The sequence below is a fragment of the Schistocerca serialis genome, chromosome 7 (genome assembly GCF_023864345.2).
Source record: "Schistocerca serialis cubense isolate TAMUIC-IGC-003099 chromosome 7, iqSchSeri2.2, whole genome shotgun sequence".
Lineage (NCBI taxonomy): Eukaryota > Metazoa > Arthropoda > Insecta > Orthoptera > Acrididae > Schistocerca > Schistocerca serialis.
This window is the reverse complement of record NC_064644.1, coordinates 484,234,745-484,306,833: the sequence shown is the minus strand read 5'-3', so window position 1 is coordinate 484,306,833 and position 72,089 is coordinate 484,234,745.

Here is a 72,089-nt window from a genome sequence, read left to right as displayed (position 1 = left end):
TCTCTCTCTCTCTCTCTCTCTCTCTCTGGCCTGAATACTACGATGCTACCAGTTATCTGGGTCCGCAGTAGGCGTTGTCGAATGATATATTTGCGCTACCGAACGAAATAGCGCAGTCGTAAGACGATGGATTGGCATTTGAATGCACCTGCATTCAATTTACCGTCCCGTCCTGAAGAGTTATGTTTTCCATGTTTTCTTTAAATTGATTAAGGCAAATGCTGAGATCATAGAACTGCATAGTATGGGCACCCACAGCCGTTGAAATTCATGGCAAACTGATCTTGCATCTGTCAAATAATGATATATTCACGACCGGTTTCGCTGCATTAAAACGACATTCTGAGGTTGTTCTACACAAATATGAAAACATCCTTGTGATCTATATACTTAAGAAATTAACTACGGACAGCCAATAAAAGTAAATCTAAGTAATAGGGACTCCACTTATCTGAAATTCATTCTCAGCTCTGACTAGTTATTTACTGGTAAATACCTTAAATAAGGCTCATAACCTTATAAGCCCTTTATCTCCATTCAATTTGCACATGGATGCACATGTAGGCCGAGCAGCTTAATTAACTTCTCGCTTCTAGATTTTTAGTTTTGCAACTTTATCCTTCTGGGTGTTTTTATCTTTGTTGTAACGCGGCTGGGTGATGAGTTGCGTTTCTCAGATAGTCGCTCCACTGATGGTGTATTTTACGTTCATTATATTAAATTTTGAAACTATTTATTACGTTAACTGTGGTTCTTTTTGCCACAGTGTCTTATCTTCTGCACTGTTCTCATGTTCAACCGGTTATTATTTGTCGACTACTTGCCCTTTCCACGGGGTAGGATTCCGTGACTACGAACGATGGAAGCGTCGCCGTGTGCTAATCATTGTGGCACTATTTTGAGTACTTTTACTTAGGTTTACTTTTATTGGCTGTCCTTCATTAAATTTTTAAATAAACAGATTACTAGGATGCTTTCCTTACCATGTAGAACGATATAAAGATGCTGGTTTAACGCAGAGAAACCTGTCGTGAACAATTCATCAACTAATAGCTGTTTGCGGTTTTACTCAAGTTCAGTTTAACAAATTCTTTGATGTTCCCATCCAGAAGAACGCGACTCCTGTCCTTCTTCATTCTTTCCTGTTCGACCTTGTGTGTAACCTAATGTACCTTATTTGGGACCTTCTCTGTGCACTATGACACGACCCACAGGATTCCTAGTTCTTCAGAGAAGTGTTTACTGGTAGTTCATGTTATTCTTCTGGAAATATTTTGACTGATGATAACATTCTTTTTGCAAAATACTTTGATGTAACTTGCGTTTATACATTGCCGTAATCACTTTCCGTAAATGACACAGTGCAGCAAGGAATCACTGGTCATCTACACCACTTCGCACTTCCTGCACATCCGTCGCTGCAACAAATGGTTTGTAGGTTCGCTGTGACGGTATTTTTCACAGGCAGTATGGCCACGCTATTGTGGTAATAGTGAGGTAGACTGATTCATCCTGAAAGGACAGTGTCAAGTCTCTATCTTCCTCACTCATAATGAACATGGCCAGTCCATTCGCTTGATGAATGTACCTGGTTAATCCCACGACTGTTTCAAGGTAAATGCCTTTAGCTCCCAGGCTGAAAAATGTTAAATTAGCTTGAATCCATCCCAAAAATTGACTATTCAAAACTCTCGTTGTCCCAACAAAACGTTTATTTACATCATTAGCTGTGATTTTTGTTCATAAGACTGTAACTTTTGTTAATTCGCTTAATACTATAAAATCATTACCTTCAACTACACGTTAAATACTTTTAGATTACGAAGTCTAGACGTTTCATTTGAGTTCTTCAGTACTGTTAGAATATACCCAACTTAAAGGTCAACGGCTCAAGTTCTTTTAATGGCGCGGTTAGCAACTGTTCAATGACACAGTTATTCGTATCCATGTTTCGTCTCACTCTTGTTCCTAAAGACTCGGAATAAGGATCATGATAATGGGGTTCTACAGAGTTTTACTTTCACGTCAAATCTGTTCCGCAATAGCCGGCCGCTGTGGCCGTGCGGTTCTAGGCGCTGCAGTCCGGAACCGCGGGACTGCTACGGTCGCAGGTTCGGATCCTGCCTCGGGCATGGATGTGTGTGATGTCCTTAGGTTAGTTAGGTTTAAGTAGTTCTAAGTTCTAGGGGGCTGATGACCAAAGATGTTAAGTCCCATAGTGCTCAAAGCCATTTTCTTTGTTCCGCAATGATGCCGCTTTTATTAGAATTCCCAGATTCATCTAGTTAAAACCAAACAATTCTTATGATTCTTATAACACTTCTGTAGTTATTACCCACATGTCAATCAGAAATTAAGATTTAGCAAGTCAACATGAACTGGCTTCACATTAATAACTTCGCTAATAACAAATTAAATGCTGAGTTATTGAATCAGATTTTCTTATAACCTTACAACGGCATTTTTTATTTTGTACACCTTTCTCCTTATCATTTGTAAAGTTGTTTTTTTTAAATTTTTTTCCGGTACTGTCTTCATTCATAGTGTTGTCAATAAACGTTAGTTTCTTACCTTCAGATATTCGCACCTGCAGAAAATACTGAGCTTCCCCTGATTTTGTCTCTTAACTGCTTTCCTTGTGTCCTCCCCGCAGTCATGCTGGCGCTAAAATCGCACTTACAATATGGTTTTCGTCTCCTCGTGCACTACGACATATCTTCCTCTGTGACTAAGCTTTTAAGGCTGGCATCGCTATCGCAGTTAAGGCTGGCATCATTATAGCAGTGTGTCAGTTCTTACTACTTTTCTGTGAAGTGGTACCAAGTCGCAACGGTCAAACAGGCAATTGTGAACAAACCTACAGCTTACCTGTTCGATTCATTGTCTTCAAGACAGAAATCAACCTGTGATGGAGGGAGGTGTCGAACGTCTTTCTTTCATTTAACTTACAGTACTTTTGAAATGAGGGAAATATCTCACCGACCTGGCCGAGACTACAGTCTCCTTGTATGTTTTCTATGAAATATATTGCCTGTGTATGAGAAAACTGCATACATTGATTTGAAAAGATTTCTCCTCAGGTAGCGAGTATTTTAGGTATCGTATACAAGCGCTGCGCAAAATGTCGTAATATAAAACTTTAAACTTCATTAAATGCACATTTTGAGACAAAGAAAACGAATCCAATTAACTGTCAGGAGAAATTAATCGTGTGCTCAGTGAAAACTATATAACTAAAACCTAGTGCAGCATCTTCTACATCAATATAAAGAACAGAAAAATATTATACATGAGTTTTCGTCTCCATAATAAAGTATTGTAGGTAGCGCCTCCCAAACTCACAGAAATCTCATTCTCTGAAAAATTTAACTGCGCGCTACTACGCCTCAAATAAGAATACCCCAGCGTTGGACAACTGACTGCCTAGCAAGCCACCAACAGATAAAACTGAACAGAGAGTCAGGATCTTATCCACTACCCATGTAGTGCGCTCATTCAGTTTTGTCCCAGTACAGTAAACGTTAATTACTTATAATATTAGAAAACATATGAGAACCTTACATTATTCCCTACTTCCCTGCACCCCAGAGAAAGCTTCAATGTCTAAGCTGTGGTAAGGTAAGGAGAAAGAAATTTTGTAAAAAAAAAGTTGAAAAGAAGTTAGTACAACAAGTTACAATTATAAATAACAATTGTTACGATTTAGGTTACAAAATGTACAAAAGGATGTTTTGACTGGTGTTTCACATATGAAAATTGTCCTTTGTACAGGAAAGAACCACAAACACTATTTGCCGAGTTTTGTAGATTGTAGGTAAATATTGTATCACTCATAACCATCAGAGATTTGCTTTAATGTCTCATATCATACTGAAGCCAGTAAGTGATTACAATTGAAGGTAAAATGTTGCATTACGTAGCAACAACGAAGATATTGTTAACGTCTCTTGTCATTAATATTATGGATAAAAAAGGAATGCAGCTAGCAGAATATTGACACATTCCTTGAAGTGCAGTTATCGATGAGGTCGCTGGCCCTTTAGTACTGAACCTACAGGTGAGCAAGACAATATGAAGTGTGTTTCAGGCGTAGAGGCAGCCGTAAGGCAACTGAATGTCCATCACTGACTACATTCTGAAGATTGGCGGAAAACGTAGAACCAAACATGTACAAACTCAGGGAAGTAGTTTTCCACTGTCAACTTGCGTCTGGAGTTGGAGTATCGTAAATATGAGCAGACTCAGAGAAGTAGTTTTCCACTGACATCTCGTATGTCCAGTTGAAGTCTCGTATATAACTTTGCTCTCAATATCATTACTCGTACTTCCTTTAATTGTGTTCCAAACTTTGTTAAATCCCTGACAACTTCGTTGATTTTGTGACTTTTACAGTACAATATGAAAATGCGAGCTACACATGCATGTTGTCTTCTAAGAAATGATCTTATTCCAAGAATATATCTGAAATAGTACAAGAGCATTGCATGTAAATGTAAGATGACGCTTATGTACAAAATATAAATATTTGTAGATTAGAGGAATCAATTGATCAGAAAACATCTACATACAGAAAGAGTTATACAGTACTCTGTGCCAGATACAAATAAAGTTAACAAGAGATGCAACTGACAAAACATCAGTATCTTCTAATGGTGACAAATGGCCATGAAAGTGCACAAGAAAATCTATTGCGTACACAGTAACAGATTTTGTTACAGAAAATGGCTAGTTACTCAGAACTAACATCTAACATGTGAGCATAGGAACAGTGATGTTAAAAGTACTTACATGAAAAACATACACACAACGTAAGAGAAAGAAAATATAAAGACCAGGAATAAAGAATAAACAAATAAATGTATCATTGTTCATGGTTCATGTAAATGAGAAGGGAAGGGAATTAAGTGCACTTCATACTCAAATTCTTAGTCAGTCTGTGTGATATGTTACCGTAATGTCATGCACTTCTCTAGTATTGTATTACTCTGTCTTGTATGCAAAGGATATTTTCATTGAAACGCAGACTTTTCTCATAATATCCCTTATCTCAGTTTACTTCGTCCAAAACGTCATATTCTTATAACAATAATTTTCATGTCACTTTTGCTGCCACCAACCTGCATTTCATTATCGCGTCATGACAACCATGTAATATAATTATTATGCAATGTTTCTACATTCATTCATATTTGCATGTTATGCAATTTTATGTGACCACCCTACCCACATATTTTACTATTTCCATTTCTCTGTGCTGATTACTTTCTTATTTCTAGATGCATCTGCTATAGTCTCGATTTACTGTCAACCTATACACATTTTTCATAATTCTGTTATGTCATAACCTTTACCCCATTTATAGCCTCTAACAGTAAATACCTACGCTAAATGAACTATAGGCGGCGCAATATACATATATTCACAAAAACAGTTCATCAGAACAGCAGTGCAGCCAAATTCATTATCATACACCTGTAATCTTGACGAATATTTCATCAGAAAGCTAGTGCAGCAAAATATTATGACAAATCAGTAAACATAATGAAGAACATATTGTTAGACTAAGAGGCGAATCATACACAAAAGTTTCATCGCAAAAAGGATGCAGCAACTAAAATTCAAGAAACTAGTGTCATTAGTAACTGTCAATAAGAAGTCAGTGTCAAAAAGTATATTGGTGTAATAATAATTGTGTAATGGATGAGCTCACAAGAGGCTGAAGCTATGTTAGGCAATGCTGACATTATGCAACAAAATTACATATAATACACAATCCTAACATAAGTCATGGCAAGAAAACTTAAGTGCTAAATTACAAAAAGAGAAAAACCATTATGTTTTAGTGCAATCAGTTGTCTTTCGATTCAGGTTCCTCATTTCTCCCTAGTGTCGTCATAAAACTAGTCATTGAACGGTGCGTTCTATGAGCAATTACGTCTCATAAATCTGGAATATACGCATAGTAGCCAAATTCGTTTTAAGACATATGTATATCAGAACGAGATTTCCACTCTGCAGTGGAGTCTGCGCTGATATGAAACTTCCTGGCACACAGTTTTAATCTGCCAGGAAGTTTCACATATGTATATCATCATACCTGTCGTAATCTGACCTGAAGACGAAAAGGTACGTAGGTAATAAAGAGAAAAAGGTAAATACTTCAACAGGATAATGCTATCGTATGTCATATGAAGAAAAAAGAAATTATCACGAAACGACATAAAGGATATTCAGAAATATGTGCCATGCCAGTCATACCTGACGATCAAAAAATTCATATAAAAATTATTGTCTTACCTTTTACTAGTTTGGTATTACTTACCGTTTTTTGTGTTACTGACCATTTTACTGTTCGTCACCTGCCTACTACTACATGCAAGCTAATGAAATATAATCATGTAAAAAAAAAATCATCTGTAACAAAAACAGAGTCCCTAACATAGGCCCTAACCATTACCTACACATTCCTCATAATACATAGTAATTCCTAACCATTGCATGTTTCTATCACGTTATCCTCGTAACTATCATCAATAATCATTAATACCTTCAACGTATTTATCTCTACTGCATCATCATCATAATAACTTCAAGTTTCATAATAGCCTCATACCTAGCAAAGAAACGATAACAAATACTTCCTGCTCTGTTTCATTAATCAAACACCGCACGAGAAATACTCCACAGTTACCCTTCACAAATAACACTAATTAGCAAACAAACCTTCTTTACTGCCCAACTGATAATGAGAAGGAAAGTTTTAGTTTTAGTTGTGTCATGTTCCGTACATCATTTTCTCGACTATTTTGTCGATATAATGTGGAACAGGTCAGATTACAAGATATATATACACACACATGAATATTGCTAATATTAACATTACTGAAATTTTTCGTTCTACTCATGCAACTACATTTTGAGGTACAATTTTTTTTTTACCATTTCTGAATCAGAAACTCGTCCATGGAAAAGGAGTCGTCAAAAAGAAATGAATTTAAGCTAGATCTTAAGAATCTTTAGAAAAATGCATGTTACCTCAGACACTGATAATTTCCTTCAGACAATATAATCTTACCTTTGAAAACCTGCAGTATTATTCCTTGCACTGGTAGCAAGTCTTTTTTTTTTCTTATAATTCATCAATGCCACTACTATTCGCAAAATTGACTTTCCATTTGGGATATTCAACTGTAACCTCAGTAATCTGTATATCTCATCCGAACTAGGGTTGAATTTTTCATTTTGTAACTCATGACTGCTACTACTGTAAGTAAAAACTATGATTTGCAAAACTGTACGCTTCTTTCATCAATATCGGTTTCACTTCCAAAAATTTCGTATTAGAAAAGTTTACTGAATCTACAATTCCTATTTTTTTTTTTTTTTTTTTTTTTTTTTGTAGTAGGCAGTTTAACATAGCGCCTGTGAATATCAGTAAGCTGTCTTTAGCCGAGTCAAGTAATCGAAGTATACAGTTTTGTCGGAATCGGAATGTACTTTGTCGCCACTATAACACATCCTTAATCACAGCTCACTAATCACCAAGATTACTTTCAACATTGTTACATTAGGATGTTGTTGTTGTTGTTGTTGTGGTCTCCAGTCCTGAGACTGGTTTGATGCAGCTCTCCATGCTACTCTATCCTGTGCAAGCTTTTTCATCTCCCAGTACCTACTGCAACCTACATCCTTCTGAATCTGCTTAGTGTATTCATCTCTTGGTCTCCCTCTACGATTTTTACCCTCCACCCTGCCCTCCAATACTAAATTGGTGATCCCTTGATGCCACAGAATATCACAGAATATGTCCTACCAACCGATCCCTTCTTCTGGTCAAGTTGTGCCACAAACTTCTCTTCTCCCCAATCCTATTCAATACTTCCTCATTAGTTATGTGATCTACTCATCTAATCTTCAGCACTCTTCTGTAGCACCACATTTCGAAAGCTTCTATTCTCTTCTTGTCCAAACTATTTATCATCCATGTTTCACTTCCATACATGGCTACACTCCATACAAATACTTTCAGAAATGACTTCCTGACACTTAAATCTATACTGGATGTTAACAAATTTCTCTTCTTCAGAAACGCTTTCTTTGCCATTGCCAGTCTACATTTTATATCATTTCTACTTCGACCATCATCAGTTATTTTGCTCCCCAAATAGCAAAACTCCTTTACTACTTTAAGTGTCTCATTTCCTAATCTAATTCCCTCAGCATCACCCGACTTAATTAGACTACATTCCATTATCCTTGTTTTGCTTTTGTTGATGTTCATCTTATATCCTCCTTTCAAGACACTGTCCATTCCATTTAACTGCTCTCCCAAGTCCTTTGCTGTCTCTGACAGAATTACAATTTCATCGGCGAACCTCAAAGTTTTTATTTCTTCTCCATGAATTTTAATACCTACTTCGAATTTTTCTTTTGTTTCCTTTACTGCTTGCTCAATATACAGATTGAACAACATCGGGGAGAGGCTACAACCCTGTCTTACTCCCCTCCCAACCACTGCTTCCCTTTCATGTCCCTCGACTCTTATAACTGCCATCTGGTTTCTGTACAAATTGTAAATAGCCTTTCGCTCCCTGTATTTTACCCCTGCCACCTTTAGAATTTGAAAGAGAGTATTCCAGTCAACATTGTCAAAAGCTTTCTCTAAGTCTACAAATGCTAGAAACGTAGGTTTGCCTTTCCTTAATATTTCTTCTAAGATAAGTCCTAAGGTCAGTATTGCCTCACGTGTTCCAGTGTTTCTACGGAATCCAAACTGATCTTCCCCGAGGTTGGCTTCTACTAGTTTTTCCATTCGTCTGTAAAGAATTCGTGTTAGTATTTTGCAGCTGTGACTTATTAAACTGATAGTTCGGTAATTTTCACATCTGTCAACACCTGCTTTCTTTGGGATTAAAATTATTATATTCTTCTTGAAGTCTGAGGGTATTTCGCCTGTTTCATACATCTTGCTCACCAGATGGTAGAGTTTTGTCAGGACTGGCTCTCCCAAGGCCGTCAGTAGTTCCAATGGAATGTTGTCTACTCCGGGGGCCTTGTTTCGACTCAGGATATTACGATATTAGTAGAAAATTCGTTGATATCGACTAGAAGGGTAGCAGGAAAACACGAATATACCAACAAACTGAGGAATAGTAAACACTCAGCTCGAGGAGGTGTCGTTCGCCAAACGATATATCCAAATAAGTATAATGGATCTCCTATCCACATTTCAACTCGGAAAATGCATGGAATTCAGATTTTCGCTTCTTTCCGTAACTATGTTGCTCCAATACTCAGTATAATAGCGCGCGAACTGTTCACTGTCTTGTGTGTAAATGCCTTTTTGTACAAGGAAAAAATCGCCTCAAATGAATTTACTGCTATGCCAAGGTTATTCATTTTTTCGGCTGCGAGTAAAATACTGTTTTCTCAAAATATCATTTACTGTAAATGCCAACAGTGCCACAACGTAAATAAAAGTAACAAAAAAATCGCACTTGCATTTTCTTTCACTGTGTGTAAGCCATTATCTTACATGATGGTCTGCGCGCAGTTACAAAGCCTTACATTTCTTCTTATGTGAAGAACAAACTAGTAAAATGTTATCTCATTTTCCACTTGTGTTACTCGAAATGACAGCTGTTTGTTCGCTTTCTTCGTGGCTTAGGATAGCAAAATATTCGATTTGTTGTTCTCCATGAGTTATAGTGTCATAGCGCGGATGTGTTTCACTGTTTACACTCGTGTTGACTAACTTTGTCTTCTTTGTTAACGTCAAAAGTTGTTTATTTTGTTCGTCAGAGTTCTGTTTGTGTGCGTCTACCTGTCCAGTAACTGTATTAACAGTGATATTAAAGCGGTCGTGACGTTCTGTGAGTTGCGAGACTACCGCACCCGTTACCGTGGTATTTATTTTTGCAAGTGTACTGTCTTTGTCGTCCTGTTACGTAGCTTTTAAAATATTTTGTTCAGTTTCAAGCTTGCATAATCTTGCCTCTAGCCTCCTAATAATAGGTTATAGTCCACCTCTCTCTCTTGTCGGCTTTCTAAGGAAAGGTTTTGCTAGGTTTTTTTCATTTTTTTTACGAATGTGACATGTGATTTCATACTTTGTACTTTTGATATCTTTACTCACTTCTTCTTGTGATTTTGTATTTTGTTCAAAGGTTTTCTCCATTTTTTGTAACTGTTCCGTGTTTTATTTAGGTATTCATGTTTACTTTATTTGCAATGACTGAGTGTGTATTGTCATTAACCAATGTTGAGTGGTCTTCTGTTCGATTAAAACAGATACAAGCAAAACCCGAATAGACCGTCTAAGTAAGTGGTTGCGAAGCTTCATACGGGTGAGGCGATTTTTCGTCTGCCAATTCGTCTTCCAAATTTTTTTGTTCACACTTGGAAATCTGATCTGTTACATTTAATACAGAACTGACCTGTATTGGAAAGTTATTTGCATTGTCTTAAATCTCAAATAAAGTATTTATGTGTAACGAGTGTTGTCCTTCTGCTGTTGCATTAATAACTGAATCATTAGTTTGTGACGTAGCTTCCTACCGAGTAGCACGACGAAATACTGTTTTGATAGCCAAAATGTTAAAATTTCACAACTGAATTACCAAACAAAATTTCTGTTCGAAGGTAAATAATCGAAAGTATTAAACTCTTTTACGCAACTGAAATATCTGCGAAAAATCTGGGTAACACTGCAATAACTCCCGCAGTTTGTACTATTGTTTGCTAACCGACAGAGATCTTCAAACTCAAAATTTTTGCAAAAGGAGAAGAAAAACGTTTCACACCAAACTACACCCAAATATTAACGATAACATGAAAATAGCTGAAAGAAAAGATATAAATGTTAGTAGCGTTGATTTGCTTTTGAGAACCTTTGTTGCAATCTAACAAAGTTATTACAGAAAAATCAGAGATCTATCTTAGGCAAAGCTTACTATAAAATATTTGTCTGTGTGTGAGAAAACTGAATGTACTGATTTCAAATGCTCCTCTACTAAGGTTTATTTTAGATATCGTATACAGTTGCTGAGGTAAAATGACGGTTGGCCCTGTGTTGCACATGTGAACAGCGTCGTAAAATAAAACTTTGAGCTCCATGAAATGCAAATTTCGAAATAAAGAAAATAAATCCAATTTACAGCCAAAAGAAAGTAATTGTGTGCTCAATAGAAACCATATAAATAGAACTTAGTACCGAAGTACATTACAAACATTGAGTGATGTGAGGTAAAATGTTAAACTCGGAACATTCACAAAAATAAATTACTGCATTACGCAGAGGAAAGTAACTGTTTGAAATTGCCAACACTGTTCACTTGAAATAAATCTGTTCGCTAGCACGACACCTGACAATCCAGACTAAACGCTGCTTGCACAGGAATGCATGGTGAGACCTGAGCTGAAATAAGAATGACTTACTTCTCGCTCAACATGCCTTTTAGTTTTGTGCCTGGAATACTGACGTTCTCGAAAGCAAATACAAATTAGCAGATGCAGCAGGTATAAATAATTCAAATTCGCTTGTAGAAACAGTCTGTGACGTCGTATGGCATAAGATGCAATACGCATATTTTTGACAAAAATTTAAAGCATTAGTATGAATCAGGGATGTGGGTTTTACTTAGAAAACAAAATCTGATTACTGACAAAAAGACAAACAATTACGCCGGCCGAGGTGGCCGAGCGATTCTAGGCGCTACAGTCTGGAACCGCGCGACCGCTACGGTCGCAGGTTCGAATCCTGCCTCGGGCATGGATGTGTGTGATGTCCTTAGGCTAGTTAGGTTTAAGTAGTTCTAAGTTCTAGGGGACTGATGACCTCAGAAGTTAAGTTGCATATTGCTCAGAACCATTTGAACAAACAATTACAAAATTTTCTCATTACAAAGAAGCTACAAACATTTAATTAAAATTTCTCCAAAATCTTCTTCATCAATATAAAGAACAAGAAAGTATTATAAATGAGTTTTCATTATAATAATATGGTATTCTAGAAAGTTTCCCCCAAATTTACGGAAATTTCATTAATTGAAAACTCAACTGCTTGTTACTATCCCCCAAATGAGAATGTCTCAGCGCTGCACAACAGACTGCCTAACAAGTCAACCATAGATAAAACTAAATACAGAGTCAAAGATCTTGTTCACTACTCACGCAGTGCGCTCATTCATCTTTGTCCCAGTTAAGTAAATGTGAAATACTTCCAAAAGCAGAAAACATATGAGAACCTTACGACCTAAATCAAGAAGAGTTAAATAAGTCGATCACAGTCAGTTTTAGTCGTCTCCGACCGCCGTCTTCATTTCATCACTCGAACTGTGCTAACGTTTCAGCGTCAACTAAATATTATGAAATAATGTTAAGCATACTGTTAGCTATAGCAACAGACTTTCTTTTTTAATTTATTGGACTTTATAGGACAATTAATCTGTTTTTCACTTTACTCGAAAGTTACTGAACTGGACCTAAGCCCTTTTAGTATGGACCGATTCAAGTACTATCCAAATTTGTATAGAAGGAATTATGGCTACGTCTCCCTTTAGTTTCTGATTTTCTGAATATCGTAAAAGACAATAGAACGTAATTCGTTCGCGAAACGAGACTAGTGTATAGCGAAATGCTCCGGATTTGGAACAAGTATTAATCATGTACTAACTAGAGATGATTTGCTATTGCTGCATTTTTTTCACCGGAAAGATGCATTCCGTCCACTACAGGCGTTACCTTACAGCGAGACGACGGCGCCTCCACATCGCGCAATCGCATAATTTATGTCCCTCGCTTTGCGCGACACAAACCTACTCGTCTGGACCGGCTTCTTACACGGCAGAAACCGCGCCCACCGCAGACTTGTCGGCCAATCCGCAACTGCGTAATCAGGTACTAGAAGGGAAAGTAACTTCCGGCAAAACTGCGAAAAAAAGGACAGAAAAAGAAGGTATGGAAAAAAAGAATGTACGTTCGATGTGGAGGTAAGAGCAGGCAGCCAATGGCGGATTTCGAAGCTCACATTGGCAGAGCACGCTGTACTGTGTTGTGTTACGTTGCGTGTGACGCAAGACTAGTGATCTCTGGTGGGGACGTGCTAGTAACCAGTTCCGCGCCTTTGGGCGCCAGCCAAGGGAACACAGTTGCTGCCGCAGAGGTGTAATTGGTGAATGCCTTCTACAACCGAAACACTGACATGAAGCTGACGACGAATTTCGTAAGATAGAAGAGGATTTAACACGCAACAGACGGCGGTGTGTAGTTTTAAAAATTATATTTCAGTAACTTTACTAACAAGCGTCAGACATATCAGCGTGGAGAGCCATCAGTTGTAGTGCAGAGCTAACAACAATAGGGACGATGGGTGTGGATCAAATCATGGTCTACGCACATCTACGTCTGTACTGTGCGAGTCATCAGAAGGCGTATGGCAGACCTTCTGCACCACGTAACCTTCCGTTCAGTTTTTCTTTCAAATACGCAAACATTTATAAAAGAAAGGGTCGTCCAACGTATAAAGATAAGATACGTGTTAGACTTAACAAAAAAGGATGAGAAAAACAAACAAACGCGCAAGGGGGGGGGGGGGGGGGGAATTCGAGTGCAGTTTGCTGTAGTGATTTTTTACGAAACTGAAATAGAGATGGGTTGGCCATACAGTGCTAAAATGATGGAAAATGAGCTACGAAGATTCTGTATTGGATTTTCGCGATAAGAAAACTCCTAGAGAAGTACCTAATCGAAGATCGAATAACGATGCAAACAGCCGAACATGGTAATAGAAATAGGTCCGGAAGAGACCTCTATCCAGTAGAGTATGATATACCGCTGATGATTACGAAAATACTGAAGATGTTTCTTTCATTCGTGCATGATGCGTGGCTAGAATGTCTGCTTTCAGAGATTGCTTTCATTCGCCCAATTTAGTCTTCGCTGTTGCTACAGGATCTGTATGCATTGTGGTGCAAAATATTTATAAATTCTTCTCCATAAAACCGATTCTTGGGATTTAGAAGTAGGTTTATGAGAGATATGGTGAGTTTTTAAGCAAGTGTTTGCCAATTAAATTTTACAGCATTTCTGATTCACTCTTTCGCCATCTACAAGACTGGAAATATTTGCGCCAGCTTCCTTTGTATTCCCTTGGTGTCTACTGCTTTTCCGCTGTAGTGAGTATACCTCATATTTTAGCAGTATTTTTTTAAAGGTCAAGCAAGGGTTTTGTACGTTATTTCTTTAGCACTCACCAGCGGTTTTCTTTGCCCCATCAGTACTTCGAAGCTTTTCATTTACTTTAACTACAAATGTTTCATGTAATCACTATATCTGACGCCTTCACACCTCGTCATTACCAGCTGTTTGTACGATTTGTTAACTGAAGACTCATTAAGCGGACGCTTTGTCTTACTAATTGTTAGCTGGCAGGAATTACATGAAGTTTATTTTATGTCTGAATCCGCCTGATATTACTACAGCTTTAAGCCTGATATTACTACAGCTTTAACCACATAATATTTCCTCGTAGATGGAACAGAACTGCATTGTGCACGAAAATTAAGTCAGCCACGTAATCTTGGATGCAGGTAACACTATTACCTATAACCCTTTCTTTTTTAACACATTTTATCTGAAACACTTCTCTCGTTGGATCCATATTTTTCGAGGTATTGTTCTGTAGAGAATTAAATGACACACCGATAATTTCCTCATAAGGAGAATTCCAAAAAAAACTTATATTCATGGCCTTTTTTATGTCTTTCTCTTGCCAAAAACCTCTCAATATTTACTGTGTTTCTCCTTCTTCTGTTTACTTTTCTCCTGTGTTTTTTTTTTCTTTCTGTGTTTGCTCAAATTCCTGTTTCCTGAGTTTTCTCTGCGCTGTTTCCAGTATGCCATATCATTTGTGGAAGTGTCCAGTTTCTTGAGGTCTTACATGGTATCTTTCAACATGTTGATTTTCAGAGTTTTACGTCTCACTACATCAAAAATTTTCTTGATCGTCTGTCTTCATTCGTCACATGTATGAGTCCATAGGACTTTGCCTGCTTTTTTGAAGCTGTTTGTAATCGTCTCTGTCTGTTCATACACTTGTTTAGTTGGTCTCCTTATCCATATCTCCTCTTTCTGAACTGGCGCAGAGATCTGTCTCAGTATTTTCCTGTCTTGTTTTTCTGGCTCGTTGATTTTCGTTCTACCCTTTATTTTGTTGTTTCTGAGACGTACAAGGCTCCTGGTAACACTATGGTGGTATAAGGCCACAGTTTTGTATAAATGAAGATACTTCTTTTGTTGTACTGGTTCCATGAAAGGCCGAATGCTTTTTGTAGTTTTGTGACTATTTCTTGATATTATTTCGACTTCAGTCTTATTTCCGGGATCTCTCCCGGATAACTGAAACCTCTGCTTGTGTTATCTTTCTGTACTTGTTAATCAGTGGGCGCCTGGTTGTGGGTTTTACGTTCATGTTTCACTTCATGGGATGTTTAGTTATGTGTTTACTGAAATTTCGTGTAGTGTCTTTAGAGCTTCTTTAGCTTCTTCCCTGTTGCTCGTTATGAAGCTAATGGCAGACGTTTTACGTTGACGGCTCTTTCCTCGAGTCTCCCGACGCCATTGATTCTTATGCCCCTTGTCCTGACTGCTTTCTCTAAAACTGAGTTTTTTCATGCACCATATCTGTTCACTGCATGGTCATTCCTTCCCGAAACCACCTTGATATTCTCCTGTATGTGGATGTATCTGAAGCTTAAAAGGTTTAATGAGACTTTGGATAGAATTTTGTATGCGACGCATAGTAATGTAAATCCTATGTAGTTGTTGTCCGTTTTCTCTCGTCTCTTGTAGAGAGAGTGTATTGGGGCTGATTTTCATTCTTCTGGTATTTTTTTCTCTTTCTCTAATTTTTTCAATAATTCTGTGTAACGATACTGGGTGTAATACTTTCTTGGTCTAATTTCCGGAATCAGTCCATCTTCTCAAGGTGCTCTGTTATTTTAAATGATTTTACTATTTTCACGATTCCTTCCTCTATTGGGGGTTTGGAATCCAGACTCTGGATTTCCAATTTATATGCGTTTTCTGAAAATACAAAAACTTCTCGGAAAAGTAAGGTTTTTCAAAACGTGGGATATCGTTCCAAAGTGCTGTACGGGCATGTACCACAGAATAAAATTCCACTGAGATTGGAAACTGTCCTATATTTCGTAATATCGTGCTACATAACTACTCGACTCCACACCACTGATAATCAGTAAATGAAAACAAATTAAAAAGTGTTGAAAAAAACAGTTGAAAGATTAAAACATTTTGAAACAGAAACTAATGTCAACGTACACAAATTTCAGTTTTTAACACAGTAATGACAGTCAGTTCATTTGCAAGTATTATGTATTCCACGTAGAAAATCGTTTTCCGTTTCAGGGTACAAGATGGTGCACGAGCGATGAACTGTGGCTTAACAGTCGGGGTATTATGCAAATAGTTTCACAAATATACGTAGTTTTCCTTACCGTAAGACCTTGTAACTGAAGAATTAGCATTATCCTCCAATAACTTCAATATACTTCACAGAACTTAAATGTGTGTAACTTGAAATATTTACAAATTCTGCCTGAAAGAGAACCTAATGTCTCACGACAATAAAGACAGCAGTAGGAGACAGTTTTTCACCTTCATGCATCCAGCACATTAAATTAATGCAACTTTCTTTTATGTGTGTAAAATAAGTGTTTGGGGGAACTAAAGATGTGGTGTGTAACAAAGATGTAATATGCATTATCTTATTAAGTTCGTACGCTACCTTCAAATGGTTGAAACTTCAATTCAGAAAATACAGCCGTTGTTACACCGGATAAAATGATTACATACCTTTTACTACATGATCAGTAATAATTTGAGTAAATAAGGACAGAAGCTTTTAAAATAGATTTCACATTTATTCCCTAGGCATACCATTTGATAACGGTGTCGCAATCGTCTCCAATAACAATAATCAATCTATCCGTTCAGAAAATTCAAGAAATAGCAGCAAAAGCTTGGTTCCACATTTCACAAGAGAAGACGAACCAGACTAAAATTCTACAGTAAATCTTTACTCACAAAATTGAGTAAAATCTCCCAAGCAGACAAACTTAAATCTTTAGAAGAAGTTATTGTCCCGGCACAGCTAAATCGTGTGGACAGGAAAGGAAAAATTGCAGAAATAGACAGAATACAGAATCTAGAATAGAAACAACGAAGAATACAGGGTGAGTCAGGAGGAAAAGTACATGCTTTGAGATGCAATAGTATAACTTAATGTCAACATATGTCCTATTCCGAATGATTTCCGAGAGAGAACACGTTTAATATCAATTTTGTACATTTTTCTTTAATAACTCGAAAACCGCACACTCCAACGAAAACGTGTGTCAGCATACAATTAAACTAAAGTCTGCAATAAAAAAGGTGCTATTTAGGGTCTAGGACTAACAGTTTGCGCGGAGAGATCGCGTCAAAATTGAAAACCTCGCGCGACGCGCGTGCGCCGTAGCTTAGATGCTTTTTGTAGGTCAGTTTGAGGTAGTTTTCCGACTTGATAGACCACAAGCGTCCTTATCAAAATGTTCGTCTCGACTTCCTCTATATTAATGTGGTACGTTGTAAACAATGACAATGAATAATACAGAAAATAAATAGAAATATACATTAAAAGTGTTCTATCTCGGAAACCATTCGGAATAGGGCATATATCCACATCAAGTTTTATGTTCAGAATCACTAATGCTATTACTCGTCAAAACACGTACCTTTCCTCCTGACTCATCCTGTATATATCACAAAAGGGAAAATTATGAAATTATACCACGGTTGTTAAAACAGGTGGCTTTGGGCATCTTAAACCGTAATAACTGTTGCCAAATCTCTAATAAAAATTAAAGAAAAGGAAAAATTGAAATTTCATTTAAAAATCTAAAGACCAAAAGGCGAAAAACGTATTTCAGTGAAAAAGGGTTCACAGAACGTCTATGAAGTGAAGAAAAAATCACACGTTCGATGAGGAAAAAGTGATTAAAGTTTTGCAGTTACCCAATTAGAATGAACAAGCTAAGAAAGAAAAATATAAGATTACTATTAATGAAGCGGAAACCAAACTAGTTGATAAAAGTTAAGGAAGACCTAAAAGCAATTGGTATTCATGAAGGGAGCATTCAAGATGGATCGAATTTAGCACCATAATTCGCTAATACAAATTTGAGGACAAGCCAATCTGACAAAACTCAGAAGGGACAGGAGAACGAAAAGAGGACCACAGGGAACAAATGAAAAGATATTAGGAGAAAAAGAAGAAACACGTGTTAAATAATTTCAAACACGTTCCTTAACTGATAACAACAGTTACAAAAATGAGTTGAGTAAGTGTTTTCATTCCTTATTCCGTTAATGATAGCCTCTCTCACAACACTCAAATGCCACATGACGCGAGTTCGAATACTTTGCACCAGTGTGATATTTAATTTCGATGCACTCTCCATAAACGTTTTACCAACTGCGCGGACAAAGTTGCCTACCACTGTGTCAATTAATCTGTTTAATTTCCTTCTGCGCCGCATCAGTTTGAGGCGAGCTCTCTTTGAAAGCACTTCCTTGTAGTGGAGTAGCGCAGTCAGTCGCACTGTTTGCTCTGCCCCCAAATTACTAACCCGTAATAAAATTTATGACTGCGGTTGATACCAATTCGCTGTTCCTGCCAATATGGTTTCTCAGTATAGGTTGTAAAACAGGACACTTTGTATTTATTTTCTATTGGACTTACCACTCGAGACCTCGTAATTAACTGCTGAATTAACTGTAAACCATGTCATACTTTGAAGTAGTAAAATTTATTGTGTTTTAGTAAAAACATAAAAATCCCCCTCCACCCAACACCTTCCGCCCTTAGTGTTCTAGGGTTAAGTAATGTTTGAGTGCAGTTGTGCTTCCGGCTGGCTATTCGGTGGCTTATTATCATTTTACAGCTGCTCTCTATGATACGTTATGAGTAGCGGTTTATACAGAGGAGGCGATCAATCAGTCGGACAGAGAAGGGATATTGACCAAGGAACTGTTCGTGCAGCAGTTGACAGTGCGCTTTACACTGACAATCACATAGAGAATGTAGTCAATATAAAAGTCCAGCAAGTAGACGAATGTAGTAAACGAATCACTAGGATAAATAGAGCGTTATTGAAATAAAGGTTGCTACAGACATTAGTTTCCCAAGCATCCAACAAAAGGTGTTTCCTCTCGGAACTCCGTACAGTCTGACAGGAAGAATGACAGTGCTGCTACTAGTACAAACGCTGATAAAAGATATACTCTAGTTATAAGCAACACGTGTAAACCAAATGACTGTGCTTCTCACTGTGTTTGCATCGAAAGCAAAACAGTGTTAGAAAAATTGCATACAACGTCTGTTGGGACTTTAGTTCACACCTTAAGATACTTTGTTCCTCCAGAAACTAAAGTCAGAATTATTAATAGTACGTCTCTCGGCACAAACAGGATCAAAGTGAAAGTCACGGGTGTACAAACAACTAGCCACAATAGAATCAGATTTATTTGTAAAGCACCGTTTAGTGGCATTCATACGTAGTTACATGGTGTGTATGCAAGGTTTTATTCGAGGATTAGCTTAGAACTTGATGAACAGGAAATCTTTTACAAAATCAATCCAGCTTTTAGATTTATATACAGATATCCTTAGTGAAGGGAATATTTAAACAGCAAACCTGTAGCCTAGCTCTTGGTTCATAGATTCTTCTCAAGTACAGCAATTTGCATGGGACTAGATGTGACATGCATCCATTTTTTCCACTGTCTATCAGTGTAACAAATGCCTCAGGTTCGGCCATATAAGCAACCGAATCCACAGCTTCGAACATTGTAGTAAATGTGGTGGAGGGCACCAGTCAGCCAACCCGCATGGCTATAAATTTACAGAGGAGAAACCTTCGCTATGGAAGCGACCTGTCACATCTAGCCCAGGCAAAGTAAGGAGAAATAGTTTGCTACACTCAAAAACAAATCGTTCAGTGATGCTGAGGTCAGACACAGTGTAGCAGCACTACCGTTTGGGATAGGAAAAGTCAGTTTTGGTGCAATATTTCTGAGCACACAGGTTACAGCCAGGCTTGGGACTGTTTACAGTAAGATATGCTCACCAGCAGTTATGAAGTAAAATAGAGGCGACAGGGGCGTAGAACTACCGGAAAAAGTACATGCAGCTGTTTGCATAGCGCAAGTCACAGGCAGGAGGGAGTAAATGACACAGAGTGGCGTGTTTAGCAAAACACAGGTGCACAGCCACATATAAATAGGTGCCGGTTCACTAGCAAAGCATTCAAGTATGGCAGTTCTCCCCAGATGGCGGGGCGTCTCACACTACCAGCTACACACAGCAGCAGATGGAGCGCCGGCATTCCACTCGACAGCGGGCGATGGTTCGACCTTCTGAGGCCGACACAGGGTCCGTAGCCAGCCAGCATCAGGCCACTCCATGGCTCCCTACCATGAGAAGTCGTCTTGGCTCCCAACATCACTGGAGACTTCCAGGGCAAGGGCCGTAGATTCGGCTGCCAGATTGCGGGCGCTTGTTGTCACCATGATGAAGCCATGCCAGCAAGGGAGCACAGCACTGGCCAACTTGCAGTTGTCAGCGGGCCGCACTGAGGCACCGCAGGACAAAGGCTGCTGAGTCAGCTTTTGGCGCTGCACTGGAGTTGTTATATCATCGCAGCCATACAAATCCGACACATTATCAGAGTGTTGGATGGGTTGCTGAGGTGGTGTCCTCAGCATTGCGGGACCTGGTGACGCAGATCGAGGGGTACACAGCACTGTAGTTGGAAACAAAAAATCATTTGGAAAGCTTGGACGAGTTTTAATATGGTGCCTTCTACCTCTTCCCACTACATTTGGTGTTGCTGTTACATTTGGTGTCAGAAGTTGGTACCACATTTGGTGTCAGAACAGCAGACGTCATCTGTACAGTACAACGTTCAAGCTCACTGCCTCCATTACAGTCACAAGATGTGGTGAGTCTTGACCATTTTCTTTTGAGTGTTGGATGTTTTCTTTCTTTTTGTGTTTTTGAGTATGGCTCATGGCGGGCCATTGTAGATGTTTTGCATGGGCATTGTATTTTTTGTTGTCAGAGTAAGTGTTAATATATTTTGGGCAGAAAGATGTATTTTCTTTTTGTCATAGGATTTAATTACTTTTGTATTGGTTTGAGTATGATGTTATTGAGTATGATGATACTGAGGTGTAGGATGTCAGGTTATTTTTGTACGTAATTGTTTTGTCTCGGTATTAAAAAGGAACAAAGCAACACAGTGGCAGGGTCAGGAAAGCGAGATGTACGGATTTTGTTGGAAAAGGTAGCACAGTTGACAGCAGACTACACGCAGTTGAGGACTGAATTAACATCTAGAAGTGGGTGGGAAACCGCATTTGATCAGTCGTTGTTGCTTAGGATACTGCAGCAGGAGATTGTTCCAGCTGCTGTGAGTTTGATTACACTGTTTTCTGGCAAGGCATCTGAGGATGTGCGTTCGTTTGTGGAGGACTTGGAAACTTCAGCTGTGATGAATGATTGGTCTGATGAACAGTTGTTACGGGTAGCCAAGATTAGATTAACGGGTGAAGCGAAGGCATATGTAAGGTGTCCTGAGGCCTTAAGGAAGGCAGGACAATTTAAGCAGTTAAAGAAAGGGCTTTTACAAAGCTACAAGGAACAAATAGCGCTCAGTACTTTAGGGAGAGGTTGAGTACAATGATGAAGGGACAGGAGGAGACGTAGAGAAATTTTCGGACAGAATAAGAGAAATTAAAGAGTACACTTACGAGTTGGGTCAGAGTGATGAAGTGAATAGTATTCTTTTGCAGGAGGCCGAGCAAAGGAAACGTGATGTATTTTACTGGAGCATATATCGCGCAAAGTGCGTGAAGGGACTCAGAAAGATTTGTAACCAGCCATTAAGCTGGGAATACAATGTTAGGAAATAGACATGGCAACAGCGGTACGTTATAGACAAACAGTGTTTACAGTGAGTATAAAATGTTATAAGTGTGGTCGTACAGGACATGTGCAGAGACAATGTACCCACCCAGTCACCGAGGAATAGAGGAAGGGGTGGAAAGCAGCAGCGTGGAGGATGGAGAAGTGGAATTAGTAGAGGTGGACAATCGTTAAACGGCAGAGGGGGCCCAAGACCCACCTAAGGGAGCTCCCATTTAATTTCAGTGCTATAAATAAGTATGGAGCGGTGAAATGTTCAGTGGTAGCATCCATAAAAACTAAAAAGTTTAAGATTTTGTTGGACGCAGGGTGCAAGTGTCAGTAGCTACTAAGAGTTTGATGGGATGAAAGAAGGTGGACCCCCTACGTTATAGGTTGCGTGGAGTGGGGGATATGGAGGTCGCACCTTTGGGTACAGTTGACTTTTGCATAGGGAAAGTCCGATTTGATGCATGCGTGGAGGTAGTACCATGGGTATGCAAGGGCTACGAGATGATCCTAGGAGTAGATTTCTTGCATCAACATCATGCCAAAATTGACCTTGGACAACGAACTGTGGAACTTGGTGGAATGTTATTTCAGCTAGGGGAAATTGTTGTCAGTCCAGAGTTGTCACGAGGGGCATTCCACGTAATGAACAAACCAACTGAACCGTGTACATTAGCGTTAAGGCTTAATTCACATGAGTGTGTGTCTGGTAGCACCGGGAAGTCGCTTTGGGTAAGTGTGGAGTCGAATCTACCTGTGGGTACAGTATGTGTTATTGAACTATTGGACGATAATGAAGTTTTGGGCCCATTGAGTTGTTTTGTGAAACATAGTATAGTACGCGTAGAGGAGGGGTACGACAGGCGAGTAGTTCCCACAAACGTAGCTAACTTTAGCGCTGTAGACGCGAATTTGACAAAAGGATTTTTAGTAGCAAATTTAGATGTGCCAGATCACGAAGAATGGTGTTCGAGAGGTAGGCGAAGCGATCAACCACTAACTGCTGATAGAACTGACAAAATTAAGCATTTGAAAGGAGGACAAAGAGAGCATATGGAAGAGTTATCGTGGGAATTTAAGGGTCTGTTTTTTCCGCACGGGCCGTTACCAGCGTCTCCATTAGTTCAACATAGGATACCAACAGTGAATGAAGCACCTGTTCACTGTAAACCATACAGACTACCGCGGTATTTGCAGCCTATTGTAGAGGATATCATCGACCAGCAGCTTGCGGACGGAATTATATAGCATAATAATGCCTAAAAATCCATGGATGGAACTAAGAAATACAGGTTCTGTTGTGAATACCGATACCTCAATAATAAGACAGTAACGGATGCATACCCCATTCCAAACATATCGGAGACTTTGGATCACTTAGGACAGTGCCAGTATTTTCTACAATGGATTTGACAAGTGGTTATCATGAGTTAGAGGTGGCTCCAGAGGATCGTTCAAAACCTGCTTTCTCTACTCCTGGAAGCCATTATCAGTACATCAGAATGCCATTCGGTTTGTAAAACGCTCCAGCAACGTTTCAGAGGTTCCTAGACATTGTCTTGAGGGGTTTGAAACCACAGCAGTGTCTTGTCTATTTGGATGACATTATAGTGTTTTCAAGGAGTATGGAGCAACATAGACTGCGATTAAGGGAAGTCTTTATAAGGTTAAGAGCAGCTCATTTGATGTTGAGCCTGGAGAAGTGTCATTTTGCAATAGAAGAAGTAACATATTTGGCTCATATGATCAGTAAGGACGCAGAGCGAACAGATCCAAGGTTGGTACAGGGTGTAAGGGATTTTCGGGGACCGAAGTGCAGTCATTCATCAGTGAAATTTCTATCGAAAGTTCGTGAAGGGTTCTGCATATTTAACACAGCCGTTGACGCGATTCTAACGGAAGGGTGTGGGTGGTGGTGGTGGTTAGTGTTCAACGTCCCGTCGACAACGAGGTCATTAGAGACGGAGTTCATGCTCGGGTTAGGGAAGGATTGGGAAGGAAATCGGCCGTGCCCTTTCAAAGGAACCATCCCGGCATTTGCCTGAAGCGATTTAGGGAAATCACGGAAAACCTAAATCAGGATGGCTGGAGACGGGTTTGAACCGTCGTCCTCCCGAATGCGTCCGGGAAGGGTGTGAAATTTGAGTGGACAGAAGAGTGTCAGAAAGCGTTTGAGAGACTGAAAGAAGTGTTAACTTCGAGTCTGGCACAGTAGTGCACAAGCCTTGAAGAAGTACGGTAATGCCGATGCACTATGTAGGAAAGTGGCAAGAGTAGGAGTCATAGGTTATGACCTAGTGCTACGGCAAGAATTACAGGACATGGACAACGACTGTAAATTGTATCTGACAGAGCCACAATTTAATATGTACGAAGGTCTTCTGCCCAGGGAAACGAAGTTAGGACCGAGGGTAGTAGTGCCAGAGAAGCTGAGGGATGAGGTTTTAAAGGAAGCACGTGATCACGTGTTATCTGTTCATGGAGGGGAAGAGCGACGAATAGGAGTGGCGGAGAGGAATTGGTGGAGAAGTAGGAAAGCGTATGTGGATCAGTATGTCAAGAATTGTATACCATGTACACAGAGAGCAGATTTGAATAGGAAACAGATACAGCTACAACAATTGCCAGAAGTGACATGTCCATTCTCTGTGAAGGGGACTGATGTCTTAGGACCTTTCAGGTGAACACCATCAGGGAAGAGATTCGTTCTCACAATAATAGACCATTTTTCGAGGTATGTGGAGATGATGGCTATGCCAAATCAACCGGCAGCAATCGTCGCGCAAGCGTTAGTAAACAACTGGATTTTGAAGTTTGGTGTACCAGAGACCATAATTACTGAACAAGGGACCAACTTCTTGTCAGATTTAATGAAGGAACTGTGTATATTTTTGAACTTAAAGAAGTTGAGGACAATTGCGTTGCATCCACAGGCGAACTGAAGGACAGAACTGGTACACAGAACAATCGGGAAGATGTTGAGTTTTTATGTGAATTCTCATCACCAACAGTGGGACGAGTATTTGAAGTATATTCTATGTGCATACAATTCAAAAGTCCATACAGATACCGGTTTGTCTCCATATGAGGTAGTGTATGGGCGACTAATACCATCACCATTTGATTTGGTGAGGCTACAGAAAGGAAGGACAGGTCAATCTGTATGTCAATTCGCAAGGACAATTCAGGATGTTAGGAAACGGGTATAAAAGGCGAATATTAAGGCTTTGGAAAGGCAGCAATACGCAGTGAAGCATAGAGGAAGTTTACCACAGTATAGAGTGGGACAATGTGTAATGTTGTCCAGCCCTTATAAGCAAAAAGGGAAAACGTAGAAGCTCCTCACGAGGTATCAAGGGCCATACCAAGTTGTAGAAACCACATCCCCCATTAATTTTAAGCTTCAGTTCTCAACTAGAACAACATTAGTACACATTGGGCGGTTGCGGCCATTTAAGGGTTTCCGAATGTGATTCCAGGTGTGTCACAGGAAGGAAAGAGGAAGAAATAAAGGGTGAAGAGAGGTGCTAAGCACAGAGAAAACCAGGAAGATAAGAGTACAGCATGAAGTACCGTATGTTTTGTGATCCAGAAAGTAGTAGAGTATTTGTAGCTTGTTTTTGGTATCTTGTCATGTATCATTGGGTTTGTGTAGATTAATTAACCATTGTATTTATATGTGTTATATGTCGTTTCGAGTATTGTGAGCATGCCTGGGACAGCAGTCTCTTTGAAGGGGGAGGAAGGATAGTGGTTTGTAGAAGTAAAAGATGAGGAAGTATTGCTGATCTCGGCAGTTAACAGCCAGTATGCTGAGATGACAAGGGAGGAATTATGAAGCTACTGTAGAGGGAAGGTGATTGTGTGTCCAGCCAGGGTGGTAAGCACCAATCCAGACACCTGCACAGTGCAGTTATTTTTAGATAGGGGGAAGGGAATAGACTGTCCAAGGGACATCATGGAGCCAAAATTGAGCCCGCAATGGGTCGGGATGTATTGTATCTTCTCCACCTATGAGAATTTGGTAGTAGTAGCAAGTTGTTTTGAGCAGTTATAATTTGCAGAAGCGAAACGTATAGAGCTCGAGGGGAGCGGAATTTTAATGAGTGAAACTGCGTGTAACACAATAGGACCAACCTTCCACCTGCCAGCGTCAATTTCAGGAGTCACGCAATTGAATGTTACGCAGCCACAGCTGTATGGCCAGAAGCCACTTTAGAGTTTTTGCCAAGGCAGAATCTAACCTTTTTAAATCAAACTCTGGAGCCAGGTCTGTTGAGATCCATAAACCAGTTCACTTTAGAGCAAGATGGGCACATATCAGCTGAACAGTTTGTGCAACATGTCGCTCAGCATAGGGAAAGGCAATGGCAAATAACGATCGTTTTGAGCACCTCAGTTGCAAGTGTCTTCGCAGCCTTAACTTCGTTGTGTTGTTTTCATTCTCATCAGGTAGAGAGCCATTTCCAAGAGGGAACCAAGGGTAGTCCAAGTCCCAGTGGATTGTATATCGAGAGCATGAGACGAGTAGGTAATGGGTTGATCGAGCAGTGGTCGTCCAGTAAGGAATTCTTACGTTTTGTTTCATGTCATGTGTTTTAAGGGGCACTAGACCACATTTAAGTTTTCTAAAAGTAAGGAAATATATCATTGGTGCCAACCCAAACAAGGTAAGAGTTAGTTGAAGGTCGACACAGGGTCTGGGTCTTTCTGAAGGGGGGAATAATGTAGTGGCATTGCCGTTTGGGATATGAAAAGTCAGTTTTGGTGCAATATTTCTGAGCGCAAAGTTACAGCCAGGCGCAGGCCTGTTTAAGTGAGTTCCTCTCACCAGTATTTGCGAAGTGAAATAGAGGCCACAGGGGCGTAGAACAGCTGTAAAAAGTACATGCAGCGGTTTGCATGGCGCAAGTCACAGGCAGAAGGGGACCACTGGCCAATCTAATTGTTATGAGTACATGACACGGAACGGCGCGTTTAGCAAAACAGAGGCACGCAGCTGCATATAAACAGGTGCCGGTTCACACGCAAAGCAATCAAGCTCTCCTGGATGGCGGGGCGTGTCTCACCATCAGCTACACACAGCAGCAGATGGGGCGCCAGCGTTCCACTCGACTGCAAGGCGCTGGTTCGACCCTTTGAGGCCGACTCGGCGTCTGTAACGAACCAGCTGCGAGCCACTCCATGTCTCACTACCACAGGCAGTCGTCTTGGCCCCAAACACGCACCGGAGACATCCAGGGCGAGGGCCGCAGGTTCAGCTGCCGGATTGTGAGCGCTTGTTGTCGCTGTGACCCAGGCCACGCCGGCGAGGGAGCACGGTGAGGGCCACCTTGCAATTGTCAGCAGGTGGCTCTTAGGTAGCGCAGGATGAAGGCTGATGAGTCAGCTGCTGGCCCAGCCCTATCGTTCACATATCAACACGGCCATACAAGGCCGACAAATTAGCAGAGTGTTGGACAGGTTGCTGACGTGGCGTCCTCAGCATTGCAGGACCTGGTGACGCAGACAGAGGGAAGACGTCACTGTAGTTGGAAACAGTAAATCACTTGGAAAGCTCAGATGTGTCATAATATGGTGCATTCGACCTCTTCCCCCTACTTTTGGTGTTGCTCTAACATTCGGTGTCAGAAGCTGCTATTACAATAGTGAAAGTACATATACAGGTGCCACAGGAGACTTGCTGATGGGCAATAAATGTACATATGTAGTTAGTTCTCAGGCTCAGTATGATATTTTTTATGTAGGGTATTACATCTCATTCTCTCCTCTTCGTCAACATGTTAATCACAAGAAGGTTTCCGTTCTGTCATCGGTAGTTGAAGACCTCTCCCCTCATATACACTCACAGAAATTATTTGGCAGTCGAATCTGTGGTGTCACCGCCAGACACCAACCTTGCTAGGTGGTAGCCTTTAAATCGGCCGCGGTCCTGTAGTATACCTCGGACCCGCGTGCCGCCACTATCAGTGATTGCAGACCGAGCGCCACCACACGGCAGGTCTAGAGAGACTTCCTAGCACTCGCCCCAGTTGTACAGCCGACTTTGCTAGCGATGGTTCACTGACAAATTACGCTCTCATTTGCCGAGACGATAGTTAGCATAGCCTTCAGCTACGTCATTTGCTACGACCTAGCAAGGCGCTATTTATCTTGTGTTGCATGTACCGTCAGACCGATGTTCACCAATTATGGATTAAAGTTAAGTATTCCAACAGCTACGTACTTTATTTGCTAGACTCAAATCCTTTAACTGTTCCAGACCTCACGTCAGCCTGCGTGAGCTTAAACGCGTGCCTTTCGGCTTCACTGGCTGTCTTGCCAACAGAATCAATGCAAAGGTTACTGGTTTTGCTCAGAATGTGACCATCCTCAGCCCATTTATACCTCAGTTGTAGGCAGTGGCTATGACAGAACAGGTGTTCTTGTTTCACGGACGTCATCCGCTTGAGCATTTCTGGCAGAAAGTGGCAACCATTGCAAATAAATATTATATTGTGGTCAAAACTGTTTCTAATCCATTTTAAAGTGTGAGTGTTTAATCAAAGGTAATGCCTCTACCTTCGTTAATTGGGTTTGGATGGGAATATTTTAATAAATCAAACACAGAAATGATCCTTAGAATGTGATCTTTAATTACCAATATTCACTTTTCCATATAATCACCAGCCAATTGGATACATTTCTCCCAGTGATGAACAAATTTTCTGAAGCCGCTACAGAAGAAGTCAACACTGTTTCCCCAAACACAGTTTCACAGCCCTCTCGTGTCTTCATTAGAAGCATAATGATGGCCCCGCAGATTCTCTTTCATTATCGGTAACAGAACTTGTAACGCGAGAGGAGTTCCTGGTAAATTTCAAGTCACTGCACTTTCATTTCAGGAGTCAGCATCCGAGATACTCATCATGCACAGATCTTCCTGTAGCCAAGCAAAGCAATAATGTGACCCAGACGTTCTTGTGAAATGCCGATTGTGCTTGCAATTTCTCTCTGAGTGATAAGACGATCGTCCTGAGTCAATATGTCAGCATTTTGCTTGTGAAACTCGGTGGTTAGTGTCACAGGACGTCCAACTATTTGTTTGTCAAGCAGGTCAGATTTTCCAGCCTCAACATCTTTAAACTTACTCGCCCAACGATGCTAGTACTCGCATCAACACAATCACCATAATCTTCTTTGGGGTGACACTTCCTGCTATCAAGAATTCAATGAATGCACGTTGCTTAAATCCTACTGACCGAGCGTCTGCTAAGGGTTCCATTACTTACACTGTAACAATACAACTGTTCAATGCTAAGGCTTCCCGCCAACTGGAGCTGAAGACAAGAGACAACGGAGCAGGACAGTACCTGCTGCATACCAATGCTGCCAACTGTTGAAGAGTTACGAAGGTGGAGGCATTACTTTTCGGTCAACCCTCGTATTTTAACCAGAGCGCTTTTTTTGCATACTAGAGATACCAAGATGTCAGACGTGTGGAATACGATAAGGAAACTAAGAAACGATAACTGGAACCCGGACCAGGATGAAAACTTGTTGGAAGAATTGCTTGACAACTTGACTTACATCGATAATCCCGCTGTTCCCCCAGTAGGCACAGTATCGGACAATTAGCTGTGCTCCCCGTATAGGCTGCAAGACTAAAAGAAACTACTGTACTTCTCAACGAATCATGGAATCGGTTGCGATCACTATCCAGTATTCTTGTTTCTCACTGCAAAAAACTGCTATAATTGTTCCAGTTCACACACCTAAAGCAAGTTGTGGAAGTTCAACATCATATAAGCCCATCGTGCTGTCTTCGTATGTCGCAAAACGCTTGCAAAACTTATTATGATTGTTTTAGAATAGTGGTTGGAAGCGAGAATTTATGTTCAGAAAAAAAATTTGGGTTTGGAAAGGTTAAGGAATAGTTTACAGTCATTATATTCTGCATTCTGAAATTCTTTTGGCAATGCTTCAACACTTATTTACACTACTGGCCATTAAAATTGCTACACCAAGAAGAAATGCAGATGATAAACGGGTATTCATTGGACAAGTATATTATATTAGAACTGGCATATGATTACATTTTCACGTAGTTTGGGTCCATAGATCCTGAGAAATTAGTACCCAGAACAACCACCTCTGGCCATAATAAAGGCCTTGATACGCCTGGGCACTGAGTCAAACAGAGCTTGGGAGGCTTGTACAGGTACAGCTGCCCATGCAGCTTCAACACGTTACCACATTTCATCAAGAGTAGTGACTGGCGTATTGTGACGAGCCAGTTGCTCGGCCACCATTGATCAAACGTTTTAAATTGGTGAGAGATCTAGAGAATGTGCTGGCCAGGGCAGCAGACGAACATTTTCTGTATCCAGAAAGGCCAGTACAGGACCTGCAACATGCGGTCGTGCATTATCCTGCTGAAAAGTAGGGTTTCGCAAGGATCGAATGAAGGGTAGAGCCACAGGTCGTAACACATCTGAAATGTAACGTCCACTGTTCAAAGTACCGTCAGTGTGAATAAGAGGTGACCGAGACGTGTAACTAATGGCACCCCATACCATCACGCTGGGTGATACGCCAGTATGGCGATAATGAATACACGCTTCCAATGTACGTTCACCGCGATGTCGCCAAACACGGATGCGACCATCATGATGCTGTAAACAGAACCTCGATTCATCCTAAAAAATGACGTTTTGCTATTCGTACACCCGGATTCATGGTTTACTTCATCACAGGCGCTCCTGTCTGCGATGCAGCGTCAAGGTTAACCGCAGCCATGGTCTCCGAGCTGATAGTCCATGCTGCTGCAAATGTCGTCGAACTGTTCGTGCAGATGGTTGTTGTTTTGCAAACGTCCCCATCTGTTGACTCAGGGATCGAAACGTGGCTGCACGATCCATTACAGCCCTGCGGATAAGATGCCTGTCATCCCAACTGTTAGTGATACGAGGCCGTTGGGATCCAGCACGGCGTTTCGTATTACCCTCCTGAACCCACCGATTCCATATTCTGCTAACAGTCATTGGATCTCGACCAACGCGAGGAGCTTTGTCGCGATACGGTAAACAGCAATAGCGATAGGCTACATTCCGACCATTATCAAAGTCGGAAACGTGACGGTACGCATTTCTCCTCCTTGCACGAGGCATCGCAGCAACGTTCCACCAGGCTACGCCGGTCAACTGCTGTTTTTGTAAGAGAAATCGGTTGGAAACTTTCCTCATGTCAGCATGTTGTATGTGTCGCCACAACCTTGTGTGAATGGTCTGAAAAGCTAATCATTTGCATATCACAGCATCTTCTCCCTGTCTTAAATTTCGCGTCTGTAGTACGTCATCTTCGTGGTGTAGCAATTTTAATGGCTAGTAGTGTACTTTAAGGGAGTCTACGATAATTTTCAAACACCTACCATACTTCGAAATTTAAGCGGTATGGGAATTCAAAGAGATTTTGTGTTTGGTACTAAAACCTTCCTAGAGCACAGAACTACACTGACGGGAAAAATTGCAACACCAAAAATTAATTATTTTAGAGTAATGAAATTTCTGGGTTACAATTTTGTTGGTAAATTATGTAAGTGATTAACATTGAAAGATCACAGGTTAATGTAAGCACGAGATAAGGCTTTTTAAATGTAAATGCTATACGCTAATAACCGATGTAACCGCCAGAATGTTGATTGGAAGCGTGACAACGTGCCAGCATTGTGTCGTACAGGTGTGGGATATCAGCTTTTGGGATGGAGTCCCATACTCATTGCTTCTAGTTAGTCAATACAGCGACGGTTAGAGCTGCTTGTGAATGGCACTGAAGCTGTTGTCCAATGATGTCTCACATGTGATTGACTGGAGACAAATCTGGTGATCAAGCAGGCCAACGCGACATATCGATACTCTTTACTACATGTTGGGTTACAACAGCTTCATGTGGTTGAGCATTATCCTCAAAATACCTCCTGGAATGATCTTTATCAATGGCAGCACAACACATCGAATCACAAGATTGACGTACAGATTAGCATTCACGGTTCGTGGGTACCCACGAGAGAACTCCGGCTGTAATACGAAATCACTCCACAAACCACGACTCCAGGTGTATGTCCATTGTGTCTAGAACGCAGATAAGTTCGTTGCAGGTCCTCAACTGGCCTCCTACTAACCAACACACGGCCATAATTGCCACCGAGGCAGAACCAGATTTCATCGAAAAAGACAACATACGAGGGTCACACCAAAAGAAATTCACACTATTTTTTTTTAAATCCATCTTTTGTTCTGCATGTTTGAGAATTTTACAGTGTGTAGATACATCCTTTAGGAACAATATTTTCATTGCTCCACATAATATCCATCCCTCTCAACTGCCTTACGCCATCTTGGAACCAGCGCCTGTATACCCGCACGGTAAAATTCTGAACCAACCTGTTGGAGCCACTGTTGGGCAGCGTGCACAAGGGAGTCATCATCTTCAAACCTTGTTCCACGAAGAGAGTCTTTCAGTTTCCCAAAGAGATGACAGTCACATGGAGCCAGGTCAGGACTGTAAGGCGGGTGTTTCAGTGTTGTCCATCCGAGTTTTGTGATCGCTTCCATGGTTTTTTGACTGACATGTGGCCGTGCACTGTCGTGCAACAGCAAAACATCCTGCTTTTGCTGATGTTGTCGAACAGGACTCAGTCGAGCTTGAAGTTTCTTCAGTGTCGTCACATATGCATAAGAATTTATGGTGGTTCCTCTTCGCATGATGTCCACAAGCAAGAGTCCTTCGGAATCGAAAAACACTGTAGTCATAACTTTTCCATCAGAAGGTGTGGTTTTGTATTTTTTTCCTTGGATGAATTTGCATGATGCAACTCCATTGATTGCCTCTTCGTCTCTGGTGAAAAATTATGGAGCCATGTTTCATCACCTGTCACAATTCTTCCAAGAATTTCACCTCCACCATTCTCGTACTGTTCCAAAAGTTCGCTGCATACCGTTTTTCTTGTTTCTTTGTGAGCCACTGTCAACATCTTGGGAACTCACCTGGCACAAACCTTTTTTAACGCCAACACTTTCAGTATTCTGCAAACACTTCCTTCCCCCATCCCAACGTAGCGTGACAATTCGTTCACTGTGATGCGTCTGTCAGCAGTCACCAAGTCGTTAACTCTCTGCACATGTCTGGTGTGTGTGCAGTACGAGGCCTGCCGCTGCGAGGACAATCCTCAATATTGTCGTGTTCGCTTTCATCACGTAACCTACTTGCCCACCGACTAACTGTACTGCGATCGACAGCAGCATCTCCATACACCCTTTCCAACATCTTGTGGATGTTTCTCACTGTCTCGTTTTCACAGCATGGGAATTCTGTGACAGCACGTTGCTTCTGACGAACGTAAAGTGTAGCAGCCATCTTGAAGACATGCTGTGACGGCGCCACTCATGGGTACAGGTTGAACTAAGTTTGAAAACATGCGGGAAGGATGCATCTACACACTGTAAAACTTTCACACATGCAGAATGAAAATTGTATTTTTACAAAAATAGTGTGCATTTCTTTTGGAGTGACGCTCGTACGTCTATCCTGCCCTGCAATGAGCTCAGGCTTGACACCACTGAACTCCCAAATGGCAGTGGGTTGGAATCGATGGAACGCATGCTACGGGGCATCTGGCTCATAGCTTTCCTTGAATTAACCGTTTCGTAACAGTTCGTTGTATCAATGTAGTACCAACTGCTGCTCAAACTGCTGCTGCAGATGCAGTACGATGCACCAGAACCATGCGCTGAACACGGTGGTCTTCCGCCTCGGCCGGCGGCGGTGGTCTCGCGGTTCGGCGCTCAGTCCGGAACTGCGCGACTGCTACGGTCGCAGGTTCGAATCCTGGCTCGGGCATGGATGTGTGTGATGTCCTTAGGTTAGTTAGGTTTAAGTAGTTATAAGTTCTAGGGGACTGATGACCACAGATGTTAAGTCCCATAGTGCTCAGAGTCATTTTGAACTTCCGCCTCGACAGTGCCACGTGCCCGTCTGGAGCCCGGTCTTCTTGCGACCGCACAGTCACATGACCACCGCTGCCAGCAATCATGTATCGTTCCTACATTCCTGCGAAGTCTTCCTGCAATATCGCAGAAGGGAAATCCAGCGTCTCGTAGTCCTATTACACAACGTAGATCAAACTCAGTAAGGTGTTGATAATGCTGCATTTGTGTCGTTAAAGGCATTCTTGACTAATCACCTTATCATGTCCAGTATCACGACCGTTACAGTGCGTATTTAAAGCAACCATGATCAACATCCTCACAGTGGCGCTACTAGCGCCAGTCAACTGGCGCGAAATTTGAATGGACATCCCTTTTTGAGATGTAGAAACAATACTATCCAGTTTCGTTTACGTCGCACAACTTCTTCTTGGTTTTACAATTCTTTTTCCGTTCTTCTTGGCACCGCGATATTTTTTTCCTAACATGTATACGGGGTGGTCCATTGATAGTGAACGGGCCAAACATCTCACGAAATAAGCATAAAACGAAAAAAAATTCAAAGAACGAAACTCGTCTAGCTTGAAGGGGGAAACCAGATGGCGCTACGTTTGGCCCACTAGATGGCGCTGCCATAGGTGAAACGGATATCATCTGCGTTTTTTTAAATAGGAGCCCCCATTTTTATTACATTTTCGTGTAGTATGTAAAGAAACATTAATGTTTTAGTTGGACCTCTTTTTTCGCTTTGTGATAGATGGCGCTGTAATAGTCACAAAACGTATTAGTACGTGGTATCACGTAACATTCCGCCAGTGCGGACGGTATTTGCTTCGTGATACATTACCCGTGTTAAAATGGACCGTTTACCAATTGCGTAAAAGGTCGATATCGTGTTGATGTATTGCTATTGTGATCAAAATGCCCAACGGGCGTGTGCTATGTTTGCTACTCGGTATTCTGCACGTCATCGTCCAAGTGTCCGGACCGTTCGCCGGATAGTTACGTTATTTAAGGAAACAGGAAGTGTTCACCCACATGTTAAACGTCAGCCACGACCTGCAACAAATGATGATGCCCAAGTAGGTGTTTTAGTTGCTGTTGCGGCTAATCCGCACATCAGTAGCAGACAAATTGGGCGAGAATCGGGAATCTCAAAAAAGTCCGTGTTGAGAATGCTACATCCACATCGATTGCACCTGTACAATATTTCTGTGCACCAGGAATGGCATGGCGACGATTTTGAACGTCGTGTACAGTTCTGCCACTGGGCACGAGAGAAATTACGGGACGATGACAGATTTTTTGAACGCGTTCTATTTAGCGACGAAGCGTCATTCACCAACAGCGGTAACGTAAACCGGCATAATATGCACGACTGGGCAATGGAAAATCCACGATGGCTGCGACAAGTGGAACATAAGCGACCTTGGCGGGTTAATGTATGGTGCTGCATTATGGGAGGAAGGATAATTGGCCCCCATTTTATCGATGGCTGATTTCCTACGTAATGTTCTACCGATGTTACTACAAAATGTTTCACTGCATGACAGAATGGCGATGTACTTCCAAGATGACGGATGTCCGGCACATAGCTTGCATGCGATTGAAGTGGTTTTGAATAGCATATTACATGACAGGTGGATTGGTCGTTGAAGCACCATACCTTGGCCCACACGTTCACCGGATCTGACGTCCCCAGGTTTCTTTCCGTGGGGAAAGTTGAAGGATATTTGCTATCGTGATCCACCGACAACGCCTGACAACATGGATCAGCGCATTGTCAATGCATGTGCGAACATTACGGAAGGTGAACTACTCGCTGTTGAGAGGACTGTCGTTACACGTATTGCCAAATGCGCTGAGGTTGACGGACATCATTTTGAGCCTTTATTGCATCAATGTGGTATTTACAGGTAATCAGGCCCTAACAGCATGCGTTCTCCGAATTGATGAGTTCACAAAGGTACATCTATCACATTGGAACAACCGAAATAAAATGTTCAAACCTAAGTTCTGTATTTTAATTTAAAAAACTTACCTGTTACCAACTGTTCGTCCAAAATTGTGAGCCATATGTTTATGACTATTACAGTGCCATCTATCACACAGCCAAAATAGTGGTCCAACTAAAACATTCATATTTCTTTACGTACTACACGAATATGTAATAAAAAATGGGGGTCCCTATTTTAAGAAACACAGTTGAAATCCGTTTGACCTATGGCAGCGCCAACTGGCGGGCCAACCATAGCGCCATCTGGTTTCCCCCTTCAAGCTAGACAAATTTCGTTCTTTGTAGTTTTCTCGTTTGGCGCTTATTTCGTGAGATATTTAGCCCGGTCACGATTAGTGGACCACCCTGTATATGTAGGATTGCAGAACAAGGTACTCGATCCTCGAGTCAAGAGGACTGCCTCTATGCTCAACTCTAAGCTCTCTCTTATTATTAATATAAACACGAGACACGACCAACATCATTTCATTGGTCTTTAAAAATCTCCAGTATGCGAGTGATTTGTGCATTTTCTCTATACATCAAAATCTTGAATTTATTTGCCTAACTTTAGACAGAGACTTTAACGCTTAAACCAGCTGGCTCGATGCCAACGGCTTGGCTATTTCAAGGCGGAAATTTTCTTAATTTACTTCAGCCACAGAAGTATAAGATCGATCAGTCATGAATGTTATCATGGGGTCTCTTCCCACTGATTATAAGCGAAATTTTTAGGTTCGGTATTTGACATGCGCTTAACATGGGCCGATCACGTAGCTCATGTAATCAGGAAAACAGAAAACAGCATTAAGGCAGTGGCATCTGTAGTTCAAGAGCTGGAACTTGAGCGGGTGCTGACCTCTACATTCTCTTGATCATGTTCAAAAGTCTCATTCCATCGGTCATCCATTATGGATGCTTTTTTACATCACAACACTACCGCACCTGCACATCATAAATTATGGGGATACGCCTTCGAGCAATGCGATCGACTCTGACGATCGCATGAACTCCCGCTGTCGATTTCGTAATCAGCGATTTAAAAAAATCGTCTAAGCTAGTAGAGAAGTGATGTAGTCCTTCGGGGACGACTCGCGCCGTGCCACACAGTTGCCCTGAGCCCATCTCATCACCACTCGCTCAGCAGTCAGGGCACTACAGCCAAACGTCCATACGACCTGATACTATGATTCTACCGTATCCCACACACCAATGATACGGCATTTCTTGAAGTCTGAAAGGTGGCTCTATCTCGTGCGTGAACGTCCTCTGGACTATCTGTGTTCTAATCTCCACCTGACAGGTTCGAATTACATTAAACACTCCAACACCAAATACGCGTCCTTACAACTCTTTATCTGTGTGATCGGCTATTTTAAAGTGAAACTAATGGAAACCAGCCCGCAAAAGCATGAAATTGTAATCAGAATATCCCACAGGCATGGAAAATAGTTAGGTAGCACTCGATAAAGGAGTTCGTTATGTAACACCTTCCCTTTACGTCATGTACTTGAAACTATCTTGACTGATTCAGAAGGTGACGCCGGAATAAAAAGACCGAATGCGGTCTTTTGGTAAACACAGTAGCACTTCATTTACTCTGGAGCCAGCGATATCGTCAAATCGATCAACAACCAACCAGTCAGACTCTCGACCATAATATGTCGTCCAGCAGTTGCAGTGACGTGTGATGACATTAGCAGCTACCAGACTGTTTTCACCGTAGCTGTGCCGGACAAGCTGTCACAGTACTTGGCGCAGCGCCTACGTTCCCCAGACGTACGACAACGGCCGGAATTAATTTCCTGTCAGTTTAAAGAGACTACTGTCAATGGTCACCTCCCTCCAGTCAAGTGATGAATAGTGTCTGTGGAACAAAAGGAAGGCGTATGAAAAGGCGGTAACATACAGGGCTATTATTGATTATATGACGTCTGAACAGTCACTTGAGACACGTCCATCAAATACCTGGGAGAAGGCGTACGGTTCGACTTAAACTGACCAAGTAAAATTAACCGTAGGAAAAGCAGATGACGGAGGTTAACTGCAAACATCATCAGAATGTGTAGTGAACCTGCGAAGAAGGTAGTTTCCAAACCGCTCGTTGCGCCGATACTTCAGTATTTCACCTCAGTCTGGTATCCCTATCAATAGCAATAGAGGAAATAAGAAGACTGAAGGAGAGCAGAACTCATCCATCTTTGGATTCGAACATCACAAGGAAGGCGTCGTATTCCCCCCCCCCCCCCCCCCTATATACTTCATGTCTTGTCTGCCCGGACAGGGAAGAAATGCCACAGTTTTTGCCAAACACTCGGCTAGAACTAAATCGACTCAGTGGGCTCCAAGTCAGCATTGCTCTCATCTGTGTAGGTGTTCACAGTCTTTGTATGAGAATATTCTTCCTCTGAGGCGCGTTTGTTGACCGAATTCTATTTCCGAGTACTGTGTGACCGTAGTGAAAAACTGTACAGATAGCACAATTTTTTTATAGGTGCGTATGTGCAGACAATTTTCGAAAATTTTGAATACAGGTTCTATCACATGTTAATGATCATGGTCTATAGAACTCTATGTACCGTACTTTGATATCAATAAAAACAAAGATGAATTACATGCACGTCACAAATGCAATATTCATACAGTTACACTAACGTTAACCTCCTGACCTTAGAGACAGATTCCACAAGTTATTGCATCTCCTATTCACTACGTCGGAAAACACTGTAAAAGACAAAATACACTACAGGTCATTAAAATTGATACACCAAGAAGAAATGCAGATGATAAACGGGTATTCATTGGACAAGTATATTATACTAGAACTGACATATGATTACATTTTCACGCAATTTGGATTCATAGATCCTGAGAAATCAGTACACAGAACAACCACCTCTGGCCGTAATAATGGCCTTGATACACCTGGGCATTGAGTCAAACAGAGCTTGGATGGCGTGTACAGGTACAGCTGCACATGCAGCTTCAACACGATACCACAGTTCATCGGGAGTAGTGAGTGACGTATTGTGACGAGCCAGATGCTCGGCCACCATTGACCAGACGTTTTCAATTGGTGAGAGATCTCGAGAATGTGATTACCAGGGCAGCAGTCGAACATTTTCTGTATCGAGAAAGGCCCGTACAGGACCTGCAACATGCGGTCGTGCATTATCCTGCTGAAATGTAGGGTTTCGCAGGAATCGAATGAAGGGTAGATGGTTCAAATGGCTCTGAGCACTATGGAACTCAACTGCTGAGGTCATTAGTCCCCTAGAACTTAGAACTAGTTAAACCTAACTAACCTAAGGACATCACAAACATCCATGCCCGAGGCAGGATTCGAACCTGCGACCGTAGCGCTCTTGCGGTTCCAGAGTGCAGCGCCTTTAACCGCACGGCCACTTCGTCCGGCGAATGAAGGGTAGAGCCACGGGTCGTAACACTTCTGAAATGTAACGTCCACTGTTCAATGTGCCGTCAATGTGAATAAGAGGTGACCGAGACGTGTAACCAATGGCACCCCACACCATCACGCCGGGTGATACGCCAGTATGGCGATGACGAATACACGCTTTCAATGTGCGTTCACCGCGATGTCTCCAAACAAGGATGCGACCATCATGATGCTGTAAACAGAACCTGGATTCATCCGAGAAAATGACGTTTTGTCATTCGTGCACCCAGGTTCATCGTTGAGTACACCATCGCAGGAGCTCCTGTCTGTGATGCAGCGTCAACTGTAACCACAGCCATGGTCTCCGAGCTGATAGTCCATGCTGTTGCAAACGTCGTCGAACTGTTCGTGCAGATGCTTGTTGTCTTGCAAACGTCCCCATCTGTTGACTCAGGGATCGAGACGTGGCTGCACGATCCGTTACAGCCATGCGGATAAGATGCCTGTCGCCGGCCGGTATATCGACTGCTGGTGATACGAGGCCGTTGGGATCCAGCACGGCGTTCCGTATTACCCTCCTGAACCCACCGATTCCATATTCTGCTATCCGTCTTTGGATCTCGACCAACGCGAGCAGCAATGTCGCGATACGATAAACCGCAATCGCGATAGGCTACAATCCGACCTTTATCAAAGTCGGAAACGTGATGGTACGCATTTCTCCTCCTTAAACGAGGGATCACAACAACGTTTCACCAGTCACCGCCGGACAACTGCTGTTTGTGTATGAGAAATCGGTTGGGAACTTTCCTCAAGTCAGCACGTTGTAGGTGTCGCCACCGGCGCCAACCTTGTGTGAATGCTCTGAAAAGCTAATCATTTGCATATCACAGCATCTTCTTCCTGTCGGTTAAATTTCGCGTCTGTAGCACGTCATCTGCGTGGTGTAGCAGTTTTAAAGGCCAGTAGTGTATGTGAACCTGAACATGTATATGTAAGAAGGTTACTTAATATTTCATAAAATACTATAAACCTTTGCAACAGTCGCTATGCGATATTGTCCTATAGCACAGTCACTGGTACAGCAGTTTATTACTGTTTAAGTTGGATAAGACACCTTTTGACAACAAAAGTTGGGAAATAAAGAGCGCATACCGAAAAAATTAATAGAGCGCCTGACTCCTCTGCTCTTAGAACTTATAAAGCAAATCACTTCATCACGCATATCCGATATCTGTAGCATGTCAGAGTGTGTTTTTTAACGCCTCTGTGACGTTCTTACGTTATTGAACAGAGCTATGATGAAATATTACCTGGTAAGGGTGCCAGCCAATATTAACAGTTCCAACGAGGGTTTCCTAATCTACTTATTTAATTAATGAATCACATTTCCCTGAAATCATGCAACAAATATCAGGTTGGAGCTTGATTTTCTTACAGCCAGTTATATGTAGCCGTTCCACTTACTCTTGCTCCGGAGGATATTCATAGATATTTATGATTCTTTTTGTTTCCATTGACTAATCGTCCATTAGCGTAATCGAACTTCATAGCACCAGTTTGGGCGCAAGTGAAAAGTTTTTACATATTTTGGGAAAGTGCTTTAACTAGACAGAGTTTTATTACTACCATCAGCAACGATCTCCTTCTCTTTGTGTATCTAAGGCATGCTTTAGATAGGAGATGTGGACAAGTGCGTCGTTTCTTGCAGCCTAGTCAGGGACCACACCGTGTACTGAGTCCCGCTCACCATCACGTACCCTTCATGGAATCTGAAATAAGTGTGGATCCGACGAATACTGGCCCTGGATGAATTCAGTACCACATACTACTGATGAACAAAGGCTGAATCGTGCGACGAATAACGCGTAAGTGAATTCACATAAATGAAAATTACGCAAAGAAAGCGACTCAGTGTATTATCGGAGTGTTTACGTCCCCATTATTGCGCAATCATGGCGTGTAATAGCCTTTACATGTCGATAATGGCGATCGTAGTGGTAAGAAAAGACGTGACTGGGTGCAACATACCGTTTTCTAATCAAAATGAACGTCCCTGCAGGTTCTTTTACACTTCCAAGGTTTATTCGATCAGGGAAGACACCATTTTAGGCAAACCGTTAATTCTACCTTTTATCGTCTACTAAAACACTGACCTCCTACGTATATCGCAAACTTCTACATATACATCTACATCTACATGATTACTCTGCAATTCACATTTAAGTGCTTGGCAGAGGGTTCATCGAACCACAATCATACTATCTCTCTACCATTCCACTCCCGAACAGCGCGCGGGAAAAACGAGCACCTAAACCTTTCTGTTCGAGCTCTGATTTCTCTTATTTTATTTTGATGATCATTCTTACCTATGTAGGTTGGGCTCAACAAAATATTTTCGCATTCGGAAGAGAAAGTTGGTGACTGAAATTTCGTAAATAGATCTCGCCGCGACGAAAAACGTCTTTGCTTTAATGACTTCCATCCCTACTCGCGTATCATATCTGCCACACTCTCTTCCCTATTACATGATAGTACAAAACGAGCTGCCCTTTCTTGCACCCTTTCGATGTCCTCCGTCAATCCTACCTGGTAAGGATCCCACACCGCGCAGCAATATTCTAACAGAGGACGAACGAGTGTAATGTAAGCTGTCTCTTTAGTGGACTTGTTGCATCTTCTAAGTGCACTGCCAATGAAACGCAACCTTTGGCTCGCCTTCCCCACAATATTATCTATGTGTTCTTTCCAACTGAAGTTGTTCGTAATTTTAACACCCAGGTACTTAGTTGAATTGACAGCCTTGAGAATTGTACTATTTATCGAATAATCGAATTCCAACGAATTTCTTTTGGAACTCATGTGGATCACCTCACACTTTTCGTTATTTAGCTCAACTGCCACCTGCCACACCATTCAGCAATCTTTTCTAAATCGCTTTGCAACTGATACTGGTCTTCGGATGACGTTACTAGACGGTAAATTAAAGCATCATCTGCGAACAACTTAAGAGAACTGCTCAGATTGTCTCCCAGGTCATTTATACAGATCAGGAACAGCAGAGATCCCAAGACGCTTCCCTGGGGAACACCTGATATCACTTCAGTTTTACTCGATGATTTGCCGTCTATTACTACGAACTGCGACCTTCCTGACAGGAAATCACGAATCCAGTCGCACAACTGAAACGATACCCCATAGGCCCGCAGCTTGATTAGAAGTCGCTTGCGAGGAACGGTGTCAAAAGCTTTCCGGAAATCTAGAAATACGGAATCAACTTGAGATCCCCTTTCGATAGCGGCCATTACTTCGTGCGAATAAAGAGCTATCTGCGTTGCACAAGAACGATGTTTTCTGAAGCTGTGCTGATTAGGTATCAATAGATAGTTCCCTTCGAGGTGATTCATAATGTTTGAGTACAATTATTTTACCAAATCCCACTCTTGGAAGGAAAAGATACGTTTGTTCACTTTCTAACGCACTGTTTTTTCTGTACTAGGAAAGGGGTAAAGATGTGCCTGTTATTAAACATTCGCAAGTACTCAAATATTGCCTCACCTAGGTGACCAGTCGTCTAGATATAGCGTCTTTCATTAGTACTCAAAACGTCGTCGGTCCTTGGTCGAACCCGACCACCGCTTAAGATCTAATAAAAATGATCAGCAATGGCGGTCGAGAACATCCTGGCTTATTAGTCGCCCTCAGTCTGCCTTGTCAGTTAGGGCAGAGGAGCTGACATGGAGTCAGGGCACTTTCTTGCCCTATGGGTGGGAAACTGCTCCTAAAGACGGAAAGGATCAAGAATGATCAGCGACATCAAGATGCAGAAGACAATGGAAACCACTGCATTAAAGACACATAAGATGTATCCACAGGACATGGGGCCTGTAACTGATAAAGTTTCATGATGATTTCCTCTTTGGAAAAAAGGTTCCAAACTAGTTCCCCATTCGGATCTCCGGGAGGGGACTTCCAAGGGGGAGGTGACCACGAAAACAGACTGAATAATCAAAGGAAGAATAGCGTTCTACGTTTCAGTGCATGGGGTGTCAGACGTTTTAACGCGGTTTGGAATCTACAATATCTGAAAGGAGAATGCTAATGCTCAGTCTAGATATAGGGGGGGTTAGTGAAGTGACATGGAAAGGAGAAAGCCGGCCGCGGTGGTCTAGCGGTTCTAGGCGCTCAGTCCGGAACCGCGCGACTGCTACAGTCGCAGGTTCGAATACTGCCTCGGGCATGGATGTTTGTGATGTCCTTAGGTTAGTTAGGTTTAAGTAGTTCTAAGTTCTAGGGGACTGATGACCACAGATGTTAAGTCCCATAGTGCTCAGAGCCATTTGAACCATTTGGAAAGGAGAAAGGACTTATGGTCAGATGAATATAGGGTAATATCAAAAGCAGCAAAAACTGATATAACTGGAGGAGGACTCGTTATAAATAGGGACGTAGGGCAGAGAGCGGGCTACTGTCAACAATTTCTTATCAGACTAGACTGCAAACAACAGTGGCAACAATAGTTCAGGTATACATGACGACCTCGCAAGCCGAAGATATAGAAAAATAGAAGGCGTATGAGGGTATTTATCTGGCGATTCAGTACATAAAGGGAGATGAAAGTCTAATAGTCAACGGGGACTGGAATGCGATTTCAGGGGAACGGCTTACAGGAGAATATGGTCTTGGCAGTTGGAGTTCTGCAATAAATTTCAGATGGTAATAGCGAATACTCTGTTCAAGAATCTCATGAGAGCGAGGTATATTGGAAAACGCTGGGAAGATTTCAGTTGGATTCCATCACGATCAGGCGAGATTGCTAAAGCATATACTGAATTATAAGACGTACCCAGGAGCATAAGTGGATTCACATCGCAATTCAGCAGTATGTAAGATGTGTGAGACTGGTTCAGATCTGTCTTCCTACCACAGCTGCATGTGAGTGTTTTAGGAATTTGTGTTGAACCTACAGACTGCGAGGTAGCAAGACACCAGCTCACTATGCTGAGTTCAGAAGAGTGCAACAGTACAGATAGTGATGTAATCATACAGTGGTCTCAATGTCGGGTCCACTACACTCCTTCTAAAGGAAACGTTATCGCTAACAGAAATCAGTGTATGGGCTCAGGCATAACTGTATGTTAGCAAACAATGAAAATCGTAGATTTTCGTTAATAATGTTAAAATTTTACTGTAAGTATGACTTTATGACTTATCAATCATAATTGTAATATGTACAAGATGGTAAAATATTGATATTGGGTTTTCACAACTGTGAAGCATTATTCCTAAATATTCTAAGGTTCTTTAATAGTAAGATGGTTGATAACCATGTCTGGCGGTCGATAAAATACAAACAAATTAAATACAGTTTGGGCCAGAAATATAAATTAAGCTAAATGCACAATGAAAATACCCAAAAATTAATGGAACATGCCGAATGGACCGCTCAGGATTGGCATCACATTCTCTTCGCCGATGAGTGATGCATATGCCTTCAACCAGACAATCATCGGAGACGTGTTTGGAGGCAACCCGGTCAGGCTGAACGCCTTAGACTCACTGCCCAGCGAGTGGAGCAAGGTGGAGGTTCGCTGCTGTTTGGGGTGGCATTGTGTGGTGCCGAAGTACGCCGCTGGTGGTTGTGGAAGGCGCCGTAACAGTTGTACGATACGTGAATGCCACGTCCGACTGATAATGCTATCATATCAGCAGCATATTGGCGAGGAATTCGACTTCATGGACGACAATTCGCGCCCCCATCGTGTACGTCTTGGGAATGACTTCCTTCAGGATAACGACATCGATCGACTAGAGTGGCCAGCGTGTTCTCCAGACATGGACCCTATCGAACATGTTTGGGATAGATTGAAAAGGGCTGTTTATTGACGACGTGACCCACCAACCACTCTGAGGGATCTACATCGAATCACCGTTGAGGAGTGGGACAGACTGGACCAACAGTGCCTTGATGAACTTGTGGATAGTATGCCATGACGAATACAGGCATCCATCAATGCAAGAGGACGTGTTACTGGGTATTGGAGATAGCGTTGTGTTCAGCAATCTGGGCCACCACTTCTGAAGGTCTCGCTGTATGGTGGTACAACATGCAATGTGTGGTTTTCATGAGCAATAAAAAAGACGTAAATGATGTCTATGTTGGCCTCTATTCCAATGTTCTGTGCATGTTCCGGAACTCTCGGGACCGAGGTGATGCAAAACTTTTTTGATGTGTGTACAAGTTAAGATTGCACTCACCAACCTCGACTGGATACGGATCAAGCACGCTCTCCCTATAATTATTGTCTGTGCACCCAGCGGTCACGAGGTCTGCCACGGACAATGAGAGTTCACTGTACTCACCACATATACGTGATCACCTGTACAAATGATTTCACACGCAGCCGGCCGAGCGGTTCTAGGTGATTCTGTCCGGAACCGCGCGACTGCTACAGCCGCAGGTTAGAATCCTACCTAGGGCATGGATGTGTGTAATGTCTTTAGGTTAGATAGGTTTAAGTAGTTCTAAGTTCTAGGAGACTGATGACCTCAGACGTTAAGTTCTATAGTGCTCAGAGCCACTTGAACCATTTTTTGATTTCACACGCGAGTAAATCCAGCATAATTTTACACTCCACACTAAAATAATCTTAGCTTACAATCTCTGCATGTCAGCTTCATTTGGATTTAGGTCAAGCACGCTGTGTCGACAGTGTCTGTGCACCATCGATCACGAGATCCACTGAAACCAATGCATTTTCTAAAGACTCGTCAAATATTCGTGTTTGTCCGTACGGAAGAAATCACACGCAAATAATCTCAACTTAATTCTACGCTTAACTTGAATACAACCTTAATTTAAGACTATCAAATGGAGAAATTATCAGTAAGGCTGGTTCCAAAGCATGCCCTTTTCAAGGGGCTGGTTGATTAAGTCGTTCATATCAATATTCCTATGAAAGTAACTTTTAAAAAATCACTCTCATTTCCTCGCAATATTTCCTAAAAAGGAATGCATTACTGTGTAATTCAACCTAGGTGTTCCATTTACATTGCCCTCGTCGACAGCAGAGCACATTCTAAAATGAACTGCCCATCTCCAGTGACATCTTCCGATACCAGCGACCGGTCCCGCTTCCAGTAAGTAGTGGAGAAATGGACGTTCTACCAATCAAGGGCCAGCACTGTACACATCTTTGACTCGTCATTCCTGCTTTGCTATTCATGGGAGGAAATTCAAGTAGGCAACAGCTTCGGACTGCGGCACAGGCAGCATCTACAGAAGTTTCTCTATCGCCTGAGCAGGCGACAAATTCTGTGTGATTCAACAGTTAAACCAACCACCAGAGAAAACGAAGGTGAATCACCCGAATACAATCACTGAGACAAGACAAGACTTGAGGATTAGTGAGGGAAGTGCATTAAAAATAAAATAACTCAGTTTGTCCTTCCCTTCTCCACAGCACACTGGTACCACTGAACACAATTGCAGTGAAATTATGAGCACAAATCACTAACTATTGCTACATATAAAGTGGATAAAAGCGTAAGGCGAGATGAAACGCCCTGCTAAACCCCCAAGACCGGACAGGTAGTTGGAATTGTGGAAAGGGGCCTTTTTTTTATTTTAACAAGAACGAATCACGGGTGGGCAAACGCAGGCAACTCATAAGCGATCGCCGGCCAACATACACGTCATCCGACAAGACAACCGACCAACGACCAACCAAGGTGGTCCGCACTCAAGTGATATGTATTGGCAACCGTCGGGCGAGTCATGACGGTCCGGACCTCACTGCAGCATGCGCCCCGACTGAACTTCTGCCGCGTCCTAAGTCAAACACTGCCAGGTCCGAACTGCACTGCTAGCACCTCCCAACTCACTGGCAGATCCGAACACACGACAACCGGGAAGTAACAGCAGTTAGAAAAGACAATACGGCAGGGCTTATATCGATATACGCCGCTGCTGCCGCTCACGGGCAGGCAAGGCGGCAACTCGGTGACACCAGTAATTGAAATTAACATAACGAGGTGGTAGTACAGTAAAAACAGGATGTCAAATGAGATATGGCACGAACACGAGCCATGCACGGCTCAGCCTATCCATCTCAAACTCCAACCAGGGGGTCAGATGCCGAAGTGAAATGGCTAGCAGCTCCCAATGAAAGCAAGACAATGGCCAAGAAAAGTCGCAAGCGAAATACTCGCTCGGACCCTCCACTGCAGAGGGAACACGCCCACTGGCTACCCGACATCCCTGCACCAGGAAGGGACCAACCTAAGTCCCACAAGATGAGCAATTCAAAACCATTGTTAAGTCAACAACGAAAATAATGCACAGGAAATATGCCAATAGCCATCCCGACATCCCTACACTGAAGAAGGCACCGAGCTAAGGCTCACAAGATGACGAAGTTGAAGGAACTATTCGAAGTTGACATCCAAAGAGCTACCAGAACCCTAAGACCAGAAGATGGTGTCTTGAACTAATGCACTAACAGTGCCCGCACCCTTTCCAATTCACTGTCGCTGGTATGTCCAAGTCTGAACTAATTTCACATAGTTTCTTCTTCTATAAGCTTTTCAAAGTAAACTGAATAAAGGAATAGAAATAAAACAGTCAATATGAATAATTAAAGCTATTTATTAACTAATCAGTAATTTTATATCTGTCACTAGATCAACTTACATACATCCATCCACAAAAATCACCTTACCTGCAGTTTGTTTAATTACGTATTTTTGCAAGGTTTACTTCGTTGGCACTTAGAATTGCAGAGTGCTTTGTTTTTCTTACAGTTGCATTTGTTTGTTGTACAGTTTTTTATGTAACTGCATTTAACGATGTCTTGCCCTGATCCAACAGAATGTTTTGTGGCTGCAGTCAAAGATATTTCAATATCCTGATTAATATCTCCTACATTTAAATCTTCTGAATGGAAACGTCGAAATAAGTTATAAAAAAAAATAAAAAGGAAGTTAAAACAAATATTTTTTAATATTTTATTACAAAAAATTATGGAAAATTTTAACAAAATTATACCTGCAATAATGTTTTTGAAGTACGCCATGTTTGGTGCCATCCTTGTGGAGGCCCTCATCAGTCTTTTGAAGTATTACTACAATTATGTTTCGATGGCCACCTCTGCCTTCATCTACATCTGGAATAGGTATGGTTACGTTGTCTCCAACGTCAGCTGGTGGATGGGATTTGTCAGAGGAAGCTTTCATTCTTTTATCTTGTTTTCTCTTTTTTAAATTTTCTGTCGCAATTTTTCTAATGTTGTTTGTGTCAATTTTCACAATGTTATCATCGTCACTGTCTTCATACTGTTTAGTATTGTTGACATCTTCGATTGCCTTCTTTTAGGTCATCTTCATCCCGAATGTCATTTATGATGTCTTGAGGCAACGAGGAAGTGGAGAGTCCTACTCTAGGTTTGATTCCGAATAATGCTTTGTAAAGTGATTGTTGGGACATACCTTAATCCTTCCGACCATGTCGTCTAATTGTTGTCCTTTAACCAAGAACTTATCATATTTTCAATGTATTGGTTGGCACGTTCAACGGAACCCTGACTTTGGCTGTGCCTTGGTTTTCCATGCACTATTTTCAATTCTGACCAAAGATTTGCGAGTTGATTTATAACGTTATAGACAAATTCTCTGCCATTATCAGACTGAAGAATGCACAGCGCCCCTACAGTAAGGAATATGTCATTCAAATGATAAGCCACTTCTTCATCCCTCTTTGAACGCACGAAAGAGAACAAATTTTGTGAGACGGTCTTGGTACACTAGAATGAATTTTAAATTCGCGTCTGATTGTGTTTGGAAATCAATAAAATCGACTTGGCATCTGCTATTCATTTACGAATGGAGAATTGGCTTTGAAACTAGCCCTCTTTTCTCTTTTGTCTTGATTTGTTGACACACGTCACACATTGATAAATAGAGGTATATCATTTCCTTTTTGATACTGGCAAATTTTTTGATGTCTCGGCTAACATCCTGTCGCGACCACCATGTCCCGCAGCTGCATGAGCTGCGTCAATGACATCATAAAGTTCATCAGCTGAAACAAAGTATTTTATATTCCCTTCACACCGTTGCAATGAATTTTTTCACATCACCAATTTTCAAAACAGCCAATCGTTTCAGTCTTCTTTTTTGTAATGATGGTGTCATATAGCATATATATGTTAGGAACAGATGTGATAATGACGTGTTGATAAAAGAAGCGGATATTCATGTAATTAATGTGTTTTATAAGAGGTATAAACCCAGAAAAAGGTATTGAGCTTAAAGAAGCCTCACCGACTTCTTTACGTAAAGCTGTGAGTTTAGCCCTGCAATATGAGGAAATAAAAGCTTCGTTTGCACTGTGTCATGTAGCGCTGAGGCATACCAAAATTTGACAAATGACACGTGATGAAGACACTTTAAAATCCTGAACATACAACTGATCAGAGCAGAAACCATACTGTCCCAGTTGCTGTGAAGTAGGGACCATCGGCAATAGTTGTTCCTTGGACATGAGTTCAGTATAACCAACAGAGGACTCATCTGCAAAATTATGGACAATATGAGAGCCGACGATGGAGAAATGGCACTAGGGCAGGCCCTACCATACAACACCATCGCCAGTAAAAGTGACAAATCTTGTCCTGTATAGAGATGTGGAAGAGGTGGAAAACGGAATATTAGAAGTAAAAATTCATGAGACGCCAGCTTTCAGAAAGCGGCAGTAGTGTACAGTAAGTGGCAGGGAGAGTACATGAAGAGCTTGGAAAAGCGCAGTGATAGTTTGCAGGGGATAAAACCACACAAACGAGAGTTACCGATGTTAGTAAACAACTGCATACCTCTGCGAAGAACTGTTACCGGAATGGACACGGTTTGCGTATCTAATTTAGCAGCAAGTTTCGAACTCGTAGCACAAACTGACGCGAGTGTTCGGAGTGGTTAGACGGTAACGCAAAGGGCTGCAGGTTTCGATTTGAAACACTTGATTTCAGCAAAGAATTTTCAGATCTATCAAGACATTGGAAATTCCTTACGTTCCAAGACTTGGATCTCTTATTTCGGAGTAATTTTGTTAACAAATTGGCCTCTGCAATTTAAATTATTCTTCATTTACGGGTACTTCGAAGGAAATGTATCACAAGAAGAGGCGTCGCATTCCTGTCAAATGTAAGTCATACAAACAGTTCGGCCGAAGTGGCCGAGCGGTTAAATGCGCTGCAGTCTGGAACCGCAAGACCGCTACGGTCGCAGGTTCGGATCCTGCCTCGGACATGGATGTTTGTGATGTCCTTAGGTTAGTTAGGTTTAACTAGTTCTAAGTTCTAGGGGACTAATGACCTCAGCAGTTGAATCCCATAGTGCTCAGAGCCATTTGAACCATTTTTTTGAGTTTTTGAATACCTGCTAGTACACGGATACGCAGGATGTGGTAAAACAAGAAATTATGACGTGTAAAGATTCACAGTTCCAGGCACAAGACCGTTTTCCAACTTTTTGATAAGATGATTAAGAAAAATCAATTCCCGGATACACCTTTCAGCACTAGTAAAATTATCCGCTTGTGTTATATGAAGTTACCATTACGGCATCCAATCCTTAATAGGTAAGTGCAGTAGTGACAAGGAGGACTTCAAAACCTTATTACGAGAACTAGCATTTGCGTTTGAAGAATACAATGCGAGGGAACATAGGCAGGAGAAGGACAGTGTAATAACAATAATAATCAGTTTCGCGGACGGTCACGTCATAGTAATAACAATGGTAATAGTAATAACAATGGTAATGTGCAAAAATAGGACTCCGGGAATAGGAAATCACAGACCACATCCGTACAGCAGACATAGTGAAAACCGTTATAACGGTAACAGGCGTAACTGGGGTCCACCAGTCCAAAGACAGTAGAACCATCCCCGTTATCAAAATGAAGAACAGAATTCTTGGCGAGATGGGGGAACGGATGCCCAGCCAACACAAGTGATCGAATTACGGCCACCACAACCGAGATTACAATACTTAAATTCCGGTCCTCATCATTGGCCGGCCGGTGTGGCTGAGCGGTTCTAGGCGCTACAGTCCGGAACTACGCGACCGCTACGGTCGCAGGTTCGAATCCTGCCTCGGGCATGGATGTGTGTGATGTCCTTAGGTCAGTTAGGTTTAAGTAGTTCTAAGTTCTAGGGGACTCATGACCTCAGCAGTTAAGTCCCATAGTGCTCAGAGCCATTTGAACCAATTTTTCTCATCATTGACGGAAAACTGGAGCGGGAACAGCTCCTCAGATACACGCAAAAATATTCTGATCGAGCCAAATTAACTTGCCAAATTATGATGGCGTCACACAGGACCTGCTTTACAAAAAGGAAGAGAAGCCCACTGAGGATATCCAATCAATTATTAAAGTATCGGTCGAGAAAGTCACTTTGAAAGGAATTGTGCATAGTGGCAGCAAGCTGTTGGCTACATCCGAAGCACTGTATGCAAAATGCACAAATTATCACACCTAGCCCATTTTGAAGGTGAAGAAATTGAAAATAAGAGTAGCCATTCGAGGTAAATGAGCGAAGCTGTCGCAACAAACCCATTTAGATTTTGTCTGTCAATGTAACGCAGATTAAGGCAACTTCTTACATTCTCTCAATCTAGGAATCGAGATCGTTATCGGAATGAACATTCTAAACGAGAATAAGCCAATCGTGCACATGGGCCGAGGTGTCATGTCGCGTACACAAGCGGCACGTGACACATACAGGATTTGAGGAAGAAGTGATCTCCGCCCAACTTCCGAGAAACTGTTTGAAACTGTGGGTACAGGAACAAGGAAGCAGAGCCCCTCAAGAAAATGAGTACAGAGACAGAGTACATCGGTGGAGACATAAGGAATAGACAGCAAGAATGGAAACTGAACAGGAAATTCAAAGAAAGGTAAAGGCATGTATAAATACACTACTGGCCATTAAAATTGCTACACTATGAAGATGACGTGCTACAGACGCGAAATTTAACCGACAGGAAGAAGATGCTGTGATATGCACATGATTAGCTTTTCAGAGCATTCACACAAGGTTGGCGCCAGTGGCGACACCTACAACGTGCTGACATGAGGTAAGTTTCCAAACGATTTCTCATACACAAACGGCAGTTGACCGGCTTTGCCTGATGAAACGTGGTTGTGATGCCTCGTGTAAGCAGCAGAAATGCGTACCATCACGTTTCAGACTTTGATGAAGGTCGGATTGTAGCCTATCGCAATTGCGGTTTATCGTATTGCGACATTGCTGCTCGCGTTGGTGGAGATCCAATGACTGTTAGCAGAATATGGAATCGGTGGGTTCAGGAGGGTAATACGGAACGCCGTGCTGGATCCCAACGGCCTCGTATCACTAGCCAGTCGAGATGACAGGCATCTTATCCGCACGGTTGTAACGGATTGTGCAACCACGTCTCTATCCCTGAGTCAACAGATGGGGACGTTTGCAAGACAATAACCATCTACACGAACAGTTCGAAGACGTTTGCCGGCCGCGGTGGTCTAGCGGTTCTAGGCGCGCAGTCCGGAACCGCGCGACTGCTACGGTCGCAGGTTCGAATCCTGCCTCGGGCATGGATGTGTGTGATGTCCTTAGGTTAGTTAGGTTTAAGTAGTTCTAAGTTCTAGGGGACTGATGACCACAGTAGTTAAGTCCCATAGTGCTCAGAGCCATTTGAACCATTTTTTTTGAAGACGTTTGCAGCAGCATGAACTATCAGCTCGGAGACCATAGCTGCGTTTATCCTTGACGCTGCATCACAAACAGGATCGCCGGCGATGGTGTACTCAACGACGAACCTGGGTGCACGAATGGCAAAACGTCATTTTTTCGGTTGGATCCAGGTTCTGTTTACAGCATCATGATGGTCGCATCCTTGTTTGGCGACATCGCGGTGAACGCACATTGAAAGCGTGTAATCGTCATCGCCATACTGGCGTATCACCCGGCGTGATGGTATGGGGTGCCATTGGTTACACGTCTCGGTCACCTCTTGTTCGCATTGACGGCACATTGAACAGTGGACGTTACATTTCAGATGTGTTACGACCCGTGGCTCTACCCTTCATTCGATCCCTGCGAAACGCTACATTTCAGCAGGATATTGCACGATCGCATGTTGCACGTCCTATACGGGCCTTTGTGGATATAGGAAATGTTCGACTGCTTCCCTGGACAGCACATTCTCCAGATCTCTCACCAATTGAAAACGTCTGGTCAGTGGTGGTCGAGCAACTGGCTCGTCCCAATACGCCAGTCACTATTCTTGATGAACTGTGGTATCGTGTTGAAGCTGCACGGGCAGCTGTATCTGTACACGCCATCCAAGCTCTGTTTGACTCAATGCCCAGGCGTATCAAGGCTGTTATTACGGCCAGAGGTGGTTGTTGTGGGTACTGATTTCTCAGAATCTATGCACCCAATTTGTGTGAAAATGTAATCAAATGGTTCAAATGACTCTGAGCACTATGGGACTTAACATCTATGGTCATCAGTCCCCTAGAACTTAGAACTACTTAAACCTAACTAACCTAAGGACAGCACACAACACCCAGCCATCACGAGGCAGAGAAAATCCCTGACCCCGCCGGGAATCGAACCCGGGAAGCCGGGCGTGGGAAGCGAGAACGCTACCGCACGACCACGATATGCGGGCAAAATGTAATCACATGTCAGTTCTAGTACAATATATTTGTCCAATGAATACCCATTTATCATCTGCAGTTCTTGTTGGTGAAGCAATTTTAATGGCCAGTAGTGTTTATAAGGACAAGAGAGGAAAGACGTAGCCAAGATTTTGCGGAATGATTCTGAACGAATTTAAAGGGAAGGAACATCGGAAATTCAAGGTATCCTCTTGCGCCATTATGACATAAGGGAACATGCCTCGTCATCTTATAGCAATCCACTCCATTTGCTAGCGAAAGAGAGCAGTTCAATTAGGATTGTTCTTGATTCATGTCAAATCAATACCATAACTGTGCCAGAAACTGATCAACCCGAAAAACTTGAACGGCTCCTGCAGAAATTTCTTAGGGCGTCAGTTTTCAGTAGATCTACGCTGTAGTTTTTTTGGAAAGTGGAACTGCAGCCTTCCTGTCGGCATTACACAGAATTCTTGGCCTTTGCCCAATGTTATTAATATAATAGGTTACGTTTGGGTGAAATATCTCGATAGTAGCGTTTATTTGCTGTCTGGATGCCATTTTAGATAAAAATCTACGTAAACGGGTTACGACGTATGCCGGTGACATTTTAATCGCAGAAGGTAGTGGGGAAGAGCATAATAGTGTCTTCAGTGGTTTATTACGTCAGTTCAGGGAGTACTGGATAATTTTACAAATATACGTTTGGTGAACTTTCTGTGGCATGTAATCTTGAGAGAAGGAATCTCACCTAACCCGGAATTATTAGATTCAATTAAACATTTTGCTTCGCCAACCACACGAAAGCAATTAAGAGGATTTCTCTGGGTCTAATTAATTTTTCTAACATTTTATTTACATGGACGGTCTTCCTCCCCACGTCTATGTGCGCTTACCGGCCTTCCGGGGTAGCCGAGCGGTTCTAGGCGCTAAAGTCTGGTACCGCGCGACCGCTACGGTTGCAGGTTCGAATCCTGCCTCGGGCATGGGTGTGTGTGATGTCCTTAGGTTAGTTAGGTTTAAGTAGTTCTAAGTTTTAGGGGACTGATGACCTCAGAAGTTAAGTCCCATAGTGCTCAGAGCCATTTGAACCATTTTTTGCGCTTACCGGCAAGGAAACGCCATGGGTATTGGCCGAGGTCGCTGAGAGAGAGTTTGAGGCATTGGAAAGAGCATTGGTGTTTGCGACAGTTCCTTCAGATACTTTTGTATGGCCTCGCACTCGGCAAAAACGGGGCTAGGCGTTGTGCTTTTTCAGGAATTTGAAACCGAGAATGTCATGGAAAGTAAGGCGATTGGATTCTGGAGTCGGATTCTGTGCAAATTTGTGAGGCCCTGCTCCGTAACGGAAGTGGAGGCACTCGTGGTACTTTGGACATTCCAAAAATTTTAGATATTTCTTTCCTGGACGCAAGGTGTGTATACGGACGATATAGCTCTTCAGTTTCTCCTGGCGTCAACGTTACCCCAGGAAATCTAGGGAGATGGCTGTTGTACCTACTATAGTAGAACTTCAAGATCAAAATACATCGCTGCAGACGCGTTGTCCAGATCCCTTGTAGTAATAACCTGTGCTTTGCACAGACCTACAGGAGAGTCACTTAGTGTCTTTTATTGACGAAAGGTTGCTTTCGAAAATCACATCACTGCCTCCATGCGCGATATTGCAAGAGAACAGGGCAGAGATCCTGACTTACGAAAAGTCAAAGAAAAGTGGGAAGATAAGGAACTAGATATGATCGGGCAGTACGACTTGTGAGAAAGAAAATCTCATTTTACAGAAGAAATACCGATAATTCTTTGTGGGTACTCTGTATCCCGGAGAACTGATTAATACATTGAGTACACTTATCAGAGCTATGCCCATTTCGGTCTACGAAAATGCTTTCTCGAACCAAAAGGGCAGTCTTGTCCACTTGTAAAACTTGCCAGAGTGTAAAGCAACATACTGTGTCCCGATTTTTCACATCGAATGAAAAGTCAGGCGCAGCGGATCTCCTGGCATCCATTCCTAGAACAAGAATAGGTTACTGTTATGAGTTAACTTCGAAATTTGTAACCCTAACTTCATTGTGGAATAGTGACAGCCGGAACCGTTTTCAAGACACTCTGCAAGAACTTATTAGCAAAAGGAGGAAGCGTGGATAAATTAACCACTAACAATGATCCACAATCGCATTCTCGAATATGGGTTCTAACCACAAAAAAAAAAAAAAAAATCAGAACTGTCTTTACATAGCCCTTTTATCCTACTTCGAGTTCTGTCGCACATGTCATAAAACATCTGGAGAATCTATGCGGAGTCTCTTGTTCTAAACAGCACGCTAATTGGAATGTCTTCCTGTCACACTTCCAGGAACTGTTGAACGAGTTGCCATGTGGCACGTCTAAGTTTCCACCAATTACTCTGTTGAGAAATCGTCAGCCAAAGGAGAAGTTTAAGGAACTAGTGGACTTTCCACCCCACTGTAGAATGTAACGTGAAACAATAGTTAATTTACCCTTGACCAACATTAAAGCAGCTGTCGAAAAGAGGAAACTTTCGGCAGATCGAAAAGTCAAACTGAGACATTTCCACGTCAGCAAGAAAATGCTTGTTAAATCACTCCCCCTCTCTAACAAACAGAATTCTCTCTGCCACAAATTATTTTACACCTATAATAGTCCGTTCAGGATTCAAAGATTGGCCCACGCCATTGATTTTGAACTCGAGACTTTGAAAAACTGAAAATCAGTTGGGGTACATCACATTACATTTTCTGGAATAATGGAGACTGATGAAAGATGAGTGACTGAAATGCAACGAAGAAGTTGTGTTCAGGTGGGTAATATGTAAGAGGTGGTCTCTTGTGGTATTTTCTATCCTTTTGTGTGTGTCTATGAACTTTATCTTTTGCCTGCAGGTAATAAAAAGTAGAAGGAACAGCATCTGATCGTATGCAAATGTGTTTTTTTTTGTGTTGTGTTTTGTTTTCTTTCGTGTGGCAAGCAGCCTGTACGAGAAGAAGGAAGTCGCAGTTTCATATTGAGAGTAAAAAGCTAGTCGTACGGTCTGTTGTATTGATTGAAGGGTATTTTTGCATCTAAGCATACCATAATGAAGAAGTTATGTTAACTGATGAGATGAACTAGTTCTATGTACGGAGCCAAAACATCTTGCCAGAAAGTTCGCGTAAAAAGAGGATTCGGGCAGTTAGTTCGATTTGTGTCAGTGAGAAACCATAGTGGGAAGTGGAGAATGCGCGTTTGATGAGCCCGTGCACACATGCGCTGATGGACATATTTTGTATCTGTGGTCGCACACCAGTTGATGTGGACTATGAACACGGAGTAATGTATGAGGACTTTTATTCTTTGATCGACGAGAGTGCAATACTGATGTTTTGAGGATTTTATGATTTTAGTCGCCGACAGTGCGACGTGTATGTGGTCATGGAGTAGTCTTGATGGATAGGCTGTATGAGGCGCAAAAGAAGGACGCTTGGTGTACAGGAGAACGGTTATGTGTGGGTAGATATGGAGTGCTGGGAAATCACTCGACGTAAAGGGGATCATAGTCTGGATAATGTTAGGATGTCATCAATCAATAATGTTTCAGGGAAGCTATTACGCGAAGCAGATATGGCAATGAAACTTCTATGTTTCTCTTTCAACTGTCATAGAAACAGAAAGGTGTCCTTGTATTTGGATATTTTTTTTTTTTTTTTTTGAGAGTTATCAAGTAATACGGGGCACCATACACAAGGAGGACTGAGCACAAAAACGTATGTAACAAAACTGAATGTGAAGTTTAGCTCACCACGCTGTAAGCCGGCCTGTGTGGCCAAGCGGTTCTAGGCGCTTCAGTCTGGAACCGCGCGACCGCTACGGTCGCAGGTTCGAATCCTGCCTCGGGCATGGATGTGTGTGATGTCCTTAGGTTAGTTAGGTTTAAGTAGTTCTAAGTTCTAGGGGACTGATGACCACAGAAGTTAAGTTCCATAGTGCTCAGAGCCATTTCTGAACCACGCTGTAAGTAGCTCCAGTCTGTGAGTATGTCACAACAAACTAGTGACTGAATTTTAGATTTTCGTGATCATTTCCATTACCATCTTAACTTAGAGAAAGATATGTGTTTTGTATAGTCAACGCTGTATTTGTTGCTTGTTTTATATGTTACAGAAGAATGATTGTAGAAAAGAAGTATTTGTGCCAAGGTACACAATAAAAGAGGTGATGCAACTGATTGAATGACACGGAAAATGTGTTTTTCAGGTAAAGATAGAGAAAGGGGCGAAAATCAGTGGTATCTGCATCTGCATGAACCAACAGAAGTGGTAAAAATTTCAAGTATCTGTCATAACATTGATGGAGGAAGTCTTAGACAGTTGCATGGGCTAGTGCAGCAGCATGTAGACGGTAGTATAGCTTAAATATGCACGCATCCTGAGTCGCTGGATACCCAGCTGATAAAGAGCCCAAGGAACATGCAAACAGTGAGTACAAAATTTACCGAAATTTTCTACAGACTATAAATATTAAATTAAATATGACATTCAGGCACTGGCTGTTCACTGAAAGTAAACAAATAAATTAGCCTGTATCTTTATGTTATGTAATGTGATTCTGTTCAGATTTATTTGAGTTGTAATCAAGTACCGTATATTACAAGTTTTTTAATATTTCTTGTCAGATTTTTGTTTTATATTTCTCTGTTAAAAAAAACTAAAAATTATCTAGGAATATCGCATGGTATTTCTCTTTGTGTGTTACGTTGTACTACAGATTAGTAAGAGAGTTCTTGTCGATCTGTACAGAGATGCTGAGCACGAGCGAGCAGACAAACGAGCGACACAAACAAATCTCCTGTCTGGTAATCGGCACACAGAGGAAGGATGACGTCGAAAAGCAGGCCGCAGCTGGCGAAACGTGTACTCTCAGCAGGGCCTCCCCTCGCATCGCAGCAGGTAGCGACAGGCTCGTGGCAGATTACAGGTTACCTCCTGCAGTGATCCAGGCCCCCAAGGGTCTGAGGCAGATAGCAGATTACCACAGCTGCCTACAGCTCAATTCAAAGGTCGCAATCGGCGCAGCTTTGTGAGACAAATCATCAGCACTCCTGTCACAAAAACACTGGAGCCACGGGGGGCGTTTGAAAAGTCCGCGCAAAGTCCGAGAGATGGCACCACCGGCGCGTATAGAGGCCACGTTTAGTTAGTAGCATCTTTGAAAAGAACGCACACCAAGTTTCAGCAATGTTGGTCTATTTCTTTGTGTTTGGCATTTGTGTGAATCAAAGAAGTCGAGTGACTGTCAAAAAATAGACGAAAAACAATTTCGTGTGGTGATTAAACATTATAAAAGGAAAACCGCCTCAGGAAACTAAAGAGAAGCTTGTAAACATTACGCTGACTTTGCACCCTCGATTAGAACAGTTTATAAGGGGTTTCAAAATTTTCGGAGTGGCCATATGGGCACAAGTGATGCTGAACGTTCTGGACGCCCTGTGGAGGTTACGACTCCAGAAATCATTGATAAAATTAATGAAATGGTGATGGATGACAGAAGAGCTAAGGTGCGTGACATTGCTAGTGCTGTGGGCGTCTCGAATGAACGGGTACATAATATTTTGCATAAACATTTGGACGTAAGAAAGCTACTCGCAAAATGGGTTTCGCGATTGCTCACGCTTGGCCAGCAACGGAATAGCGTGAAGTGTTGCAAGGATGGTTTGCAGCTGTTCAGGAAGAATCCGTAGGACTTTAAGTGTAGTTTCATCACTGCGAATGAAACTTGGATACATGACTATACTCATAGGGTGACCATATTTTCTTCGGACAAAAGTGGGACTTTCATACATTTTCTTGGCCAAAAAGTGGGACAATTTTTATTTCTCGTTAAATATCACTTTTAATGCTAACATTTCTTCTTCCTCTGCAAATATAGCCTTCACTGATATTTGTGTTTGTGTGTGTGTGTGTGTGTGTGTGTGTGTACAAAACCAAACAAAGAATGGAGAGACTGGAAAGAAGTACATTTCAAGTTTTCAGAAGTTTTCTTATTAAGAAATGTAACATCTATAGCACAGAATGTAGAAAGACATACAGTAACAATCACTACAAAAAAAAGTTCTTAGTGAACACAAGGAATTTATGGTATGGTAGATTCCACACTGCAATTATACTTCTTCGAGGATGAAATTTCATCCAGCAACTTATGTTTGCCTAATAGGTATGACTAGAAGGCAGTGCAACTGTATTTACTGAAGTTTAAACATGTCAGTAAAATATACTTCACGCTCCTCACCGTAAATCTATTCCTCTCATCTGTCCTCTGTGACGATAGTAAGCTGAAAACTCTTTCAACATTTTCATTGTGGGCATGGAGTGAAAAGAAGTACTGCGCTATATTAAGCGATTCTCTGAACTGTTCATTACACTGGAAAGATACGAGAAACCTACACTATTTTTCATGTGCCATCAACTGATTCCATTGTTCACTGTCTGTTTCCACTTGTTGTTTTACAAATGACTGTATATGAACTATTTCATCAAATAAGAGGCTGTCATTTACTAGAATGCCCTTTTCATTTAGCCACATTAAATTAGTTTCTACTACTGACCATTCTGATGGTTCTGTGGGCATCATCCATGAGAATACAGAAAACTGAGCTATTCCCTGTAACCATGAGGATAAATAGTCAACTGAAGCATCATAAAACTTTGATACTGCTATGTCAAATTTCTTAACAGACTGGTCATCACAATCATTCAACAGTTTTTTTACACTTAGTGGTACAAAATGTTCATGTTTCCTTGAATTTAGACTTGTCAAAGCTTTGTTTAAGACTGCTAATACTTCACATATGGAATTATTCTGTTTCTCAATGCTCAGAATGGATTGTTGGAAAACACTCCTTTGTGAATGTACAAAAAGTAAATAACATTCATTTATAGGATCACTGAAAAAACTCTTTAAGATTGCAGGGCACTTTGAGTTAAACTGTGACAAAAAGTAAGATTTCAAAGGGTCATACATTTTCAAAATCCTTTCTATGGCTGGAAACAATTAAAGCCACCTTGTTTTGGAAAAGTAAATTTTTGTAAGTGTCACCAACAAATTCACAGAATTCAGTGAGTTCTGCAACACGAATAGAAAAAATATGAAAATGGTTGTACAACTTCATGACAATGCAATCAATGTCAACAGGTAAAACATCATAAGCACTTTGAAGTGTGTTATGAACAACATGTGGTGGACAAGCTATGCCAACAATGTTAGAGTTTCTTAATTTTTCTTTCAGATGTGTGAAAACATTATTACCCTCTTTCTTCATTAACCCTCCAAAATTACAGTTAGTATTGTCCGCACCAAATGCAACACACTTTGAGATGATACTGAATGACTGTATAACATGAGAAATATAATTGGAAATTGTTTCGGACTTTTCGTTCTGCAATTCATCAAGATCAAGCAATTTCGTCTGCAGTCCACCCTCACTTACAGAAAAATATTGAACTATCACAGAAAAAATTTTCTGTTGCCCATGGTTGCTAGCATCAGTAGATATTGAAAAGTATTTTCCTCTGTTTACAGCAGCTGTTACTTGTTTCTGGGAATGCGGAGCTATAACATTGTTTATAATTGCTTCACACTTTGTTCTTCCACACGAAACGTTTTCTGCAGTCTTACAATCAGGAAAAATTTTTTTGTTTAGTTGAACACTGCAGTCATTAGAACGATAGCTTTGGTGGTGTTTAACAACATGGAATGACAGGGTTGCTTCTGCTGCCGCTACTTTTTTCTGTTGCTGAGTATTTGAAGTTGCAAAATATCTCGTCATTTTTTGCTAGGAACCTGCCGATCGAAGATTCTTCCTATGTTTCTCTGATTCCATATGATGCTTGAGATCTGTAGCACCACCATGAGACATGGATACAGCACAGTTACATACGTAACAGTTTGCTGAACAGTCATTGTCTGTAGCAGTGAAGCAAGGAAATTTCTTCTGAAGCTCTTCCGAAAACTTTGATTTTCGTTTCGGCATCGCCACGACGTGCTAGCACTTCACGGAACTGATACTGAGTGCTGACAACAACTGCAAGCAAAAGCAAAGAAAATAAGAGTACGCAACAATTATAGTGCTTAAGCTGTGCGTTATTGGGGGGTACCAACGTACGGAATATTAGTTTCAATTTATAGTTTATAAAATCGACACTGAGAAAATATTTTAACCATTTTGTAAATATCTAAAAATAATCCTTGAAAATCGGGACAAATTTCTTGTTTTTTTTTTTTAAAATGTCGGGACAAATTTTTGGGCTCAAAAAACGGGACAATCCCGATTAATCGGGACGTATGGTCACCCTATATACTCCTGAGACCAAACAACAATCTAAAAGATGGCTCACCAAGGGAGAATCTGCACCAAAAAAGGCGAAGACCATTCCTTCACCCAGAAAGGTTATGGTGACTGTCTTTTAGGATTCGATAGGGATAATTCTCATCGACTATCTGGAAAAGGGTAAAACTATAACAGGTGAATATTATTCATTGTTATTGGACCGTTCGAGCTGCTGGGAAAACGCTTGTGATTGGACTGCAAAAAAGTCCTTTTCCGTGACGACAATGCACCAGCACACACCTCAGCAGTTGTGGCCGCAAAATTAATGGAAATAGGATTCAAACTCGTTTCAGATCCCCCCTATTCTCCAGACTTCGCTCCCTCAGACTACTGTTTGTTCCCCAATTTGAAGAAATGGCCTGGCAGGACTAAGATTTTATTCAAATGAGGAGGTGATTGTAGCAACTAATAGCTATTTTACAGACTAGGACAATTCCTATTATTCAGAAGAGATCAACAAATTAGAACAGCGTTGGATGAAGTGTACCTAAAAGGAGACTATGTCGAAAAATAAAAAAGGCTCACCCCAAACACGTAAGTAGTTTTTATTTTTGCACAGACTTTTCAAAAGCCCCTCATACAAAACTGTAAACAGAACTCCGGTTGCCTTAGTAATCTGCAGAGTGCAACAATTTAGTAACATCACGTTGGAGAAGGAACCCAGAAACTCTCTCCTTTAATCCTTTTTCAAATACCGGAAATAATCCCTGCCGCCGTCGGATAAGCAGCTGCAGCAGCAAGTCGTATACTCCTAGCTCACTCATTTGTTACATAGTTTAATTCTCAATTTCTTTGCGTGTTTTTGGTACTTGCATTGTTTAATTCATAAATTTCGGGCGTATTATAGTATTTGAGAGTTGTAGCATCGCGTTTTAGTACCTGAATAGTGTAAATTCGCGTAGTCGTTTGTCTTCTGTTTTTGTTTTGAACGGATAGTGTCGGTTGGTCACAGTCAGTGTGCTCCCTGCCGCCGTTGGATAAGCAGCTGCAGCAGCAAGTCGTATACTCCTAGCTCACTCATTTGTTACATAGTTTAATTCTTAATTTCTTTGCGTGTTTTTGGTACTTGCATTGTTTAATTCATAAATCTCGGACGTATTATAGTATTTGAGAATTGTAGCATCGCGTTTTAGTACCTGAATAGTGTAAATTCGCGTAGTCTCCTTCCGCCGCCGAGCAGTGTCAGCAGTGCGCAAGCAGCAGCATTACTGCATTTACTAGGCAATCTTGTATTTTAATAACCGTTTAAATTTTGTTGATTTGTTTGCGCTCTCTGTAGATTAGTTCAGACGTTCTTTGCAAAACAGTTTTTAGCATGGATAGGGACTGCAACTGCTGTGTTCGGGTGCAGGCTGAGTTGGCATCCCTTCGCTCCCAGCTTCAGGCAGTATTGGCTTCGGTCACACAGCTTGAGGCTGTTGCCAATGGGCATCACTGTGGGGGTCCGGATGGGGGTTTGTCGGGGACGGCCAGCACGTCCCACGCATCCCCTGATCGGACTACGACTGTGGTTGCCCGGGATACTGCCCGTATTGAGGCTGATCCCTCACCTGTGGTAGAGTGAGAGGTCGTCTCAAGGTGTGGCAGGGGGCGAAAGACATTCCGGAGGGCTGAACGGAAAGCCTCTCCAGTTTGTCTGACGAACCGGTATCAGGCTCTGTCTCAGGCTGATACTGATCTTCGGCCTGACATGGCTGCTTGTCCTGTTCCAGAGGTTGCTCCTCGGTCTGCAAGATCCGGGCAGTCGCAGAGGGTGGGCTTACTGATAGTTGGGAGCTCCAACGTCAGGCGCGTAATGGGGCCCCTTAGGGAAATGGCAGCAACAGAGGGGAAGAAAACCAATGTGCACTCCGTGTGCATACCGGGGGGAGTCATTCCAGATGTGGAAAGGGTCCTTCCGGATGCCATGAAGGGTACAGGGTGCACCCATCTGCAGGTGGTCGCTCATGTCGGCACCAGTGATGTGTGTCGCTATGGATCGGAGGAAATCCTCTCTGGCTTCCGGCGGCTATCTGATTTGCTGAAGACTGCCAGTCTCGCTAGCGGGATGAAAGCAGAGCTCACCATCTGCAGCATCGTCGACAGGACTGACTGCGGACCTTTGGTAAAGAGCCGAGTGGAGGGTCTGAATCAGAGGCTGAGACGGTTCTGCGACCGAGTGGGCTGCAGATTCCTCGACTTGCGCCATAGTGTGGTGGGGTTTCAGGTTCCGCTGGATAGGTCAGGAGTCCACTACACGCAACAAGCGGCTACACGGGTAGCAGCGGTTGTGTGGCGTGGGCTGGGCGGTTTTTTCGGTTAGATGGCCTTGGGCAAGTACAGGAAGGGCAACAGCCTCAACGGGTGCGGGGAAAAGTCAGGACATGCGGGGACCAAGCAGCAATCGGTATTGTAATTGTCAACTGTCGAAGCTGCGTTGGTAAAGTACCAGAACTTCAAGCGCTGATAGAAAGCACCGAAGCTGAAATCGTTATAGGTACAGAAAGCTGGCTGAAACCAGAGATGAAATCTGCCGAAATTTTTACAAAGGCGCAGACGGTGTTTAGAAAGGATTGATTGCATGCAACCGGTGGTGGAGTGTTCGTCGCTGTTAGTAGTAGTTTATCCTGTAGTGAAGTAGAAGTGGATAGTTCCTGTGAATTATTATGGGTGGAGGTTACACTCAACAACTGAACTAGGTTAATAATTGGCTCCTTTTACCGACCTCCCGACTCGGCAGCATTAGTGGCAGAACAACTGAGAGAAAATTTGGAATACATTTCACATAAATTTTCTCAGCATGTTATAGTCTTAGGTGGAGATTTCAATTTACCAGATATAGACTGGGACACTCAGATGTTTAGGACGGGTGGTAGGGACAGAGCATCGAGTGACATTATACTGAGTGCACTATCCGAAAATTACCTCGAGCAATTAAACAGAGAACCGACTCGTGGAGATAACATCTTGGACCTACTGATAACAAACAAACCCGAACTTTTCGACTCTGTAAGTGCAGAACAGAGAATCAGTGATCACAAGGCCGTTGGAGCATCCCTGAATATGGAAGTTAATAGGAATATAAAAAAAGGGAGGAAGGTTTATCTGTTTAGCAAGAGTAATAGAAGGCAGATTTCAGACTACCTAACAGATCAAAACGAATATTTCTGTTCCGACACTGACAATGTTGAGTGTTTATGGAAAAAGTTGAAGGCAATCGTAAAATGCGTTTTAGAGAGGTACGTGCCGAGTAAAACTGTGAGGGACGGGAAAAACCCACCATGGTACAACAACAAAGTTAGGAAACTACTGCGAAAGCAAAGAGAGCTCCACTCCAAGTTTAAACGCAGCCAAAACCTCTCAGACAAACAGAAGCTAAACGATGTCAAAGTAAGCGTAAGGATTGCTATGCGTGAAGCGTTCAGTGAATTCGAAAGTAAAATTCTATGTACCGACTTGACAGAAAATCCTAGGAACTTCTGGTCTTACGTTAAATCAGTAAGTGGCTCGAAACAGCATATCCAGACACTACGGGATGATGATGGCATTGAAACAGAGGATGACACGCGTAAAGCTGAAATACTACACACCTTTTTCCAAAGCTGTTTCACAGAGGAAGACCGCACTGCAGTTCCTTCTCTAAATCCTCGCACAAACGAAAAAATGGCTGACATCGAAATAAGTGTCCAAGGAATAGAAAAGCAACTGGAATCACTCAATAGAGGAAAGTCCACTTGACCTGACGGGATACCAATTCGATTCTACACAGAGTACGCGAAAGAACTTGCCCCCCTTCTAACAGCCGTGTACCGCAAGTCTCTAGAGGAACGGAGGGTTCCAAATGATTGGAAAAGAGCACAGATAGTCCCAGTCTTCAAGAAGGGTCGTCGAGCAGATGCGCAAAACTATAGACCTATATCTCTGACGTCGATCTGTTGTAGAATTTTAGAACATGTTTTTTGCTCGATTATCATGTCGTTTTTGGAAACCCAGAATCTACTATGTAGGAATCAACATGGATTCCGGAAACAGCGATCGTGTGAGACCCAACTCGCTTTATTTGTTCATGAGACCCAGAAAATATTAGATACAGGCTCCCAGGTAGATGCTATTTTTCTTGACTTCCGGAAGGCGTTCGATACAGTTCCCCACTGTCGCCTGATAAACAAAGTAAGAGCCTACGGAATATCAGACCAGCTGTGTGGCTGGATTGAAGAGTTTTTAGCAAACAGAACACAGCATGTTGTTATCAATGGAGAGACGTCTACAGACGTTAAAGTAACCTCTGGCGTGCCACAGGGGAGTGTTATGGGACCATTGCTTTTCACAATATATATAAATGACCTAGTAGATAGTGTCGGAAGTTCCATGCGGCTTTTCGCGGATGATGCTGTAGTATACAGAGAAGTTGCAGCATTAGAAAATTGTAGCGAAGTGCAGGAAGATCTGCAGCGTATAGGCACTTGGTGCAGGGAGTGGCAACTGACCCTTAACATAGACAAATGTAATGTACTGCGAATACATAGAAAGAAGGATCCTTTATTGTATGATTATATGATAGCGGAACAAACACTGGTAGCAGTTACTTCTGTAAAATATCTGGGAGTATGCGTGCGGAACGATTTGAAGTGGAATGATCATATAAAATTAATTGTTGGTAAGGCGGGTACCAGGTTGAGATTCATTGGGAGAGTGCTTAGAAAATGTAGTCCATCAACAAAGGAGGTGGCTTACAAAACACTCGTTCGACCTATACTTGAGTATTGCTCATCAGTGTGGGATCCGTACCAGATCGGTCTGACGGAGGAGATAGAGAAGATCCAAAGAAGAGCGGCGCGTTTCGTCACAGGGTTATTTGGTAACCGTGATAGCGTTACGGAGATGTTTAATAAACTCAAGTGGCAGACTCTGCAAGAGAGGCGCTCTGCATAACGGTGTAGCTTGCTCGCCAGGTTTCGAGAGGGTGCGCTTCTGGATGAGGTATCGAATATATTGCTTCCCCCTACTTATACCTCCTGAGGAGATCACGAATGTAAAATTAGAGAGATTAGAGCGCGCACGGAGGCTTTCAGGCAGTCGTTCTTCCCGCGAACCATACGCGACTGGAACAGGAAAGGGAGGTAATGACAGTGGCACGTAAAGTGCCCTCCGCCACACACCGTTGGGTGGCTTGCGGAGTATAAATGTAGATGTAGATGTAGATGTATTCCCATGAACCGTCCTGCTGCATACAATGTAAATGGGATCAAGTGGAATGCCCTAATGCCCCTTTTTTTGTCATTTCCTTGCGGAAACGCAAAGAAGTGGTTCATAAAATTAGCTTAACTTATCTGGATATTACGTGGCGAAAGGTAGCGTAGCATGAGTGATCACATTATGAGGAACTGTGAACATTCCATTTCCCATGGGACAAAGAAATTCTATCCAGTGACAATAATGACATGCCTCTACTGCACCGTCCCTCACCTCTGTGAGGAAAGGGAAACTTTTTTCTGTCCCCTCCTCGCCAGTTTAGTTCTGAGCCACTTTTACACCTCCTGGGAAATCCCCCAGCCCTCCCTTCTGCTCTCCCACTTCCTTCCTCCCCACCCCTGTCTGGAAATTGACAGGGAAAAGACTGTGCCGAGCTGCTGGAGAGGAAGGACACACGGTATTTATTTCTTCCTTTATTTTCTGCCTCCACACTCAACCACATCCCAACCCTTCTTTCTAGCAGCCCCCGCTCCCACTTTCTCTGATTGTGCGTATGTAGGCTCACCTTGAAGTTTGAAGAACGACTGCTCCAGTCCACAATACCACATCCAAACTGTCCGGAAACCTCCCCTACCTGCCCCCTTTCTGCTGTCCCCTGTCCCCACTTGTTAACTGCAAGGAAAAAGGCTGGAGTGGAAAGTACCATCTTCATTTTTGGCGGAAAATGTTTTCAATAGACAAGGTGTTGGTATTGGACAGAGAGGAGTTTACTGTAAGCATACAGCTGAGGACTGAGTCCAAAGTGTCCTTCATTAGGAATGGAAGGAGGCGACAATGGGTGAGTGTAGGAGGAATACTTTCCAGCAAACAATGATGTTGCAGGATGGACTGAGTATGCATATAACAACTTATAGAGACTGCTTCCTGTGCTGAAAGTGTTTGTGTCCTTTGAAATTACTTCCACTATCACTGTCACACACTGAATGAACCAGTGGTACTCATCTTGGTGTATGTGGCTCAACTGAGGACGCCTGATTGGTTCAAATGGCTCTGAGCACTATGGGACTTAACATCTATGGTCATCAGTCCCCTAGAACTTAGAACTACTTAAACCTAACTAACCTAAGGACATCACACAACACCCAGTCATCACGAGGCAGAGAAAATCCCTGACCCCGCCGGGAATCGAACCCGGGAACCCGGGGGTGGGAAGCGAGAACGCTACTGCACGACCACGAGCTGTGGACTGAGGACGCCTAAAACAGGTCCAATAGCTAATGCTAGAAGAATTGCCTCCTACATATCACAAGTGTATAGCTGCTGAGGTACACATATACATGCATGTAAGAAGGTGTAGGACAGCAAACTATCATTGAAGTGACCAATACATGCTACCACAACTGATGTAAAATGTTTTACTTCTCTAATCACGCATTGAAACTGTTGTGAAAAAGAACACCATTCGTAAAGAATGGGTCATAACGCAACATAGGTATTGGGAATTCAGAAAAATCATTCTAATAACTCAACAACCCAAAAACAGACCCCAACATATCTCATTAGGAGAGAGTGGCAGCTGCTTCACGTGCGTTGACCTTAATTTGAGAATATAGACTATCCATCTTAGAACAAATTTTGTAACCACTGGTACGTTCCCTCCTCCTTCCCTCTCCTACTAGCATAGGTATGGATACTGATTTCTAGCTCTGTTCTAGCCTGTGGCTGATGGACACAAAGAGATGTATCTGCTGGCATAGTGTGACTGTTCCCAATCTGCAGAAATCAGTTGTAGACGGGCAAAAACCACTCCTGCTAGATGTTAAACGTATTTCTCGGAAGGACTGACCCCCTGGAACAAGGGCGAAATACCTGACTGTCCGTCACACATGAAGAACTGAGTGGTCAACAGTGGCATGTTTTCAGATGTTCTGGACGTGCCGGCTCCTTCTTAACGTGGTTGTCGGCTAAGTAAAATCAGGCTCCTGTAGGAAAAACATTGAAATAATACGTTCCACACGAATGAGATGCATACAGACCTTTATATTACTCATCTCTCTGTGCACCAATCTTCCCCAACAGGTGGAGAGAGGGGAGAGTACTCCGCGCACTCATTAGCTTCTGCCATTGCATGTGGTTATAATCCACCATCATTCACATTTATTCTACTTCTTCAGATAAACTGTCGGAAAGCTGTCTCTTAGAGGTTTCAGATGCTCGACTTTGCCAAATAACACTTTTGTGTGTGTGTGTGTGTGTATGTGTGTGCGTGTCCTCATATAATGTGAAAGGATGAGATTCAGGCTGTACAGACAGCGGAAGAATGTTTACACAGATCTCTTGCTCATCAAGGAGTAACGCACTGCGTGTCTGCGTAAAATATTGCCATTCTTAGTAGACAGACCTCATGTCACATCAAGTAAAGGGTGCAGTAGTACGTTTTTAAAATGATTACTGTGACGTAAACAGTACAGATAGCTGATATAGCACTAAAATCAATGAAATCTCCAACTACATACACTACCTCATCAAAAGTATCCGAAGGCTGAAAATGACTTACAAGTTCGTGGTGCCCACCATATGTAATGCCCACCATGTTGTAATGTGGTGTTGGCCCACCTGTAACCTTAATTACTGCTTCCACGCTCGCAGGCATACGTTTAATCAGGTGCTGGAAGGTTTCAAGGGGAATGGCAGCCCATTCTTCACGGAGTGCTGCACTGAGGATAGGTATCGCTGTCGGTCGGTGAGGCCTGGCACGAAGTCGGCGTTCCAAAACATCCCAAAGGTGTTCTACAGGATTTAGGTCAGGACTCCGTGCAGGCCAGTCCATTACAGAGATGTTATTGTTGCGTAACCACTCCACCACAGGCCGTGCGTTATGAATAGGTGCTCGATAGTGTTGTAAGATGCATTCGCCATCACAGAATTGCTCTTCCACAGTGGGAAGCACGAAGGTGCTTAAAACATCAATGTAGGCCCGTGCTGAGATAGTGCTACGCAAAACAACAAGGGGTGCAAGCCCCCTCCATGAAAAACAAGACCACACCATAACACCACCGCCTCCGAATTTTACTTTATCACTACACACGCTGGTAGATGATGTTCACGGGGCATTTGCCATACCCACACCCTGCCATCGGACCGCCACATTGTGTATCGTGATTCGTGACTCCACGCAACGTTTTTCCACTGTTCAGTCGTCCAATGTTTACACTCCTTACACCAAGCGAGGCGTCGTTTGGCATTTACCGACGTGATGTGTTGCTTATGAGCAGCCGCTCGACCATGAAACCCAAGTTTTCTAACCTCCCGCCTAGTTGTCATAGTACTTGCAGTGGATTCTGATGCCGTCTGGAATTCCTGTGTGATGGTCTGGATAGATGTCTGCCTGCTACACATTACGACATTCTTGAAATGTCGGCGGTCTCTGTCAGTCAACAGACGACGTCGGCCCGTACGTTTTTGTGCTGTACGTGCCCCTTCACGTTTCCACGTCACTCATATCAGAAACAGTGTACCTAGGGATGTTTAGGAGTGTGGAAATCTAGCTTGCAGACGATTGACACAAGTGACACCCAATCACCTGACCACGTTCGAAGTCTTGAGTTCCGCGGAGCTCCCCATTCTGCCCTCTCACTATGTCTAATGACACTGAGGTCGCTGATGTGGAGTACGTGGCAGTAGGTGGCAGCGCAATGCACCTAATATGAAAAAAGTTTGTTCGGATACTTTTGATCACATAGTGTAAGTGTAAACTCACACTCGTCGTATGAGCTTATGTTTTCTACAATGAATATTCAACCGAGAACATTGAAACTTGCGTTGAATAAACTACAAAATAAGCACTTAACATCATTCAGCTAGCAAGTTCCACGGACTGTTTGGAGTAGAAGACTTCAGAACTAATGTAGTGACCAAATAATAATATGATAACCAATACAGAAAGAACATTCCAGGATAGATAAATGTGTTTTTGTTGTGGTAGCGCCATTGTGCCTTACGAGGAGCACAGAGACATAATCCTCTTATAAGGGAGCAACTCTTTAACAAAAAAAAAAAAAAAAAAAAAGCAATAGCAACAAGTATGTTTCATTACGAGTGCATCGGAGAGTTAGTTCTACAGGAAGACGGCACACTGTAATCGAAAATACTTTCCGATCGCACACACTCGCAATCGCGAAGCGCACACCGTCGGCTGGCTCCAGTTATGCCAGGTAGCAACGGCCGCGCCGACCATGCTGGCAGTTTCGCGACCTTCTCCAGCCGTACAAGATGCTCAGGGGCCAGAGACACCATCGTCGTGACCCCCCAGTCATCAAACGATCAATTGAATGGTTCAAATGGCTCTGAGCACTATGGGACTTAACTTCTAAGGTCATCAGTCCCCTAGAACTTAGAACTACTTAAACCTAACTAACCTAAGGACATCACACACATCCATGCC